This window comes from Hyperolius riggenbachi, chromosome 11 (genome assembly GCF_040937935.1).
Source record: "Hyperolius riggenbachi isolate aHypRig1 chromosome 11, aHypRig1.pri, whole genome shotgun sequence".
Lineage (NCBI taxonomy): Eukaryota > Metazoa > Chordata > Amphibia > Anura > Hyperoliidae > Hyperolius > Hyperolius riggenbachi.
The window spans coordinates 32768548-32840636 of NC_090656.1; the positions used below are offsets into that span (position 1 = coordinate 32768548).

The following is a 72089-nucleotide window of genomic DNA, read 5'->3' on the forward strand; positions in this document are numbered from 1 at the left end:
TCATTGCATTGTGGGAAATAACAGCTGTTTACAGCTGTTTCCAACTACCAAAAAAGGCAAGCAGCATCTCCTTCCACTGACATCACCTGCCAGCAGTAAAAATGTCACCGTGTGATAAATGTCAGAATGTAAATCAGGGAGTGGAAATATTTTACAATGGGCAAACACTGACAAAATCATTTATACATAACTATTGTAAAAATTGAGCCCTTTTTTTATTACATTATTTTCACTGGAGTTCCTCTTTAAGACATTTAAATTCAAAAAAGCACCTGATCAGTCTTAATCATTATCCAGACATATATCCATATCTAACAAGGAGGAAAGCTGGCACATCCAAAATAAATCTTTATTAGTTCCATGTAAAAATATGGCCAACGTTTCGGAGCCGCGTAGGGCCCCTTTGTCAAGGCAATATTTGCTCTACTGCCCCCGGATGAATACACATCGCTGATAGCGATTGTTTTAGAGGAGCCAGACTCCCGAATCCCTATGTAGAATTTTTGTGCAGCAGCAAACAGATCTTTGCCTCAGAGCAAATATTGCCTTGACAAAGGGGCCCTACGCGGCTCCGAAACGTTGGCCATATTTTTACATGGAACTAATAAAGATTTATTTTGGATGTGCCAGCTTTCCTCCTTGTTGAATACTGCATAGAGAGCATCATCCCTCTTTTCAGCTGTTGCACTCCCCTTAAAGACTATGGGTTTGATCCATTAGTGAGTGCGAGACAATACTTCCAATGTGATATATCCATATCTCTCTTCTCCCTAAGCTAGCTGTCAAAGCTAGAGTTCAGTGTTTACCCAGGCACACCTCTGTTTAGTGGTCACGATTTGGATCAGGTTCATGTTAAGTTTTCTCACCTGGCAATGATTGTGCCACCATTGGATGTTGTAATATCTGCCACAGTGCTGAAGACAGCAGACAAGATTACTCTGTGGTTTGTGAAAACAATGGCAGCCTTGATGAGTTGCCTGTTATCAGTACATTAGTCATCTTAAAGAGAAACTCCAACCAAGAATTGAACTTTATCCCAATCAGTAGCTGATACCCCCTTTTACATGAGAAATACAATGATTTTCACAAACAGACCATCAGGGGGCGCTGTGTGACTAATTTTGTGCTGAAACCCCTCCCACAAGAGGCTCTGAATACCGCGGTACTCTGGGCAAACTGCCACAATGTAACAATATTCACAGACAGGAAATGGCTGTTTAAAGCTGTCTGTAACAGCCAGAGCAGCTAGAAACAGCTACATAACCTGCCCACAGTAACAATGTCACCATGTAATACATGTCAGAATGTGAATCTGGGAGAGGAAAGATTTTACAATGAGCAAACACTGAGTAAATCATTTATACATAATTATTGTAAAAAATGAAGCACTTTTATTAATTAAATTATTTTCACTGGAGTTCCTCTTTAAATTTACAACAAAACCTTTTAGTTTGGCGGCTACTATTATGGTTCCTAGAATTATTCCCTAGCTTGCGCTGTTATACGTTGTATTATTCATGTTACATTTGTCATTGTAATCACCAATTCTATATTTTGTACCAGTGTCTATATTTGGTGTATATCTTTGACTGTATCGTTATGTACCCCATGTTTGTTTTTCTTACTTTGTGCAGCGCCACAGAATATGTTGGAACTTTATAAATCAATGATAATAATATTAATTAAAAGCCCCATAATGTGTGGTGGTGCTGCACAGAGCGCATTATAGTCAGGAGGGTAGCAAATACGGAGCTGGGAAAAAAGGGCGCAGGCAGCTAGTGGGCAAAAAGGGCGCCGCCATTCACTCTCATAATAAATAACGTTTAATGGGCGCCAAGCAGGAAAAAAGGGCGCCGGACATAAATAACGTTTACAAACGGCGCCCGGAGATTTTTAATGATTTATAAGTGTGCTTGTGGTTATTTACGTTTATAAAATGCACCCGTGCCGAATAACGTTTATAAAAATACTAAACATATTTATTTTATTTAACTAATTAAAACATTATTTAAAGTTTTATCCCTTACTGCTTGTAAAACATAATTATTCACAAAATAAAAATAAAGCGATCAGTACGTAACGTAAATTGCAATATATTTTTTGCAGCCACAATTAGTAAAACATTATTATCCACATAATAAAGGGGGGTCTTAGGTTTAGACACCATCAGGGGGGTCTTAGGTTTAGGCACCATCAGGGGGGTCTTAGGTTTAGGCACCACCAGGGGGGTCTTAGGTTTAGGCACCACCAGGGGGGTCTTAGGCTTAGGCACCACCAGGGGGGTCTTAGATTTAGGCACCATCAGGAGGGTCTTAGATTTAGGCACCATCAGGAGGGTCTTAGGTTTAGGCACCACCAGGGGGGTCTTAGGTTTAGGCACCACCAGGGGGGTCTTAGGGTTAGGCACCACCAGGGGGGGTCTTAGGCTTAGGCACCACCAGGGGGGTCTTAGGTTTAGGCACCATCAGGGGGGTCTTAGGTTAGGCACCACCAGGGGGGTCTAGGGGTTAGGGATAGGTACAGGGAGGGTTCTGTGTAAGAGTAGGCTTAGGTATAGTTTTAGTAAAATTTTAGTAATACTTACTAATGTTTTACAACACTTATTACGAACGTAGTTATATTTATATCATCGTTATAAAGAATATTTTCAGATTTTATTATAAGAACAAACCATAAATGAAGGTTATTCACAATAATATACAATTATAACAATTAAACATATATTATTGTTTTTTTAATAAACGTAATAATAAGTTTAACTTTTGAAACAGGGAAGATTAACGTTTTCACAATTGCCGATTTCATAAACATTATTTAATGATTTATAATTTTGTAAAACATTATTTGTAAACGAAATATAGCACACTATTTTTATAAACGCTATTAATGATTAATTATTAATTAGCGTTTACACCCCGTGCCCTTTTTGTCCGGGCGCCCTTTTTGTACGTACGCAGCAAATACATACAAAATTCAAACATAGTGCTAATAAGAACCGACAAAAAAAATACAGGTTATATTTGTAGTACTCTTACAGGAAAGATGAGCTATTTGGTCACGAAAGGCTCTCCCCTTATGTGGTTTAGGAGTGGGCTCTCCCCTTATATGGTTTAGGGGGTGGGCTCTATCCTTATAAGGTTTAGGTGCTGGGCTCGGATCCATCTGAAAATGGCGCCTGAGAATAATGGCGCATGGTGTTGCCGCTAATCCGTTTGCCGCTTATCGCTATTTAACGTTAAAGCCTTATTGTTATTTAACGTTAAAGCCTTATTGTTATTTAGCGTTAACACACAGAACCCTCTCTGTACCTATCCCTAACCCCTAAACCCTCCCTGGTGGTGCCTAACCCTAACCACCCCCCTGGTGGTGCCTAACCCTAAGACCCCCCTGGTGGTGCCTAATCCTAACCACCCCCTGGTGGTGCCTAACACTAACCACCCCCCTGGTGATGCCTCACCCTAAGCACCCCCCTGGTGGTGCCTAACCCTAACCACCCCCCTGGTGGTGCCTAACCCTAAGACCCCCCTGGTGGTGCCTAATCCTAACCACCCCCTGGTGGTGCCTAACACTAACCACCCCCCTGGTGGTGCCTAACCCTAAGCACCCCCCTGGTGGTGCCTAACCCTAACCACCCCCCTGGTGGTGCCTAACCCTAACCACACACCCCTGGTGGGGCCTAACCCTAAGACCCCCCTGGTGGTACCTAATCCTAACCACCCCCCTGGTGGTGCCTAACCCCAACCACCCCCCTGGTGGTGCCTAACCCTAACCACCCCCCTGGTGGGGCCTAACCCTAACCACCCCCCTGGTGGTGCCTAACCCTAACCACCCCCCTGGTGGGGCCTAACCCTAACCATCCCCCTGGTGGTGCCTAACCCTAACCTTGACAGTGTTACATTAAATCCATTCACCGTTTTGCAGTTAAATAACTTCTGCAGTTTGGCTTATGTAGGGCGCTATTGATAAATAACGTTACTGTGGGCAATAACGTCTGCTGTTTGGCAAATAAACGGCACTATTGATAAATAACGTTAGTGTGTGCCATTTTCTTCTTTTTTCCCTGTGCGCCATTATTATGCAGTACTAACGATAAATAGCGATAAGCGTATCTTTTTAATGCGGCGCCATTTGTATGCATAAGCACTGTGCGCCATTATTCACTGATCCGGCTGGGCTCACCCCTTATAAGGTTTTTGGCATTGTGCCTGATTTTTTGAAGAGGTTGTGATAGTTTCTATATTTAATGTATATATGTGTGACTTATCAATATGTATATTATTTTTTACAATGCATATTTTTGAATCGGAATCTGGAGCAATGCAGTCATTAACTACAGTACTTAGCACAAACTGGATGTACATACACGCCCAGTTTGTGCCGCGCTACCACAAACAGGACATATATGCACTTCCTGTCAATCAGAGGCAGGTGAAGACGCGTGCTCCCGCCGCTCGTCCATGATGGAGGGACTTACTTGGCAGGGATTGGTGAATAGGAACATGTGTTGCCAGAGCCAATAAAAGTGCCTGTGATGTGAGTCAATAAACATGGCTTCAATCAGGATTAATCATTCATTAAAAGGAAAATTAAAGTGGATCGGAGATGAACTTTTACTCATTGCATAATTGTGTTCCTTTCCTATTGTTTATAGGGCATTCCTCAAGCAAAGTACTTTTTTGCTTTTGTTTTAATACTCTAATTCCCTATAAACTAAACAAGCTTTGCCCACAGGTTTTCAGAGAGCCAATGCATTTTCAGACAGTGGCAAGGGCTCATGGGAGCTCAGTCTGGGCAGGAGGAGGTGGAGGTATTACTAGCCAGAGATTTCAGAGGCAGAGGGGAGGAGGGAGGAGGAGGGGGGATTAGGTTTTTTTGTTCAAGATGCAGATAAGCCTGCCTCTGTGTAATGTTTACAAACAACATGGCTGCTGTCACTGTATCACAGGAAGAAGAAATCATATTCTATTAAAGCTGTTTGTAGCTAGATTTGCTGTGTAAACTATCTAAACTTAAACCCACAGCACTTACTGTAAATGCAGGATTAAGTGTATAGCGCCACCTCGTGGACAAAAATAAAAATTACATTAAGATACAATACATACTTACAATACAGAATACATCCCCCTATATTTATTAAAGCGGACCCAAACTCAGAACTTCCTTTCTGCTCTAAAAGATAAGCAACAGCATAATAACATTTACAGAAAATCATTTACTTGAAGACTCAAGTTGACAAATAGCAATGTTGAGGTCAGGGCTGGCAGGAAGTAGCAATGCTTAATGTGGTTCTGTGGAGGGTTTAAAAAACAAAAAAACTGACACTTACCAGGGGCTTCTATCAGCCCCCTGCAGCTGTCATGTCCCGCGCTATCCTCATACGATCCCGTCACGGGTCCCGGTGTAATTATTTATCTAACTAGACAAATACTGAGTGCTCCCGCTCGCATCTCTGGGAGCTTACTGCACAGGCACAGTACGAGACAACCTCCCACTGCCCCTGCGCAATAAGCTCCCGGAGACGCGCCGGCAGTTGTGTTAGAAGAATAATTAGACCAGGAATGGTGGCGGAGAACAGAGGATCGTAGGAGGATGGTGCACGACATGACAGCTGCAGGAGGCTGATGACCTGAGGATCCCGGCGTGCGGCGGTGACAGCAGTTGCGGCAGGTATGCGTGGTGATTCGTCGGGATTCCGTCGGTACTGTACCAGCAGTCTCTGGTCCTTAAGGGGGCAGAGACCGCTGGTACTTAAGTGGTTAAGTCACAGACTGAGGTCAGGGCTGGTAGCAAATAGCAATGTTGAGGTCAGGACTGGCAGGAAGTAGCAATGCTAAAGTCACAGATTGAGGTCAGGGCTGGCAGCAAATAGCAAGGTTGAAACCACTGGTGGAGGTCAGGGCTGGTGGCTAATAGCAAAGTCAAAGTTAGAGGCCAAAGTCATGGATGACAGCAGCAAGTAGCAATTTTGTGGTCACAGGCCAAGGTCAGGACTGGCAACAAGCCACAATGTCAAGGTCACAGGTCAAGGTCAGGCCTGGCAGCAAGTAGTAATGTTGATGCCACAGAACGAGGTCAAAGGCTGGTGGCTCATAACAAAGTTAGGGGGACAGAGGTGTGGGAGGGGAAAACAGGAGGGAAAGAGGCTCCAGCCAATCAGGCTGCATTAGTTAAATCTGAGGGGAAGTAGAGAAGCAGAAAAGGACAACCCAGCATGTCCTGTAACTTCCTTTTTGTGTACCAAATTTTGTGTGTATGAGTCAGGTAAACTGGGGAATGATCATTTATCAACAAGAAAAGTAATAGTGTGATTTTAACTTTTGGATTGCCTGGTTAGCATCCTTATTACTTGTTTACCAGAATTGATTTTTTATTTTATGCACAACAGTTATACTTTAATCCTTTTCTGGAGACCGCAGTGGAGACATCAGACTGGACATCTCGGCTTGTCACGTGACCTGTTTGATGCGCCAGGAGAAATGTGTCAGTTCTGTGCAAAGGTGTAAATCCTTGACTTTGTTTTATTTGATTTATTTTCTAGTCTGAGTTTTGCTCCAGCTAGCACAATAATGTATGAAGTAGGAGGTTCCTGTGAGTCAGGTACAAGTAAGTAATCACTCCAGCCTCACAAGACATTACAGAGGAGAGATCTCATATCACAGCTCAGAGGAGGAGAGGACAACAGCTGGAGAGTGACAGAAGGTAAGATGGGGAAATACCTGCATATCCTGCAGCTTCATTCATCTCACAGGAAAACATCTTTTACCCCTGCAGGGGGAATATACTAACCAGGATGATAGTTTATATGCAGAAATAACATCTCTGATGATACTGCTGGACATTCCAGTCCACAGAACAGAATTCAGGGAAAATAACAAAATAACAACATGAAACTAAAGCAAACCCTAAAATGAAAAAAAAAAAATATGATATGAATTGTATGTGTAGTACGGATAATGAATAGAACATCAGTAGCAAAGAAAAGAGTCTCATATTTTTGTTTTCAATTATATAGCTTTATTTATAACATTGCGTCATACTTTATACTGGTTGAACTCGATGGACGTATGTCTTTTTTCAACCAAAATAACTATGTAACTATGTAACTATATACTGTCACAGATGCAGTTTTAAAACCACACTCTTGTCTTAAAGTGAACCTAGAACCTTTTTTTTATCACTCAGGACATTTCTATAGCACATGAAAAATGCATGCCGATAATCTGTTTCATTATTAAAATAAACTTTAATTTTACCTTGTATTTTACATTCAAAGTAGTTAAATTAGCCTGTTTGAGCAGGCCTGCCCGACCATCCCCATCCGCAGAGCTTTGAGGAACCTAATTGTTTTATTGAGCTAATTACCAAGAGGTAAACAATGCCTTTCATCAGCAAAGGGGGTGAGTAATTGGGACGGTTTCTTCAAAGCCATTGTGTGTGTCAATGTGTCAAGATAGCATCTCTGACTTCTGTAAATAAGGAATGTGAGAAGGGGAGGGGGGAACATGGCAGCTTCTATGCCAGGAGAGATTCCAGTGAAAGAGAATGTGCTCAGTTCCCTTTAAAACTATAAACAAAGCAGAAGTAATGACCCTTTGAACTTCCCTGTTTCTTGAATGTTTAGTGCTTCAGAAAACAGGACTGGTCGAATAGCTCAGAGAAGCTCTTTTGCATAGATAACAACTTATGATTTTTTAATTCTTCCTGTACGGGAAAACAATATGAGACTCTTCTTTGCGACTAATGTTCTATTTCTTGGCTGTACTTCACATATACTGTAATTCATTATCTGATAAGTTTATTTTTGCTTCATGTTTGCTTTAAAGAGGATCTCCTGGCAAATATACTAAATGAGCTTTCACTGCAGTTACGTGCACAGAAATGAGTATTGTATTTTTGTTCACATCCAGTATAAATATCTGATTCTGTCTCTACCTCAGTTTCCTGTCTTGCCCTGCACAGCAGCTTTCACACTAGCAGAGGGAAGGCTGTGCTGTGACTGTGAGCCAATCAGGCTCTCCCCTGTCTGTCTGATTGTGTATGATGGATTAAGGTGCCCATATCAATTTATCTTGGCAGATTTAACCACCATGATTGAAATCGGGAAGAGTGCATACCTCCCAACACAATGAACTCATAAGTAAAAAAATGTAGTTGTACAATTCCAACCACACTTGCCATTTTTATATATCTTTTTTTCATATCTTTACAAAGATCTGTACATCAGTCTGGAAAGAAAGACAGATGAGGATGAAAGAGTGAAAGGGGGAATTGGCTCCCATAGAGGGAATGTCCCTACAAAAAGACAGACATTTGGGGTCTATGGGAGCGTGCCGGTGGACAGGTGAGTGCCCTTTACTGCCAAAACTCTGCAGTGGCCCCCAGGGCTGGCTTTACCGTAAGGCACTGTAGGCATGTGCCTTCAGGCGCCCGATGATGGAAAGGCGGCTTACTCCCCTCCCCAAGTGCCTCTCTCCCGCCTTACCGTTGCAGAGTCCCAAGAGTGTAATTGAGAGGTTCCACTGACCAGATCTCCCTTCAGTCGGGGGCACCTCTAGCTACCTAATACTTGGGGGACCTCTACCTACTGAATACTGAAGATAGCTCTGGCTACCTAATACTAAGGGGCACATGTAGCTACCTGTGACAGGCAAGGGAAGTAAGAGAGAAGTGACAGCTGGGCCAGCCAGTACACTTGCGGTGCGGTTCGGTACAGGTTTGAAGGTTCATGGAGGGCAAAGTCTAGGGTGCCAGGACATCTGTGCCTATAGGCTCCTGTGATGTAAATCTGGGCTTGGTGGCCCCAGTCAGCCCTGTGGTGGTGGTGGTTCCATAGATTTTTTTTATATACATTTAAAGGTGACATTTATTACAAATCTATTTGCATTCTGTGACAGTAATAGTTCCCTCTTCAATCAGATTTCAAACAACAAGGGATCTGTCTGTTGGTTGAATCTGGAGGTCATCTACTTGTGTATATGGTATGGAGAGTAAGCTCCCTCTAGCTCCCTCTAGATCAGGGATCAGGAACCTTTTTGTCTGAGAGAGCCATAAAGGCCACATATTTTAAAATGTAATTACATGAGAGCCATACAATATGTTTCAAACTGGGACAGTAGGGCTCCCGACTCTATTGCCATGATGACGTGTGTACAGTTGATCCGCCAGGCAGGGGAAGTGTCAGACACGTCTTCAGCTTCTCTTGGGTTTCAGCAACATCAGCAATTTTCCCGAGAGCCAGAGAGGAGAAATACCGACTAACCGCTTGTACAATTAGCTAGCTGACTTGGGGGTTGATTCACTTTGTAGGACAAGATCCCAGCACTTTGGCCCATTGCCTGTCAAGTGACAGGCGGCCTATTGGCACAATCAAAGTGCAGGGATCTCGTCCTACAAAGTCACTGGACCTGACAGGGTCCAGAGTGGGACAATTGGAGCAGCTGTTGTTCGTTTTAAGGTAGTGCGAGTAAGTTAGTAGTGCATGCTACAGCAGTACTGTGCCTACTTTGAAAATGTTACTTGCGCTGCCACACAGAGCTGTGCTGCTTGAGCAGTGTAGCTTAGTGAATCAATCCCTACTGATTTGTATGTGAGCCAGATGTAGCCACCAAAAGAGCCACATCTGGCTCCTGAGCCATAGGTTCCCTACCCCTGCTCTAGATTGTAAGCCTTCTTCGGCAGGGTCCTCTTCCTTTTGTCTCCTACCTGTTCAAGCACCTCCATTACCGTACACCCATCCTATGGATCTGAGTGAACCCGGCTGAATATTCTTGACCTGTTATTGCTTACTGACATGCCCTCACGTGATACAAAAAGCTGGAATAGAATATTGTGTACTTACATAAAGTTCTGCATCACAGCTATATATAAGCTTATAGCATTTGACAGTTGCATGCCTACTACAAGGCTGCTGTGGTGCTCAGCCACTGTGTTCTTCCACCAGGGACTTTTTTTCTTAGTTGGGGCAACATTCGAGAAAATAGCAGCAGGCAGTGCAGAGGACTGTACTACTTCCTGCTGGGAAGAATATTTTGGGCATAGATGATGCAGTGTGGTGGGGTTATATGCATCAGCAGGACAGCCTGGCAATGTGCATTGTTTAAATGAAAATAAATATGGCAGCCTCCATATCCCTCTCAGGTCACTTGTCCTTTGAGTACAACACTGACTGAAGGACACTGCTGTAATGCCCGCAGCTTGGATTGTGTCCATACCACTGCTCCTTTTGCTGCTCCTTAGTTGTATACATGTTTGTGACCCAGTCTGCCTCCCCTGAAGTCATGCTGACTAATTTCTCTCTTGACCTCACTTGCCCTGACCTCCAACTACTCCTGACCTCTGGCTTGTCTAACTTGACTATACAGCAAGTATTCACCAGTAAACGACAGTAGCATACTACCTGTTCTTCTTGATGCTAGTGGGGCAATCCCAGGGCCATGAACTGGTGGATGCCAGGTGACAATGGCCGCTCGTGCACGCCGCCGCTTGCTTGCCCGGAGATCAATGAACGGGAAAATCCATTCCCGTTCGTTGATCTAAGCCCCCGCAATGATCTGCTGCTTCTATGAGAAACAGGGCAATCGTGATTTTCCCAGCCTCATAGTGCTTCCTGTGCCTTCATAGTGCTTCCTGTAAGCATTTTACATATACAAATACATTTTAGTTTTACACAATAAATTAACTCATTACCTCCCACACTCCCCAATTATTATTTTTTTTGTAATTAAAAAAAAAAATACAATAAAAAAAAAAAATACATAAATAGTTACCTTAGGGAGTGAACTTTTTAAATATTTATGTCAAGAGGTTATAACACTGTTACTTTATAAACTGCGGGCTTGTAATTAGGGATGGATTCAAAACTGAAAAAATGCACCTTTATTTCCAAATAAAATATTGGCGCCAAACATTGTGATAGGGACATAATTTAAATGGTTTTATAACCGGGACAAATGGGCAAATACATTTCATGGGTTTTAATTACAGTAGCATGCTTTATTTAAAAACTATAATGGCCGAAAACTGAAAAATAATAATTTTTTTCCCACATTTTTTCCTATTTTTCCATTAAAACACATTTAGAATAAAATAATTCTTGGCATAATGTCCTACCTAAAGAAAGCCTAATTGGTGGCGGAAAAAAACAAGATATAGTTCATTTCATTGCGAGAAGTAATAATAAAGTTATAGACGAATGAATGGAAGGAGCGCTGAAAGGTGAAAATTGCTCAGGTGTTCAAGGGGTAAAACCCCTCAGTGGTGAAGTGGTTAATCAGGTATGTTAATGGGAAACTTTTTCTGGCTGTTGCCCCACCTGGAGGAAATAAATGAGCAGTTAGTTTTATTTTATTTATAAAGCACCAACATATTACATAGCGCTGGACAATAAATACATACAATGATACAAAGGATGACAGATGTAACAATGATATACAACATAGGACAAAGCTATACAAGGCAAGCGTACGTTAAAAAGGGGCGCTGGGAAAAAAGGGCGCGGGGTTTTAAACGATAAGCATGGATAACGTTTAAAAATGTATTGTACTGTATTTCGTTTAAAATTAATGTTTTATAAAGTTATAAATCATTAAATGTGCATTAAATCGGCAATTGTAAAAACGTTAATCTTTAGTTTAAATAGTGAAACGTATAATAACGTTTAAATTTTTTTTTACTAAGTAACCCTCCCTGTACCTACCCCTAACCCCTAGACCCCCCTGTTAGTGCCTAAACCTAAGACCCCCCCCTGTTGGTGCCTAAGTAACCCTCCCTGTACCTACCCCTAACCCCTAGACCCCCCTGTTAGTGCCTAAACCTAAGACCCCCCCCCCTGTTGGTGCCTAAGTAACCCTCCCTGTACCTACCCCTAACCCCTAGACCCCCCTGTTAGTGCCTAAACCTAAGACCCTCCTGTTGGTGCCTAAACCTAAGACCCTCCTGTTGGTGCCTAAACCTAAGACCCCCCTGTTGGTGCCTAAACCTAAGACCCCCCTGTTGGTGCCTAAACCTAAGACCCCCCTGTTGGTGCCTAAACCTAAGACCCCCCTGTTGGTGCCTAAACCTAAGACCCCCCTGTTGGTGCCTAAACCTAAGACCCCCCTGTTGGTGCCTAAACCTAAGACCCCCCTGTTGGTGCCTAAACCTAAGACCCCCCTGTTGGTGCCTAAACCTAAGACCCCCCTGTTGGTGCCTAAACCTAAGACCCCCCTGTTGGTGCCTAAACCTAAGACCCCCCTGTTGGTGCCTAAACCTAAGACCCCCCTGTTGGTGCCTAAACCTAAGACCCCCCTGTGATAAGCAATAATAACGTTTCAAAAACATATTGTGCGGTTTTTTCGTTTAAAAATAATGTAAAAAAAATAAAATTGTACTGTTTTTCGTTTAAAAATAATGTTTGAAAAAAAATATTGTACTGTTTTTCGTTTAAAAATAATATTAAAAAATGTATAAATCATTAAATAATGTATAATCATGAGAAGCAGTAATAAAACATTAAGTCTCCGGGCGCCGCTTTTAAAATGTTATTTTTCTCCGGCGCCCTTTTTTCCTATCGGGCGCCCATTAAACGATATTTATTATGGGAGTGAATGGCGGCGCCCGATTTGTCCACTAGCCTCCTGCGCCCTTTTTTACTGTTACCACAAGGCAATTAGGGTACGAAGTACATGATCATGTGATGGTTGGGCTGATTAGGTAGACCCAGTAATTCAAGTACTGTACATAGCAATACGAGAACTTCAAAGTCATAGGAAAAGAGCACACAATCTTGTAGAATACACTAGGGCAGGGCCGGTCCTAGACTTTTTGCTGCCTGAGGAAAACTTGTGAGGATTCACCCCCCCCCCCCCCCCCCGATTTGGAATCATCACACAGCACCCAACAATTTACTCTGATTCATTTAATTTAAAAGAAACACTGCTGCTCTCCTGCTTACCCCCTCCTCACTCACTGTCAGACTCCTTACACAGCACAACAAGCTGCTTTTCCCCAAGAATGACCTCTTCACCTCGCTCTCCTCTCGCTTCTCCTCCTACTCTGACTGCATGCTGTAAGTGTAAACACACAGTAATCTCTGTGCCTGATGCAAATGTTTCACCTTGCTTCATGAGAGAACCGGCCCTGCACTAGGGAAGGGAGGACCCTGACAAAGGCTTACAATCTAAGGTGGGGGTGGGGGCTGCCAAAGGCAAAGGCTTACGATCTAAGGGATGGGGGACCCTGCCAAAGGCTTACAATCCAAGGGGAGGAGAGGGTAGATGGGCCCACTAGGTAGGGCTGTATAATTTGGCAGATAGTTACTGTGTGGTAGGGGGTGGGTAGGCCATATTGAAGAGGTGGGTTTTGAGAACTTATTTGAATGTGTTCAATGGGGCAAGTCTGATGGGTGGTGTAAGGGAGTTCCAGAGGGTGCGGGCAGCTCTTGAGAAATCCTGCAGGCATGCATGGGAGTGGGAAATGCGTGGGGCAGTTAGGCAAAGGTCGCTGGAGGACTGGAGGGGGCGGGCTTGATGTATACCTGTAAACAAGCACAGAACTGTAGGTAGGGCAGGTTTTGTGCATAGAGTTATAGGCCAGGCATAGAATCTTGAAACTTATCCTGAATCAGATAGGGAGCCAGTGCAGGGACATGAGGAGTTAACAGTTAATGAGGACAAGGTAAATGAAGACATAAGCGGGCGTGACCTCTACTTTCAGAAGTGTTACACAGTGCAGTGCTTTGTCTTGGTGATTATTAATGGGGATTTAGTTTTCCTGGCAGGCCCACATTAGCAGCTCACTGGATACGGTTTCTCCTCTTTGTTCTGTATTCCGATCAATCGCTGATTAACTTCATGGGTCACCGATCAGAACTATGTTAACATTCACGCGCCAAACGCCGGCAGCGACAGAGGGCAACACCTAAGGCCAAGGACACCTGAAGTGGGAGAAGTATTGAGACTGCCATATTTACTGTAATCCCATTATTACGTGTGCTCCTGCCATACTGCTATTCTGACCTTAGTAGTCACACCTGGAAAAAGCATGTAGCGAGCCGGACTTCTGGGGGATATTGAGGAACAAGGCCACCATCAGAAATTTTGGGGCCCCTCACACATCATCAGGCCTAAGCCCCCCCCCCCTCCCTGGGCCCACCCACTGGTTGCTGTGCCGCCCACCAGCAACCCCACCCTCGTGTTCATGTGCAAAGTGCGCTGCAGCGAAAAAAAATTTGCATGGCTCTGACACTGAAGAAAGCGGTATGCACAGCGTAATGCGGCAAAAAGTGGAGCCAAATACTAGCAAAATACAGTTAGTCCCCGGTAAACAAATGACATAGGGACTTGTAGGTCCGTTCTTATCCTTTATCCGTTCTCTTTTGTCCCCCTCTTTTTTCCTGTGCCTCTTTTGTCCCCCTCTGTCCCACCTCAGTTTGTGCCTCTTTTGTGTCCCTCTGTGTGACCTCATGCTCCCGTCATCTCTTTTCTCCCTGTGCCTCTTGTCTGCCTCTGTTCCTCCTGTGCCTCTTATCTTCCCTTCTGTCTCAGCTCATCCCCCTGCCCTAGCCAGGTATAGGTGCCCCCAGTATAGGTATCCAGGCATAGGTGCCCCCAGTATAGGTAGCCAGGTATAGGTTCCCCCAGTATAGGTAGCCAGCTATAGGTGGTGCCCCAGTATAGGTAGCCAGGTATAGGTTCCCCCAGTATAAGTAGCCAGCTATAGGTGGTGCCCCAGTATAGGTAGCCAGGTTAGGTATAGGTTCCCCCAGTATAAGTAGCCAGCTATAGGTGGTGCCCCAGTATAGGTAGCCAGGTATAGGTTCCCCCAGTATAAGTAGCCAGCTATAGGTGGTGCCCCAGCATAGGTAGCCTGGTATAGCTAGTTACTCAGTATAGATCAGCAAGACACAGGTTCCCCAGGTGCCCTACAGCCAGCACATGCGGCCCTTCCAGAGTTTTTTTTTTGGGGGGGGGGGGGCAGGGCCCCCAGCAGCCCTGGGCCCCTCACTGCAGTGTCAGTTGTCCCCCCCCTAATGGCTGCCCTGTTGAGGAACTCCCCAAATTGAGGTATTCAGGAGTGAAAAAAGTAGCTTGGGAATGTTGTAGGAAAAAAGGGTTGGTGGACCAGCAGATGAAGGGGGAGGAGTGGTTGTTTTTGGTAAATCCCAGTACAGTCAGTAACTTGACTGTCTGGTACAGGGTACTAACAAACATGAAAAACTACGACGATGTGACCAACTGAGTGATCTGCTGAGAGATGGGCGGGATCCAGGGAACTTGGCTGATGGGGAATTTCGGTTTTTGCTCCCCTCCCCTCTGGCCCCCGCATCCCTGTTATCTACCAGTTCCCATAATGAACAATCTGATTCCCTAGGCAGGCCAGTAGTCAGCATGAAAGGCTCTATGACTCATCATCTGGGCAATATTGGGATCATTTCCTGCAACCACTGGTTGAAAAACTGCCCCACGTACTAAGAAATACCAAACATACTACACACCTCCCAACATTTGACTTTTAGAAAGCGGGACACTTAGGCTAAGTGCACTTTGCATGTGCCAAGTGCCATGTGCCAAGTGCCACATGCCATCTGCCAAGTGCAACTTGCCAAGTGTCACGTGCTACGTGCCAAGTGCCAGTGTGGTTGGTGGTGTAGGGGGCAAGTCAGATACCTACTACACACCGCACCTCCCGTTCTCCTCCTTCCCCCGCCACTCTTCTCTGGTCAGTCCCGTTCTCCTGGGTGAACTCCAAACACGGACATACTGTGCTACGCATGGGCAGTATGTCTGTTCTGCTGCCCAGTGGCCACGCCTAGTGATGTCACAGGACAGGAGCGTGATTGCTTCCCCCTCCATCTCCAATCAACGCTCATGCCGGGACACAGGAGCAAGCGCACTCCTGTCCTGTGACGTCACTATGTGGCCACAGGGGAGCAGGACAGACATACTGCACATGTGCGGTGCAGTATGTCTGGGTTTAGAGTCGCCAAAGTCGCCCAGGAGAACGGGACTGACCTGAGAAAAGCGGCAGGGGACGGAGGTGAACAGGATGTCCAGTGAGTAATCATTACTCTACCCACTATAGCTCAAGTTTTTACCAGAGCCTTTAGGTATCCTTTAAGAAGAACAAGGAGTCCAGCAGGTGATGGTTTGGCCTGCATAGCTCCCTTATCTTCAACTCAAATCATCAGATCACTGGGTATATCTGGGATTACATGAAGACAGAAGGATTTGAGGCAGCCTATATCCACAGAAGATCTGTGGTTGGAACAACCTATCTCCCGAGTTCCTTCAAAAACTGTGTGTAAGTGTACCTGGAAGAACTGATGCTTTTTTAATGCAAATATTTACCATGCCAATTTTAGTAATTTCTCTCTTTTCTTTCAAGTGTTCCCCAAATACCATAATTAGGCAACAAGTCCCCAAACAACAAATAGGCAGTATGCCCAGTATGCCACCCCCCCCCCCCCCAATAACATGGAGCAGGGCCGGAGCTACCATAGGAAAAAGTGGGCAATTGCCCCAGGGCCCCAGAGCCCGTAGTGGCCCCCAACGTGTCCCTCCCTATCTTAGCTGTTGCTCCCCAGGCACTCTGCAGAGTCTGTTAAGTTGGGAGGTGATTGGGGGAGGGTCAGCAGCCAGCCCAGGAGGGAAATTTGGCTGCAACAAAGGGCCTCTAATGACGCTTTTTGGTCAGGGATGTCTGTTGGGGGGCCCCAGGCCAATTTTGCCCTAGGGCCCAATTGTTACTTGAACCGGCCCTGACATGGAGGCAACATGCATGCCCCTCACATTAAATAAGCAGTAGAGATGGTCAATGAGAGGTTTATTCTTCCATTCAGATTTAATGTGAATTGTATGCAGATTGGAATTTGGCAATCCAAATTGGCAGAAAGTATTTTTTTGGTCTGGTTCCAACCTGAAGAACAATGTGCATTACATTTGCATGCAAGTTGGAAAAATTAGCATCTCATTGACAATTTGTAATAGGCAACATGGCCACCCAATATGAAGGTTATATGGCCCTCACAACATATAGGTAGCATAAACCCCTCCTGTCCAGATAAAGTACAAAGATTTGCTCAGGGTGACAGCTATACATGTACAAGCTGGCGGTTATCTGGGATGTATCTGCTCTCCTCTCTTGACCTCCACTTTGAGCTCAACCGCAGCTCAGTGGCACTTCTTTGCAGCAGGTCACACTTCCTTTAGCAGGCATTTTTCATCCCACCACTCCTCTCAGAGTCCCCATCATTTGTGGCTGTCAAGGTCTCTCTCTCTCTACTCCCCTCCCCTTCCCCCCACAATGTGTGGCAGTCCTGAATAATAGTCCTGGTCTTTAAAAGGGTGGTGGTGGTGGTGGTGGTGGTGGTGGTGGTGGTGGTGGGGGGGGGGGGAGTCTTGGTCATAACTGTGGGTCATTAGTAGAGCTTTGAGAAGAGGGATGGAGCCAGGCCCATGATCACTGGTCTGCAGAGATGGTAATTACCACACCAAGCTCATGGCTATGTTAAAGGATGATGACTGGTCAGTAACTGATTAAAGTCTGCTAGGTTAGATTATATCCTTGACAGGAACGTTTTTAGATTGTGTTTCAACATAGGGGAATGAGCCACCTTTAAAACACTGAAGTGAGTGGAGGGGGCACCACACAGCAGTGTCTGGATATAGTCTCTACTTCCCCACCCCACCAGGAAATTGCTTCTAAATGGGTGGCAGGTGGCTAACTGTCCCACTGATTGATTTTATTAATATTCCTGAAAGGTTCTAGCCTTCATTTTTAAGTGTATTCAGGATAATGCATTCTTTCCATCCATTCGTGGTTAATAGTATTTTTTCTATTATACATATGTGACGTGTCACAGAGATCTGAGCATTTGGTATGATGTGTCACAAGGTCAAAAAGGTTGGGAACCACTGTCCAAGGAGATATCTCAGGACAAAAGGTGAATTGCATATGGGCCTGTGTGTGTGTATACGTGCGTGGGAAGAGGGTGAAGGGGGGGGGGGGGGGCACAAAAATCAGGTTTCGCTCAGGCGAAGGCCGGCCCTGGCAGAGCACATGCGAGAGACTCCATGCTGGAAGTGGACACTGGATCATTTGGAAAGAGGTAAGGTCCACCTCTACTGCCAGATCTGCATGTAGGAAGTGCTAATTGGAGAATCATAATAGATGCTATTATTGTAATCATGCCGATTACTGGGGTCTGTCATGTGGTTGCTGTCTGTTACTGGGGGTCCTGTCAATTACTAGGGTCTGTCATCAACAATTTTCTTTATTCTCTTTAGATTTTACAAAGATCATGAAGATCTGCCAACGCAAGTTCTCTTTTCTCGTAGTGGCAACTTCAGTGTTGGGGTTGATGTACTTTAAGCTTCATTTCTACCCTTCCACCCTTCCCTCCATACCCAAGCATACACATATCCTCATCCTATCTTCCTGGAGGTCTGGGTCTTCCTTCACCGGTCAGCTCTTCAGCCAACATCCTGATGTCTTCTACTTGATGGAGCCAGCGTGGCACGTGTGGGCTACAATGGGTCAAAACTCTCTTAAAATCTTACACATGGTTATTCGGGATCTTGTTAGGTCCTTATTCCTCTGTGACATGTCCGTCTACGATGCATACCTGCCTGAACAAAGGACCAAGTCTACTCTCTTTCAGTGGGAGACCAGTCGGGCCTTGTGCTCACCACCTGCCTGTGACTTTTTTAATCGGCATGACATCATACCGCAAATAAGTTGCAGGACGCTTTGTCGCAAATATCCCTTTGATGCCATTGAAAAAGCGTGCAAAAGCTACAGTCATATTGTGTTAAAAGAAGTGAGATTTTTTGACCTGAAAGTGCTTTATCCATTGCTACAAGACCCCTCCCTTAACCTGAAAATTCTTCATCTGGTGCGAGACCCCCGGGCTGTCTTCCAGTCCCGTAAAATGGTCACCTCTGAGCTGTCATTTGACGACAACATCCTGATAGGAGCAAACAGCAACCAAAAGCCTTACAAGGTAATGCAAGTGATCTGCAAAAGTCAAGCAGAGATATACAACACAGGGACCAAAGACATCCCCAGTGACCTGCACAAGCGCTACATGATGGTCCGCTATGAGGACATCGTCAAAGATCCAGTGGGGAAGGCCAAAGAAATGTACCAGTTTGCCAACCTTCATGTTACCCCAAAACTGGAAGGATGGGTCTATAACATCACACATGGTAATAAGGGTCGTGGACATGGTTTTGTCATCTCAGCACGAAATGCAATAAATATCTCCAGAGCATGGAGGACGGCCCTTCCATTTGAGGATGTGAGAAAGGTGCAAGACATTTGTCTGGAGGCAATGGCAATGTTTGGGTACAGGCTACTTAAAAATGAGAATGAGCAGAAAAATGTATTTTTGGATTTAGTGCTGCCCATACCAAAGAGGGACCGGCCTGATCAAACAACTACATAGTCCATAATCTTTTAAATGTGGCCTTATGGGTCTTTTTTCTCTATCATTTTATTTGAGATTTTTAAAAATGATCTGTCCTGTGCATCAACCTTAAAGTGGGATTATAACCCCAAAACTAAAACTTCGTTACATAAAAGAACATTCAAAAGCATTCCCAAACGTTCCGTGTGTAAAAATGTCTATTTTCACCACAGAGAGCAGTACAGGCTTGCTTATCTGTGGCTCATTGGCACTCCCTGCCTGTGTCTTGATTCTGCTCCCTCCTTCTGTTGAGTAGACACGTCACCCTGGCAACAGCAAAGTCAATTCAGCAGAAAAAGGAGATGGGCAGAGTGAAGACACAGGCAGAGATTCTTGCCAGAAATGATAACATTTGCTGATGGACCAGGGATAAACAAGCCTGTACTGCTCTCTGCAGTGAAAGTAAAGGTTTTTACACACAGGCAATTCTTGGGAATGATTTCAAATGTTCTTTTATGTAACTAAAAGTAGTTACTGAAATTTTAGTTTTGGGCGTATAATCCCACTTTAAATTTAGACTTTTGTTTTCATCTGTACACAATGTATGTATGTTTAAATTTTATGTAGAAATTCATCAGTGGTAAACTGTGAAAACACTGCTCAACTACGAAAAATTAGCAATTGATCATATTTTAAAGTATACGAGAATGTCAAATACCTCAGCGCAAAATTGGCTGGTGCGAGTGCAAACCGATGTATTCAAGGAATGTTAAACAACAGTACCTGTTCCAGTAGTGTTCCCACCTCAGGAGAAGATGCTCATGCCCACACCGCAAAATGAAGGTAGGTATCTAGCTGTAATTCCGACATCCATGCGGATAGCCTGCGGCTCTGTCAGCAACGCGGCTCCACTCCACGAACTCTGTGTAGGATCCTGCTGGATGGACTGCCCGGTCACGTGATCTGCAATACTTCCGGTCTGAAAGTTTAAAATAAAGCATCACAGCATCTAACAGCACTGTCAGCCAAGAAGCGGCGTATGCACTCACTCCGAGTGAGAGAAAGAGACTGTAACATCTGTAGGAATGGCGGCTGGGGACACGCAGGGTGTATCCGCAGCCGCCTTTGTTCACTCTTCCCAGACCTCATCCGTTCTGTCGGCGTCTAGCACGCCGGGAACGGTATTGTCATCAGCTCATAGGGTCGCTGTCTCGCACGGAGACAGGACCTTTATGCTGGGAGAAGGCGCGTCGGCTGACGTCAGAGGTGACTCTCGCCGCTCGGATTGGCCGTTTTCGAGCTGGGCGCGGCTGAGAGCCTTCCTCTGTTTCTTAAGCCTCCGTTCTCCATTAGCTAGCTGTCTGCTGTCGTGAATAGTTCGTGTTAGCGCTCAGACCTTAGACTAGTATCCGGTGTGCTTTGATCTGGGAGGAAACCAGGGATTTCACACAAGACTAGGACTATTGTATATTTTTACTGTTTGATTACCTGTGTAGGATTCTGGCTATTCTCTGACCTAGCATTTGCTTACCGATTCTGTACTTCTGACTATCTGACCCTTGTTGCTGAACCTCTGCCTGATTACCTACTATTCTCCTGCCTGTCGTTTCTGTACTAATACTGCCTCTCTGTTGCCAAACCTTGCCTGTCTGACCACTCCTCTCACCAGTGGTCCTTTGCCACTGGAGAGCTGTTTGTAGTATTACCCACCAGCTCCACAGGTGAGGTGACACTTGATACTGATAGTACCTTACCAGCTCCTCTGGTAAGGTCTTGTCAACCTATTCAGTTCTGTTGTAGCTAGTACCCACCAGCTCCTCTGGTGAGGACTAGCGTTGTTCTCAGTTAGTGCCCACCAGCTCCTCTAGTGAGCACTCAGTACTTACTTATAGGATCTTGCCTTGTACCTACTTCATAGCTACGTTCACTGTAGTCCCTTACCAGCTCCACTGGTAAGGTTCAGTCAAACTATTAATTACAGTGTTGCTAGGCCTCCCAGCTCCTCTGGGAGGCTCTATCTTCTTATTGTTGTTTACTGTTGCACCAATCACTATCACACAGTACATTGTGAGCTATACTTGCATTATTGGTGATTCTGCAGATCACCACATAATCAGGTATAGTGTCTGCATTATTGGTGATACTGCAGATCACCCAATAATCAGACGTCTGAGTAGCAGCACCCAATCGTTACAGAGACCAGTGTGGAACGCACAGGGAGCGGAAGCCGGAAGTATTACCTTATCACTGAATTTCTACATAAAATTGAAACATACATACATTGTGTACATATCAAAAAAAAAAAGTCTAAATTTAAAGTGGTATTATACGCCCAAAACTAAAATTTCAGTAACTACTCTTAGTTACATAAAAGAACATTTGAAAGCATTCCCAAGCATTGCATGTGTGTAAAAACCTTTACTTTCACTGCAGAGAGCAGTACAGGCTTGCTTATCCCTGGTCCATCAGCACCGGTTTGCACTGGCTGAGGTATTTGACATTCTCTTATTACCACATTTGGGCATTGGAGCCAGCCCGCCTCCAGCATCATTAAATAGCCATAGCTGCGCTGCTATATTGTTGTAATATATTTTAAAGGATAACCGAGGTGACATGTGACATGATGAGATAGACATGGGTATGTACAGTGCCTAGCACACAAATAACTAGGCTGTGTTCCTTTTTTTCTTTCTCTGCCTGAAAGTTAAATATCAGGTATGTAAGTGGCAGTTCCTGTCTGAGTCAGGATTGGGTTAGACTACAGTGTGACCCTCACTGATAAGAAATTCCAACTATAAAACACTTTACACTTTCCTAGCAGAAAATGGCTTCTGAGAGCAGGAAATACTGAGATAAAAAGGTTCAATAGTTCATAAATTTTAGCTCTGGCATACTTCAATGAATGTGTCATTGAACAAAAACAATGAAACAGTAAAAACTTAAAAAGTAGATTTAAATATAAAATAAAACTGTGGAATATCTTAAAGTCATTTTTAGAAGAAGGAGAACAGATACAATTGTTTATTTCATTAGTTTATTTTCACCTCTAGTGACCTTTAAAGAGACTCCGTAACAAAAATTGCATCCTGTTTTTTTTATCATCCTACAAGTTCCAAAAGCTATTCTAATGTGTTCTGGCTTACTGCAGCACGTTCTACTATCACCATCTCTGTAATAAATCAACTTATCTCTCTCTTGTCAGACTTGTCAGCCTGTGTCTGGAAGGCTGCCAAGTTCTTCGGTGTTGTGGTTCTGTGATGCATCTCCCCCCTCCAGGCCCCTCTCTGCACACTGCCTGTGTATTATTTAGATTAGAGCAGCTTCTCTCTTCTCTCTTATGTTTTACAAGCTGGATAAATCCTCCTCTGAGCTGGCTGGGCTTTCACATACTGAGGAATTACATACAGGCAGAGCTGTCTGCACTCAGCAGGAAGAAACAGCCTGACACTTCAGTGGAAGATAGCTGCAGGGGGAAAGAAACACACAAATGATCTCTTGAGATTCAAAAGGAAGGGTGTATACAGCCTGCTTGTGTATGAATGTATTTTCTATGTGTGGACATACTGTACATCAACCTACTTCCTGTTTTGGTGGCCATTTTGTTTGTTTATAAACAAACTTTTAAAAACTGTTTTTAACCACTTTTAATGCGGCGGGGAGCGGCGAAATTGTGACAGAGGGTAATAGGAGATGTCCCCTAATGCACTGGTATGTTTACTTTTGTGCGATTTTAACAATACAGATTCTCTTTAAATACATTTTGAGAGATCGTTGACAACTTTGAAAATGATTCAAATATTTCCACTCAACCTGTTTGTATTTCTGATTCTACAAAATTGTAGATGATTTGAACAGAAAAAAAATGATCGTTTTATCTAACTGGAAACTAAAGTGACAAAAACCCACCTAATTTATGACTATATTAAAAGTTACATAAATATATAATACATTAATATTTATGCTGTCTGCTTTCCAAACATGCATCTACATAACACTACATTAAACAACACATCCCACAGAACTAATACTACTAATAATAAGTTTTATTTATAAATCATCAGCAGATAACAGTACTGTACAGTAAGTAATAGGGAGGCAAATGACAAACTTACATACAAGCATGTGAAAGATTATGACACCTGATTAAATAATCAGTTCTATATTAAGAAATGTTTATCTATTGGTGTCTAATCATGTTTTTATACACCTTTGGAAAAGAAAGTGGTTAAATTGCAGGCAAACAACAAAATCAACTTCAATGTACTCATTAAATAAAATATATCAATAAAAATGCAGTGAGACGCTCTTTGTAGCCATCTACAGTCTCTGATATCGTCCTGAGAAATATATGTCCCACTTCCAGGGCCGGCGCTACCATAGAGGCAAAGGAGGCAATTGCCCCAGGGCCCCAGAGCCTGTAGGGGCCCCCACTGGCTACAAGAGTAAAAAAAAAATTCAAAAAGACCTTATAGTTTGAGAAAATCGATTTTAAAGTTTCAAAGGAAAAAAAATACACATTTAAAAACCTGACGACTTTAACGGTTAATAGCAAATCACCCTTAACTGCTAGAAACCCTAAATTTGCAGGATATGTTAAGGAGATGATTGGGAATAAGAGGAGAAAAACAATTTTTCAAAAAGACCATATAGTTTTTGAGAAAAGCGATTTGAAAGTTTCGAAGGAAAAACGTAAACGGTAGTGTAATTTTACATGCATCAAAAGAAAGAGCAATGAATTTCCTGATGGAGTTTCCAGGAGGTCCATACGCAGTACGTTTGGACCTCCTGGAAACCCCTCCGCTGCAAAAAAAGGCTCCTTAATGCCGATTTTTGTTCCGGGGTATCTGTTGGGGGGGCCCCCAGGTTTATTTTGCCCTGGGGCCCCATTTTTGCTAAAATCGGCCCTGCCCACTCCATGTAAAACTTTCAGTAGAGAGATGTTTTAGGGGTTTCTTGCATGCACAGCTTATTTGTAGTAATCCTGCAGGGTTTCCTCTGGAGACTCTGGTTTCCTCCCAAAATGATTACCTAGGAGAAAACTCGGGATAAAAAGTTAATTACATATGCGCCAAAGTCTGGTAAGGGTAAAGCGACATGCACACACTAGATTTTTATTGCCTAAATAACTGACTGCTGCTGTCTTAGGTGACAGTCTAGCATGAGTATCCATCCATATGCTCCACTGATGGCTCCTTGCTCTATAATCATTTGGTTCCCTGCAGTGTGTCAGTACTATGACCATTAGTAAAATGTTACCCAAAACAGTCATGAACTATTGCTTTGGGTGAACTCCCATGCCTCACATACACACTAGATAATCCTCAGGCAAGGGGCTGCAGAGCAGAAGTAACTGTCAACTGAGCGTGCTTACAAAGCTTAAAGAGAAACTCCGACCAAGAATTAAACTTTATCCCAATCAGTAGATGATACCCCCTTTACATGAGAAATCTATTCCTTTTCACAAACAGACCATCATGGGGCGCAGTATGACTGATATTGTGGTGAAACCCCTCCCTCTAGAAACTCCAAGGACCGTGGTACTCCTGGCAGTTTCCTGTCTGTGAATCTTGTTGCATTGTGGGAAATAGCTGTTTACAGCTGTTTCCAACTGCCAAAAAAGCATGCAGCAGCTACATCACCTGCCAACAGTAAAAATGTCACCATGTAGTAAATGTCAGAATGTAAATCAGGGATTTAAAAGATTTTACAATGGGCAAACACTGACTAAATCATTTATACATAATTATTGTAACAATGAAGCCTCCTGCAGTCTCGAGCGGATCCTCCTGTCCCCCGCCGCCAGCTAATTTTGTTTTCAGCGACAGCTTCTTTGCGTTCCTGTCCGCAATAGCAGGATAGAGGGTGGTATTGCAGACAGGAATGCGTAGAAGCAGACACGTGGCCAGGCCTGTCACCAAAAGCGAAAGTAGCTGTCGGCGGGGGACTGGAGGATCCGATTGAGACTGCAAAGGAACAGGATGGCTGCAGGGGGCTGATAGAAGCCCCAGGTGAGTAAAACTCAATTTTTTTCCCAGACTTAAAGAAAACCTGAACTGAAAATTAAAAGGCAAAATAAGCGTACACAAGTCATACTTACCTTCCATGTAGTCTACTCCTCAGTGTCTTTCTCCTGTCCCACGTCCTGTTTGTTCACTGTGATCAATGGAATTTTCCGTCCTCCATTTTGAAAATGGCCATTACCCATAACAGCTTTCTGGTCAGCACACAGTTAAACTGTAACATCGCCCACTTGAGCCATAGGGAAATATGGACACATCAGTTCTCCTCTCAGCTGTAACTGACAGCAACTGATATATAACTGACAGCAACTGATATATTTCAGTTCTGACAAAATGTTGTCATAACTGAAAGGGATCATTGACAGAAGAAAATGGTGAGCTTCTGAGAGGAACTGATGGCATGGTAACTATGTAATGTTCATTTGAAGTTACCTCATGTGTTTATTTTAAATATTTTTACTCAGTACAGGTTCTCTTTAAGTGTTACTTTAACTACTTACTGCATGTTGTGCAGTATATTCAGGGCCCGGCAAAACTTCACTTGAAGAACCAGCGCCGCGAATATAAGCGGTAAGTGGCAGGCGGCTGCCGCGCATTTCTGCCCGCTCCCGTCCTTGCCTGTTACCGCGCAGTCCCATTTATTAATCTAAGTCTCTGATTCAATGAACGCTGGCGTCTGAGATGCTTGCATTCATTGTATCTTCCTGTTACAGTGCCATGCCTTACTTCCGATTCACGTACTTACGTACATGAATCTGAAATAATGACTGAGGACATCTTGTGGCCAAATAGTAAATTACACCAAAATCCACTTTTGTTTAATAAAAATCCCTACATCGACTTTTATAATTAACCATTTCCCTCCAGTACCCAAACATTTTTTTTTAGTATAGGAAAAAAAAATACATAAAAAATATATATAAGTAGTTATCTTAGGGACTGAACTTTTTTAATATTTATGCCAAAAGGATATATTACTGTTAATTTTTAATGTGCGGGCTTGTAATTCGTGATGGACGCAAAACTGAAAAAATGCACCTTTATTTCCAAATAAAATATTGGCGCCATACATTGTACTAAGGACATTTTTTAAATGTTGCAATAAGCGAGACAAGTTATTGGCGAAAGAATGGGAGAAGCGCTGACAGGTGAAAATTGCTCTGGTCCTAAAGGGGTAAAAAACCCTCAGTGGTCAAGTGGTTAAATACTGTTTGAGAACATACATAAACCAATCAGAATGCAGAGGGGATGCAGAGGACCTGATGGAAAACTGTGCTGAGCACAAACAGACCCCATCTCTAAAGATGACTCAAGCATGAACAGCGAATCTGAACAAGTCATAGGGAGTATAAAAAATAAACTTACCCATGTATAGAAATGCCCAAAGGTGAACCTGCTGGAAGACAGCAGCCTAAACGATTCCCAGCACTGCATAAGCCATGTGTAGCGCCAGTATACTTCCTGAAAAGGCGTGGTTACAGCAAACACGATGTCGTATGTCACCTGGGCGGCATCCCAAAGCGCACACGTAGAACGTATCTACACGCATACAAAAAGATGCGTACAATCACTTTTGGCGTTGCTATGTGACAAAATGACAAGTAAAAGCACACGCTTAAAGGGATACTGTAGGGGGGGGTCGGGGGAAAATGAGCTGAACTTACCCGGAGCTTCTAATGGTCCCCCGCAGACATCCTGTGCCCGCGCAGCCACTCACCGATGCTCTGGCCCCGCCTCCGGTTCACTTCTGGAATTTCTGACTTTAAAGTCAGAAAACCACTGCGCCTGCGTTGCCGTGTCCTCGATCCAGCTGATGTCATCAAGAGCACACAGTGCAGGCCCAGTATGGTCTGTGCCTGCGCAGTACACTCCTGGTGACATCAGCAGGAGCGAGGACACGGCAACGCAAGCGCAGTGGTTTTCTGACTTTAAAGTCAGAAATTCCAGAAGTTAACCGGAGGCGCGGCCGGAGCATTGGGGAGTGGCTGCGCCAACACAGGATGTCTGCGGGGGACCATTAGAAGCCCCGGGTAAGTTCAGCTCATTTTCCCCCGACCCCCCTACAGTAGCGTATTTACACATGTACAAACAGCCGCATATGATCGCATAGCATTGCTTTGCAACACGACACCCAGACCACCACAAAAGAACCCCACTATAGCCAAAGCGTAAAGCGAAAAAAGTATGCATACGCCGCCAATAATTAGGCGTATAGCATACAAGGCCACGAGTACATAAGCAAAATGACATGCCAAATGCAGAAATAAAGGGGAGAAGCAGGCTTAATAGGAAGAGGGTTACATGTTAGAAAAAAAGTGGAAAAATATGACCCCAACATCCCTACTGCATTCTGAATAACATTCAACAAAATAGCTACTCAAAGAAAAATTAACACTAAAGACAATACCAGCCAAACATATCCAGCCCTATCAAGGGGAGAGATATGTGCATACATTGTATTGAAAGCACATCAAAGCTCAGCAGCACATATAACCAGAGAATACAGATATAGACAGAATCATAAGCAAAATGAGAGATCATACTCTCAGTTGACTCCACCTAATGTTCCCAATCGTCTGATCCACTTTCCCTCTCTCTTAGACCTATCCACATGCCTAAAATCGTCAAGGAACCCCATCAACCTTTAACTGCAACACTGTATGATGGCACAATTCAAAATTATTGGAGACAGCCTGCTCGGTATTACTGGTCCTAATGGCTGATTTGTGTGAGGAGATACATTCAAGCAGCTTCTGTGTGGTCCCACTCACATACACTAGCCCACAAGGGCATTTAATCACAAGTGTAGAAACCTTGTATGGAGAATTTCTCACATTTGGAAGGATGCATAAATGGCAGCCCAAACATGGAAAAGTTCCTTTCCTAGATGTCACAGTAGAGGTAACAAGCCTTGGTCTCTCCTAGTCCCTCACTTTGGAGGCCCGTCTGATAGAAAAGATGGGTGATAACGGACCTCCACCTCTTGTGGAAAAGACTGTTGTAGCAGACCCCAATGTTGCCTCACAATACACCCCATTTTATTACTGCAGGTATTGTAATGGGCAACAAAGGAGAGTCTTGGACTGGAGAATTGTCTCCTGCGAGGAGGCAATTGTTCCAAGGTGTACTCTGTCTGGATAACACCTCGGCCTAAACTTCTCCCTCATTTCAACAATATGGGTCTCTCTGACAACCGGATCTGAAACAATGTGTCTTACTCTTCCTAGTTGACTGCCCATAATATGTTCATGGGTAAATTTAGGATGAAAGCTAGAAAACTCCAAAAGTGAGTTAAGGTCAGTGGGCTTAACAAACAAATCCATCTGGAACGTGAGTCACAACATGTCACCATTGCGTCCAAGGAGGCTACTCCCTCAGAGTGCACATTGGCAGTCAGCCGAATGGTAGGACAACCCCTAACTCCTAGATCAGTAATAAAATGTACCAGGGTCTCATGTGACCCCACTTCATAAGCAAAACACATCATCAATATATCTGAGCCAGCAGACAATATGCTGGTGATAATATTCATGTGTATATACAGGGCCGGCCCGCCCATGAGGCGGGGTGAAACCTTTGCCTCAGGCGGCACTTCTGGGGGGGGGGGGCGGCACCCGCCCCGTGGGTGTGGGGGGGGGCCGCCCGAGCTGGAGGGGATAGCGGGCAGGGAGGGGGGGTCGGACCCCCCCTTCCCTCGCCTGGGTCCCCCGTCCTCCGCTCCCCTCCTGCTTTAAAGAGTTACGTCGCTGGCTGCATTGTAAGAGGCAACGGGCGGGGATCACTCACCTCTTCCTCGTTCCAGCGTGTGCTCCACTGACGTCACTTCCTGCTACGCCGCAGGAAGTGTCGTCAGTGGAGCGCACGCTTAACGAGGAAGAGGTGAGTGATCCCGCCCATTGCCCCTTACAATGCAGCCAGCGACGTAACTCTTTAAAGCAGGAGAGGAGCGGAGGACGGGGGACCCAGGCGAGGAAGGGGGGGGGTCCGACCCCCCTCCCCGCCGCTAGGCCCAATACCCCCGTCCTGCCTGCTACCCCTCCAGTTCGGCGGCGGAACCCCCCACGGAGGGGGGGGGGGGCGGAGGCGGCAGCAATAATTTTTTCTAAATTTGCCTTAGGCGGCAAAAAGTCTAGGGCCGGCCCTGTGTATATACAGATGTCTCCTCGTAGAGGCCCATAAACAAATTTGCGTAGGAGGGGGTCACATTAGAAACCATGCTGATAGAACATGCCCTCAAAGAAAAAAAAGCTCTCTTCAAGAATAATCCCCAAACGAGAGATGACATCTCCTGGTCATCAGAGAGATCTGACTGTGTAAGCACGTAGCAATCTACAGCCTCTACACCCCTATCATGAGGGATGAAGGTGTAGAGGCTTTTAAGGTCAAGAATGATAAGTAAGATGTCAACACAAAGATCATTCAACTTTTCCAAAAACATCAAGGTATCGTTCATATAAAAGTCCAACAACACAACAAAAAGCTGTAGCAACCTGTCTAGAAATTTGGTCAAGTGGACAAAAATTGAACCCACTCCATCCCCAATGGGCCTCACCAGTGGCCGGAGTAGGTTCTTATGGATCTTAGGCATGGTGTAAAACTGAGGGGTAGTAGGGTGATCACACAACAAAAATCTCCTGAAGTCCTCATCAATGATAATTTTAGAATATGCTTGATCCACAATGGTCTGTATTCTCCTGCGCATATGGTGAATTGGATCACCCGTAAGTCTTCTATACACATCATGCTGATTTAACTGGGAGAGGATTTCCTCTTTATAATAACAAGTATCTAGGATCACCGCAGCTCCCCCTTTGTCTGCAGCCCTAATAGTAATGTCCAAGTTCTCTTGTAGACTCCTAAGAGGCTACTGTAACGATCGATGTCAGCACACACAGAGAATCTGATTATTGGTGATCTGCAGTATCACCAACAATACAGATATATACCTGATTATTGATGATCTGCAGAATCACCGATAATACAAGTATAGCTAACCTCTGGACACCTGAAAACGTGTAAGTGTTTGGTGCAACAGTAATGAGTAGAATCACCTGAGGAGCAGATGACTCTAACCAAGGAGAGTCAGACTCTACTGCAGTCAAAGGACTCCTAGAGGATGAGTCCCTGACTGGTTTGCAGAGAGGTCCCTCTGAGAAACAGGGGGTCCCTGCAGATGGACTAAACACCCAGGGGGTGGGTGACAGCCAGAAGGGTCGGCCAGATTGGGTCGGCAACACACGAGCAGATAAGGTACAGAGACAGAAGGCTGATTCGGTAGCCAGGGACAGGCAGGGTTGGCAACAGGTAATCAGATATGCGTAGATACCGAATCAGAAAGCAGAGGGAGAGTCAGGAAAGCAATAGGTCATTACAGATATCAAACAAGGCCTAGTCTTGGGTGTGAGGTCCGTGGTCTCAACACCCTGGAACTAGTCTGAAGTATAACACAATAGTAACACAGTATCCCTAGTCTTGGGTGTGAGGTCCGTGGTCTCAACACCCTGGAACTAGTCTGAAGTATAACACAATAGTAACACAGTAATCTGGCTAAGTGTGGATTCCCAGGTCCTCCTGGTTCCACCACACTGAAAGATCTGACTAAGGTCTGAGTGCTAACACATAAGCATTCGCAACGCCAGACACCCAGCAACTGACAGGCAAAGAGTATATATAGCAAAGCGCTCCTCAGCGCCGCCCAGTTCCCTTCCGCCAATCCCCTGCCACGCTGGGATCAGCTGATCGTCCCGATCAGCTGACCCCTCTCCTATTGGCATAAAGAGCCTGTCTTGCAGCGCGCGCGCGTAGCTCTCCATCTGTGTGCACTACTAGGTTCAGACAAACCAGACGCATGCTGCTGCGGAGAAACCGCCGGTCTGAACACGGAAACAGCCGCCTCACTGTCAGACCGCGCGGCGGTGCCTCCGCAATCCATTACAGCTACAGAGCGACTAGTGATCTATCAGAGCAATTTATCAGAGCGACTCATATTGGGCCTATAATGCAGATGTCCACTACGGAACTCCTGCTCCATCAATTGGATGCCCTCCATCAATTTAGAAGCAAACATCTTAAAGGCAGGATGGCTAGGAAGAGTAAAGGAGCTCTTATTCCTAAGACCAAAGTCCTTCGCTGAAAAAAGTCCCTCCTGTGCAGGTTGAGATCGAGACAAAAAACTGTTATTGGAGAAAAAGACTTTAAAGGGGCACTAAAACGAAAAACTGTAAAATTTTAAATGTGCAAATATTACAAATAAGAAGTACATTTTTTTCCAGAGGAAAATGAGCCATAAATTACTTTTCTTCTATAATGCTGTCACTTACAGTAGGCAGTAGAAATCTGACAGAAGTGACAGGTTTTGGACTAGTCCATCTCTTCATAGGGGATTCTCAGCAAGGCTTTTATTCTTTATAAAGATATTCCCTAAAAAGGATTTAAACAATGATGCTGGCCAGCTTCTCTGCTCCCTACACAGTTTTGTGGCAGTTGGACAGAGCAACTGACATTCACTAAGTGCTTTTGAAAAGAAATATATCCCACAGAATCCTCTATAAAGAGATGGACTAGCCCAAAACCTGTCACCTATGTCAGATTTCTACTACCTACTGTAAGTGACAGCAACATAGGAGAAAAGTAATGTATGGCTCGTTTTACTCTGGAAAAATGTACTTCTTATTTGTATATGTCTGCACACAGTTTAAATTTAACAGTTTTTCGCTATAGTGCCCCTTTAAGTTTGATGTTTTGTTCCATCAGGAAGAAGTCAGGCGGGTTGGTTGGATAACAAATAAGTCCATTGTGAAGGAGCAGACTATATACAGTGTTCTCCTTTAAGACACATTCCAGAGAGAAACATAATTCTGGAGCTTGATGAACATTTTGCTTTGTAGAGAAGGTCAAATACGGCTTTATTTCACTTTCTGTGCAGATTCCTTTTTTTCTGTATATAACAGGAACCTCGGGGTCTTCTGGGAGCTAGCTGGCTTTTTTTCCATCTTAGCTTTCTTTGCATCATGTAGTCTAGTGACTTTTACTCAGGGCCGGTTCAAGTAACAATTGGGCCCTAGGGCAAAATTAACCTGGGGGCCCCCCGAACAGACACCCCCCGACCAAAAAGCGTCATTAGAGGCCCTTTGTTGCAGCTAAATTTCCCTCCTGGGCCCCTGAGCTGGTTGCTGACCCTCCCCTAATCACCTCCCAACTTAACAGACTCTGCAGAGTCCCTGGGATCAACAGTTAAAGAGACACTGAAGCGAAAAAAAATATGATATAATGAATTGGTTGTGTACTATGAATAATTACTAGAAGATTAGCAGCAAAGAAAATATTCTCATACTTTTATTTTCAGGTATATAGTGTTTTTTCTAACATTGCATTATTCTATAATATGTGCAGATTACACAACACTCAGCATTCAAAATGATTCTTTCAGATCAGTCTGTGAAGTAATGACCTCTCCTCTAGCAGAGGAAAAGTAAATAGTCCAGAAACAGTTGAGATAATAAAAGACAGATAACAGCCCTCTCCAAGACTAAAGGTGGCCATACACTGGTCGATGTGCCATTAGATCGACCAGCTGACAGATCCCTATCTGATCGAATCTGATCAGATAGGGATCGTATGGCTGCCTTTACTGCAAACAGATTGTGAATCGATTTCAGCCTGAAACCGATCACAATCTGTTCAGCTGCTCCTGCCGCCTGCCCCCCCCCCCCCGTATACATTACCTGAGGCTGGCTCCCGGGCGTCTTCTCTGCACTGCACCGCACTGCTGTTCTTGCTCCATCCCGGCGCTTCCTGTGTTACTCCGTGACCAGGAAGTTCAAATAGAGCGCCCTCTATTTCAACTTCCTGGTCACCGGAGTGACACAGGAAGTATAAGCGTACACTGGGAGATGCGGAAATGCGGTGCAGCGAGGAGAAGAGGACCCCGGAGCCAGCTTCAGGTAATGTATACATGCTCGGATCGGGCCCGAATCGTACGCCGCAAGCGACGCGCTCCTACCGCCGGGCGATCGAGGGTAATTTCCCGCACGGCGCGATCGACGGTCCGATCCGATTTCGGGAGGGAATCGGATCGGCGGGTGCGTTTAGCGCAAGCGATTGGCAGCAGATCCGATCCCAGGATCGGATCTGCTGTCGAAACGGCCGTGAATCGAGCCAGTGTATGGCCTGCTTAACTTAGTCGGAGAGATTAATGGCTTGTTTGCATAGAGATAACAACTGGAGTTTCTCAACTCTTCCTGTACTGGAAACAATTAGACTGATGTATCTGATCTTAATGTTTTATTTCTTAGCTGTACTACACATACAAATCATAATATCATCATTTTTTTTTTCGCTTCAGTGTCTCTTTAAGATGGGGGAGGGACAACTTGGGGGCCCCTACAGGCTCTGGAGCCCTGGGGCAATTGCCCATTTTTTCCTATGGTAGCTCCGGCCCTGCTTTTACTAAAGCTTTTACTAAAGCTGAACCTGGGTTAGTTCATAGGGCTGACTTATGATTGCATTGCAACTCCTAGATCTGCACTGAGATTCATATTCTTGCTTTGCTGATGTAATGAAGAATGCTGCTGATATATGCATCTGTATTCCTGATCAAAGCCAAATAAATTTCCTTAATTTCTTGCCAACCGCTCCACGCCGCGGATGCAGCAGCAGCCCCAGGACTGCTTCACGCAGATTGGTGTGAACGGCCTTCTATGGGGCTGGCAGGAGATCGCGCGCAGGCAGCGTTTCCTACCAGCGCAGTGTTTTTTACGTGAAGCCATCAAAGGCTGAAGCCTATGACAGCCGATCACACTGGGGAATAATAAAACACATAAAAAATAGGCAAATTTAATAAAAAAAATAAAAAAATATTTATCAAAAAAAAAAATAAACAACTGTGGGGGTAATCAGACCAAACCAACAGAGAGCTCTGTTGGTGGAGAAAAAGCGCAGGGGGGGGGGGGGGAGGGGGGGACGGTTTGCTGAGGTAGGGCTAGGCCTTAAAGCTGCAGTGGCCCAATTACTTAAAAAATGTCCTGGTCACTAGGGGGGTTTAACAACGCGGTCCTCAAGTGGTTAAAGAGGAACTGTAGTAAAAATAATGATTATTAAAATTGCTTATTGTTTACAATATTCATTTATAGATTATTTAGTCAGTATTTGCCCAATGTAAAATCTTTCCTCTCCCTGATTTACGTTCTCACTGGTGGTGACATCTTTAGTTCTACCAGGTGATCTGTACGGAATGTTCATTACTGAGAGTTGGAAAAAGCTGTTATTTCCTACCATGCAACAAGGTTCACAGAAAGCAAACTGTCAGGACCATGGCCATGACATCACACCATGGGAGGAGTTTCACCACAATATCAGCCACACAGACCCCACACAGAATGATCTATTTAAGAAAAGGTAAGGATTCGTGGGAAAAGGGGTATCAGCTACTGATTGAAGTTCAAACCTTGGTTACAGTTCCTTTTTAACTGCTTGAGGCATCTGTGGTCCACTTCGAGATATGTGCCAAGGTTTTGAGAATGTCAAGCCGCAAAGTGCAGTCATTCTGGCTGCCAGTGCCGATAGTGGTTACCAAGGGCAACCACTAAATCACTTAATGACAGTCAGACATGTGCTGAAGGGGGGAGGGGGGTATGGGGCTCTGGGCCCAGGTACCCCCTTTTTTATCATAATAAAAAAGTCCCATTCGGAAGCTCAAAATAAGCTTTGCCCTGTTGTAATAAGCCCCAACCACTACTCATGGGTAGCTCTGCCTCCAACTAGGACACTTGTTGAGAGGCAGCCCCCAACAGGAGATCTTCTTTAGCCAAGTGTTGGAGCAGGTAAGACCCTGATGGCCTCCCTCATCACCCACAGTGATCTCTCCCTCTACTGACATGCACTGTGATCTCCTCCTCCACCACCAGCACCCACACTGACCTCTCCCACCCCCAGCATGAACAGAGACCTCTCCTGATGCACACTGACCTCTCCATCCCCAAGCACCCACACTGCCTCTTCCTCCCCAGCAGCACCTTTACTATTCCCAGTAGCACCCACAGAGACCTGCCCCATTCCAAGCACCCACAGGGACCTCTCCCTCCCCCTGCACCCACAATGACACCCCATACCCAGCACCCACACTACACTGAATCAGGAGCCCCCTTCCTCCCCCCTATACCAAGCACTCACATGCTACACAGAGCCTGCACCATTTCCTCCAACATCTGACACCCAGTACTTTCACCCACATATTATCCAGTACCTGCACCCAGCCTCTACAAGGCACCCAGTACTTACACCTGCACTCACATGATATCCAGTACCTGCACCCAGCCTCGACATAGCACCCAGTTCCTACACCTGCACTCACATGATATCCAGTACCTGTACCCAGTCTCGACATGGCACCCAGTTCCTACACCTGCACTCACATGATATCCAGTACCTGTACCCAGTCTCGATATTGCACCAAGTACTTACACCTGCACTCACATGATATCCAGTACCTGCACCCAGCCTCGACATAGCACCCAGTTCCTACACCTGCACTCACATGATATCCAGTACCTGTACCCAGTCTCGACATAGCACCCAGTTCCTACACCTGCACTCACATGATATCCAGTACCTGTACCCAGCCTCGATATTGCACCAAGTACTTACACCTGCACTCACATGATATCCAGTACCTGCACCCAGCCTCCACATGGCACCCAGTTCCTACACCTGCACTCACATGATATCCAGTACATGCACCCAGCCTCAACATGGCACCCACTATCTGCAAACATCCACATAATAACCAGTATCCGAAAAAACACCCACATGATAACCAGTACCAGCACCCAGAACCATCAAGGTTCTGAATACTTGCTCTCAGCACCCACATAATACCCAATGCCCACCCATAACCAACAACCAGTGCAGGCATGGCCCTAAGTATTTGCACCCATGTGGCACCCAGTACTCACACCCAGCCACCATATGGCATGCAGTACTTGCAACCACCACCCACACAGAACCTAGTAGTTTCATCTGTATCCAGCCTTTACTTGGCACCCAGTACCGGCACCTAGCACCCTCATTACATCTAGTACCTGCACCAAGAACCCACATGGCCCTGAGTACCTGCACTCAAATCCCACATGACCAATCCCCCTCCATAACCAGCACCCACACCTACATCTCATCCAGTAATCACAGGGCACCAAGTTTTCCCCATAGCCAGTACTCAGCCCCCACATAAGATTTAGTATTTCCCATGCCTAGCAACTAGCTCACAAATGGCACCCAGTAGCCAGTACCCACCTATGCCAGCACCCACATGGCAACAAATAACCTTCATGGCCCATACCCAGTACCCAACCATGGTTTGTAAGCACATGGTACCCAATACCTAGTCATTATGCACCTCGTACTCCTTCCATGACCATCACCCAAATAGCACCCAGTACCAACCCATGGTCCAAACCTATATGACATCCAGTATCCACCCATGGTGCACATCCAGAACCCACATGGCACTCATTACTCACTCATGTCTTATCAACAGCACCTACATGCACCCAGTACCCACCTTTAGCCTTTACCCAGAACTCACATGGCTCCCTGTACCAATTAGCACTCATATGGCACCCACTACTGTTTAGCACCATCTGCTGCTCAGTCAGAACCCAATACTGCTTAGCACCCACTGCAAAATAACACACAATACTACCTAGCATCCACTACAACTTATCAGAAACTAGAACTTGATACCCACTGCAACTTGACACAGACTGTACTTTAGCGCCTCAGAACCCACTGCAACTGAGCACAAACTGGACCGTAGCATCTTAGCACCCACTGCAACTTTGCACCTACTGATACTTAGGGCCTGATTCACAAAGTGGTGATAACCCAGTTATCACGCCTAAAAGACTTTAGGCGTGATAACCTTTGCACTAGCAGAGTTATCTCCGCTTTGTGCTGCTGATCGCGCGCAAAGTCCCGCGCGCAAAACTTTGCGCATGCAGCGCCCATAGGGTTTAATGGGCGCATCGCGCGCACTGCACTGTGTGCTGCGCGATTGCGCACGGGAATTTCGCGCGAGTTTCTTTTTATCGCGCCTAAACTGAGTTTAGAAATATAGCCTGGGAGGTTATCAAGAGGGACAGAGGTCCCAGTCATGATAGGTGAGTCCGGGCCTTCATCAGGCTCCAGTCCACTGTGCTCACTGTAATGGTGGGCACCTATTACTGCTGATTTAGGCTGGTGGAGCAAATAAGCTGCCTGATACTGCTATGAATGAAATTATGAAACTTGAAAAATTAGAATATTGTGCAAAAAGTCCATTTGTTTCAGTAATTCAACTTAAAAGATCAGATTAATAAATGAAATAGACTCATTACATGCAAAGCAAGATAGTTCAAATCTTTATTTGTTACAATTTTGATGATTTTGGCTTACAGCTATAAGAAACCCAAAATCAAAATCTCAGACCATTCGAATATTGTGAAAATATTCAATATTCTCAGCTCAAAGTGTCAGACGCTAATCAGCTAATTCACCCAAAACGCCTGCAATGGTTTCTATTTCATACAGCATATTAGCTTCACCTTTAAGGTCCGTTTCCACTATCGCGAATCCGCATGTGTTGTCCGCATGCAGATTCGCACAGCCAATACAAGTGGTTTCCACTTGTCAGTAATCCTGAGCGTTTTTCTGTGCGGGAGTAATCTGCACGGAAGAGCGCTCAGAATTCGCACCCTGCACACCGCTATGCGAATCACCGCTAATGTATTTAATAGGGAAATCGCATGTGGTTTTGGCATGCGTATTTACCATGATTTCGCATAGAAACTAATGTTAAATCACACAGCCAGTGACATGGTTAAAATCGCATAAATACTAACTTATGCAAAATCGAAAGTAAAATACGCATGCAGAATCGCACCCACATGCGATTTCGTCAGCAGGGAGTCAGCAGCGATTCCGCACCGCACAAGTGGAAACGGGCCCTTAAAGTTGATTTACTCACCTGTAAAGGGGGTTGAAAGGGGACACAAAATCTGCCCGACACTGCTATCAAGGAAGAGATCAAGGAAGAGGGACCACTGCCTAATACTGCTTTCTGGGGCGGAGAATTACATACATACTGTTTCACAATTGATTGGTACCCTTTTTTAAAATTTGAGCATCCCCCTCTTGACGATCCTCTGCACGGCCCTGTTCCCACATACCGGTAACTTTTTACTAATGTGCTTTGATACAGCACTTTGGGAACATCCAATTTATTTGGGTAATTACCTTTTGAGGCTTTCTCTCCTTATGGAGGGTGTCAATGATGGTTTTCTGCACAACTGTCAGGTCGGCAGCCTTTCCCATGATTGTGATTCCTACTGAACCAGAGTGAAAAGATCAAATAAAAGCTTAATGCTGGATACACACCATGCGTTTTCGCGTTCGATGCGGCCGTCGATACGCGTCGATTCGATTATTTCCGACATGTCCGATTCAAGCTTCGATGGATCGTTAGGTCAATTTGCCATACTTTACATGGCATTCGACCTAAAAATCATCGAAATTCGTTCGGAAATGTTCGGAAATAATCGAATCGACGGCCGCATCGAACGCGAAAACGCATGGTGTGTATCCAGCAAAAGAAACCTTTGCAGGTGTTTTTGATTAATTAGCTGATTAGCGTCTGACACTTTGAGCCATATTGTAATTTTTGTGAGATTTTGATTTTGGGGGTTTTGTCAGGAACCGGCCCACGGCACGCCTGCGTATACGGTTCCCGACTGCGGGTTTGACCAGATCGAGAGGGTAAGCAGCCTCAGTCAAACTCAAACAAGGCTGTGACCCCTCAGAACACTTCTCACTGCCACCACTAGCTGTTGCTGGACACGTCCACTCAGCTGTCGAGTGCTCAACACACAATCTGCGTTTTCGTATTCGGGTCAGCTTTACGCTTTAGGCCGAATACGAGAACGCCACGCACACACACACAGTTGCAATCTTACACTGTAGTGAAGCAAAACCACTAACAGTCATTCCGAACGATACTGTTAGACTTCCCACTCGGCTGTTGAGCGCAGAAATGCCCCATACACACAATGCAATTACAATCTCATACGCTAGGGTTGCTCAAACGTACAATCAGGCATGGACTTATACACAGTTACACTTCAGTCTCTTCTAGGCTATGAGTGTTAGTTTAGTACAGCAGAAGTCAAACTTATTAAATAACTATTAATATTCCAGGAAAAAAAGTGGAACAATGCAGAAAATAATATATACAAAAGATTTACAAAAAAACAGTAAAAGTTACAAAATAAAAGTTGCAAGGATAAAAGTTACAAAGATCCACACAAGGCTATTTGCTTACCAAAATAACAGGGATCAAGATAGAAGAACCTTGGACTTGAGTTTTGTGGACGGACACAGTTCTGGTTGGACCAGGAGCCACTTAGCTTGGACCGGGAGTCCAGGTTCAGCTACCGTCAGGGGTGGACTGATGTTAGGTATCTGCCCCTGCCTTTTATGTTGGAATATTTGCCTTGAGGCTGCAAGCCCGTTTGGACAGGGGAACTAGTTTTAATTAAATCTCCAGACATAAATTAATTCCCAGAGATTTAACTTCCACATGTAAAAAGTGTATTATAGCACACACACACACAACAAAAGACTTCCTTACTCCCGGTTACAGGTGACAACACATTGGTGGCATTATTTCCTAGCAGATCAAAAGGTAAGGATCTGACTGGCTATTGAATAAGTAGCCATCTCCTTGCCAGAGGCTAGCAAATCCATTTAGCATTCCCGGTTCTTAAGTGTTTCCTAATTAGAAGCAGACAATGATAGAGTTAATTTACATGTAAATCAGTGGCGGCACTACACTGGGGCTTACCCAGGCTTGAGCCCCAGCTGACAAGCTGTCAGCCCCCCCCCCCCGCAGGGTTGCCACAAAGCAGGTGGGGTGGCAGCGGAGAGAGAAGAGAGAGCTGTGGGCACAGTGGGGAAGGGGGGACGTATCCCCCCTTCCCTCACCTTAGGGCTCCCGCTCTCTCCCATCGCTCTCCCCTCTAGAAATGAGCAGCGAGCCGGCTGCAGAAGACTTCCTCTCTTCCCAGCGTGGCATATCTGTGTGCCGCTACTCTGGTCTAGTCTAGACCACTGTAGTGGCGCACAGATCGATCTCTCTCTCCCGCGCTGGGAAGAGAGGAAGTCTTCTGCCGCTGCTGCCAGCTGCTTATTCTGGAGGGGGGAGTGAGAGATGAAGAGCCCTAAGGTGAGGGAAGGGGGAGGGGAGACAGCCCCCTTCCCCACGGCTCCCTCCTTCCACCCCTCCTGAGTCCTGGGGAATCGATACACCTGGCTATACTGGGGACAAGGTAAGTCCTCCTACCTACCTATGCTGGGGACAACTATACACCTGGCTACATTAAACGCTGTCTCATTATATGCATTTATAGGTGAAAGGCTGTCTGTCATTATGGTGCATTTACTGGTGAAAAGCTGTCTGTCATTACGTGCATTTACTGGTGAAAAGCTGTCTGTCATTATGTGCATTTACTGGTGAAAAGCTGTCTGTCATTATGTGCATTTACTAGGGAAAAGTTGTCTCTCATTCCATGCATTTACTAGTGAAACGTTGTCTCTCATTACGTGCATATACTGAGGAAACGCTGTCTGTCATTACGTGCATTCACTAGGGAAACACTGTCTGCCATTAAGTGCATTCACTAGGGAAATGCTGTCTCTCATTATGTGCATTTACTTAATATGTTTCTTTATGTAACTACATCAGCTGGCAAATTTCCCCCGTGGGCCCCGCTGGCCAGCCATTGTGCCCCTTTTGAGCCCCCCAAAAATCTGAAGCTGGAGCCGTCGCTGATGTAAATACAGATCTCCAGGAAGCCAGCTGCTAGCCTGGCATACCTACATCCCTGACCTAATACACAGCAGATAGAAAAATTAAAATATACTCCTGTATTATCCCAAAAGCATAACTAGCTGCTATATCATGACAGTTTTCATAAGCTGTAAGCCATAATCATCAAAATTATAACAAGTAAAAAGGCTTGAAACATCTTGCTTTGCGAGTAATGAGTCTATTTCATATCTTAGTTTGACCTTTTAAGTTGAATAACTGACATAAATGAACTTTTGCAAAATATTTTTTCGGGTTTCACCTCTATCTGAAGTTAGTTACAGGTAAACAAAGCTTTGACGTTCTGGCCCCTGGGGTTATCCCTCCACGTGAGAGCCATTCAATTCCAGTTCATCTAGTTTGCCTAGCCCTGTGGGGCTTCTTGGGCCAGATGCCATGAGGCCTTCAGAAGTACTTCGTAACACAGAAATGTGATGCAGGCGCGTCTGAAATAATGCTGTTTATAAGATATGGAAATTTTATGAATTAATTCTAATAGTACACTAACCAAAAAACTTGAGTAACCCACTAAGTTTTATGCAATGACATTACTGGGATGTAATTCAAGCACACTATAATAACATGGGCTTCTGCAATAAAATCTAAAAGCTGGCCATACACTAGGCCGATTCCCCGCCGATCGACAGCAGATTTGATCACTGGGATCGAATCTGCTGTCACATCGTTCATGCTACACGCTAAATTTCTATCTATTTCGTCCCGAAATAGATCAATCCCGTCGATCGCCCGCGGGTAGGGAGCGCGTCACTAGCGCCGTTCGAGTGCCCAACGACCGACGCAATACAGCTGCAATACATTACCTGCTCCGCGACTCCCCAGGTCTCCCGCTGTCTTCTCCGCTCTGGTCTGGGGTCCGGCATGCTTCACTTCTTCCTTTCCCGGCAGGAAGTTTAAACAGTAGAAGGCGCTCTACTGTTTAAACTTCCCCCAGACAGGAAGAGGTGAAGCATGCCGGACCCGGAGACCAGCCCAGAGCGGAGAAGAAGACAGCGGAGACCTGGGGAGTCGCGCCAGCGGAGCAGGTAATGTAAGCGAGGGGGGTGGGGGAGCAGCGGTAGCACCACCACCACAGATTGTGAACGGTTTTATGCTGAAATCGATTCACAATCTGTTTGCAGTAAAGGCAACCATACGATCCCTCTCTGATCAGATTCGATCAGAGAGGGATCTATCTGTTGGTCGAATCTGATGGCAAATCGACCAGTGTATGGCCACCTTAACCTTTATTACAAACTTACTAAAACAATATATTATTAAAATCCCTAGAAGGGATAATGAGCAATGTCCTCACATTGCGCACTGTATATCAAAATGGTATATAGCACCATAATTACCCTGTCTGAGGCCTACAGTACAGACAGAAAAAAATCATAGCAAAGTTAGTCCCATACAAAAAGCAATGTTCGTTTTACCTAATTTCCAAGTGATGATCACATTCCAGATTTACAGATTCTCTTATATCATATAATCCTTATGCCACAACTCCTTCATAAGACTGTTGTCATGTAGGAAGGGTACCAGTCCATTATCATACTCTATGCTGCGCCACGCCAAAAACAATATCCATCCAGTTTGCCGAAGGCCCGGTTCACATTAGCGTTTTTTTTGTGGATCGGAACCGGAACTTATACTGTACAAACGGAACGGAAGTGAAAGGATCCAATGTTATTCTATGGATCCGTTGGTACGGATATGTTCCGTATGTTCCGGTCCCCGGATCTAAAAATTGCTGCAGGCCCTAATTTTATTTTATTGCAGAAGCCCATGTTATCATTATAGTGTGCTTGAATTACATCCCAGTAATGTCATTGCATAAAAATGTTATGAATTCCAACATCTCCTCCTCTGGTGCCTAATTGCAGGGTGCCCGGTGCTGCCATAGTTTTTGTGGGCCCAAGCGACACATAATTTGTGGTCCTCCTTTCCCAAAGGGAGTACACCAAGGTGAAAAGAAAAAAAAAAAAAAAAAAAGGGGGGGGCGTGGCCATGCCATGATGTGGGTGGAGCCAGCTGCATGATGCTCTCATGTCGATATGCAACAGACAAATTTGGACCAGCACCATGCCAAACAATTATAATAAGCATCTAGCCTCAGGTAACAGAATGTTCTTAGGGTGATAGGAGAATTAGACAATCGAACAAGGGTAGAAAAAAGGAAAACCCTTTAAGCAGAACCAGACTGTCGAAGAGCAGTAAGAAAATAAATCTTTATTGGACAAAGATTTCACGACATAAAACTAAAACCAATTAAACCATCACCAACAGGCGCAATCAATTAGGCCAATGATATAATCGGTACAAATAGCAAATAATACATAATATTAATACCTTGGTCATATATATATATATATATATATATATATATATACATACATACATACATATATATATATATACACATATACGCACACATAATTCCAGGGAACTCCAATATAGTCTAATAAACACAATAAAAAAGGTGCAATCAATTACTCAAATAGGAACAGCAGGGTACAAAGTGCAAAAAACATACTGTTATAGCTGGTGCACACCGAGCGGCTTTTTCATCGTTTCTGCAGCCGCTTGTGGCTGCGGATATGCTTGGTCAATGTATCTAAATGGGGTGGTTCACACCAGAGCGGGAGGCGTTTTGCAGAAACGCATACTCCCGGGGTAAGGCATTTTTTGGATTGCGGATGCGTTTCTGCCTCAATGTTAAGTATAGGAAAAACGCAAACCGCTCTGAAAAACGGCAGTTCAGAGTGGTTTTGCAGGCGTTTTTGTTACAGAAGCTGTTCAGTAACAGCTTTACTGTAACAATATCTGAAATCTACTACACCAAAAACGCTTCACAAAACCGCAAAATGCTAGCTGAAACGCTACAGAAAAATAAGAAAAAGCGTTTCAAAATCTGCTAGCATTTTGCGGATCTGCTAGCGGGTTTTGGTGTGCACCGGGCCTTTCTGCATACTAACAGCGACCAATGGGTCAGTAGCAGCGGTTCTGGCTGGCTGATTTACATACATAAAACAAACAAAATCCCACGTGGTCTCTCGCCACATAGGACTAAGTAACAGATACTTAGTCTTATGCTGGGGATACACGGTACGTTTCTGTACCGTGTATCGACCAGCTGATCCGGCCAGCTGATAATATTCAGCTGGCTCGATCAAGCCGCTCGACCCGCGCCCGCTCGATTCCCGCCGGCGGACAATGGCAGGGAATCGAGCGCTGATAAGGAAGCGCCGGCGGGAACGAGCGGTAATCGATCCGCGGGGACGCGGCTGGGGTCGATCCGGCGGCTAATCGGCCGCCGGATCGACCCGTGTATTCCCAGCATTACAATTAAAGCAGTTTCTGGTTGTAAGAGAAATTATTATTTTTTTTTATTTATATTGCCCATTTTAAGAGAAATGGGCAACGGAATGACTACTGAACAATAACAGATGGCCGTATATCAGGGCATCCATCTGTTATTGCTCAGTAGTCATTGAATTGATCCTGGATGGTGCCAGCTTACTTTCTACTACGTACTGATCAGTCCAGAGTGCTGCTAGATCTGAGCCTGGGCACATCGCTTATCAGCAACAGGAGGGGTGCTCCACATTACTACTTTGATGCTACACTGTCTGGAAAAATAGAAGCAGGGGCGTAACTAGAAATCCCAGGGCCCCCAGCAAAAGAAAAAAATTCCGCCCCCCTCTCCCCCACCCGGCCCGCTCAGGGCCTTTTTGGGGGGCAGGAGGGGTCGCAGCATAAGAGGAGAGTGTGGCAGATCAGCGGGGAGGGGGGACATCCCCTCCCTCCCTCACCTCGGGCTCTCCTCTCAGCACTCCCCCTCCTGCAATCATTAGTGGCAGCGAGTGGGCGACGGCAGGCTGTACACATACCTCATCGCGCAGGAGGTTTCCAATCTCTAAGAGCTTCATGCTACTTCCTGTTTATACAGGAAGTAACATGAAGCACTTACTAGGGTTGCCTAAAACCGAATTCAGGTGAAACCCGGATAGTAGCTGTCCGGATTTCACCCTAATTAGATACAGCTGTGCGGGCTGGGCAGGGGGGTCAATTTTACCTGTCTGACGTCTTCTGTCCGTCCCTCTGCACCTCCCACGATGCGGTCCAATCCGGCATTACGTGAGTACAAACACTTCCTTCTTCCGGGTTAAAGGAGGAAGTGTATAGTCATGTGACGCCGGATTGGACCGCATCGTGGGAGGAGCCGAGGGACGGACAGAAGACGTCAGACAGGTAAGATTGACCCCCCTGCCCAGCCCGCACAGCTGATTCTAATTAGCAGGGTGAAATCCGGATAGCTACTATCCGGGTTTTACCCAAATTCGGTTTTGAGCATTCCTGGCACTTACTGATCGGAACCAATGGCACGATGGAGGTATGTGTTCAGCCTGCCGCTCCCGCTGCCACTAATGATTGCAGGAGGGGGAGCGCTGAGAGGAGAGCCTGAGGTGAGGGGGGGGGGGGGGACTATCCCCCCTCCCTGCTGATCTACCTCACTCTCCTCTTAAGAGCAGGAAAGGTAAAAATAAAGTAAATAATTCATTTTGGCAGAGCCAGAGTATTGAAATATAGGAGTTGGGCTTAAATTCTGGGTTTAAAGAGACTCTGTACAAAAAAAAAAAGTCCTCTGGGGGAGGGGGGGGTACTTACCTCAGGATGGGGCTTCCTACATCCCTGTAGCTGCAGGCAATTTAGTGCTGACTCCCCCAAAGTGTCCCGCAATCCTGGCTTGACAATCCTGGCAAGGCTTGATATACTTACCTTCCCTGGCTCCAGCGGGTGGCGCTGTTGCGGCTTTCAGCACGGAAATAGACGGAAATAGAGGATTTCAGTCAGGTCTTCTCTACTGCACAGGCGACTTACGCCTGCGCTGTAGAGTGGACCGACAAAGATCGGCTATTTCCGCCTATTTCTGTGCGGAGAGCCACTACTAGACCACTGGAGCCGGAAAGGTAAATATTTACATCCCCGCTGTTCGGAGGGGCACAGCGAGGACGGGGGAAGCCTCGATCGGATCCAGAGGCTTCCCCTTACCGAGGTGAGTACCCCCCAGAGGATTGTTTTTAGTTACAGATTCTCCTACCACACTTATTCCTCAGCCTCTTCTGAAACGGGACGTAGCCTGCTCGGTGTACTAAGGCTCTCAGTCGGTCTCTTCCTTGGTCCGCCTCGTGTCCTCCTGCAACTTATCTGTAAGCACTTTATATCTATTTAATTTATTGGTGCTCATTCATTTCTGTATGCATTCGCATACATTTTGACCCACTCTTAGGCCTGGTGCACACCAAAACCCGCTAGCAGATCCGCAAAATGCTAGCAGATTTTGAAACGCTTTTTGTTATTTTTCTGTAGCGTTTCAGCTAGCGTTTTGCGGTTTTGTGAAGCGTTTTTGGTGTAGTAGATTTCATGTATTGTTACAGTAAAGCTGTTACTGAACAGCTTCTGTAACAAAAACACCGGCAAAACCGCTCTGAACTGGCGTTTTTCAGAGCGGTTTGCGTTTTTCCTATACTTAACATTGAGGCAGAAACGCATCCACAATCCAAACAATGCCTCACCCCGGGAGTATGCGTTTCTGCAAAACGCCTCCCGCTCTGGTGTGAACCACCCTATTGAGATACATTGACCAAGCGGATCCGTAGCCGCAAGCGGCTGCAGAAACGCTGAAAAAGCCGCTCGGTGTGCACCAGCCCTCTCTATATATTTTTTCTCTTCCTCTGCTGCTAGCGCTCAAAAAAATGTAAGAGAAAAAGTGAACTGCATATAGGCCAAGGAGCCAAATGCAATTCCCCTCTTCTCCTGAGTTTTCTCCTCGTTGAGATTTTCACACCTTAGCAATAAAATGCCTTTCAAAGTGACCAGCAAGCAAGAAAATATTCAGAATAATTTTGACAGTTGCAGTTGCTAAAAACTTGTTTTAAAAAGAAAATAAAAAATTAGCTCCTAGGAGAAAACGTTGGAGAAAAAGTGAATTGCATATGGCCATAAATGTGCTTTATTTTGTCAGCACTTTTAGTGCTACAGGAAGGTTACCACAGGCTGTTTTCATAAATATGTGCAATGTTTAACTGCACCACATTCTGTTGTGGCCACTTTTTGCCGCATTAGAGGGGCCTGCAGTTGGTAATTTGCACAAAAGACAACTGTTGGCTGTGTCCGCCACTGAAAGGGTTCTCCTCACCAGGGCAGAGGCGAGTGAGGCGCCACCTCAGGGCTCTTTGATGCAAAGAGAAATAAGAAAAGGGGGTGCATGGCAGTGACTACAAGCCAGATAACTAGAGACTAAAGTGCTGGGGGGGTTGGGGGCCCTGGAGTGCCTCTTACTCTAATAGCAATCAGTGTGTGACGGCTAGGGTGGGAGGGATGTGGGGGCACACTTTGGTGTCTCAGCCTTGGGTGCTGAAGGACCTCGTCCCGGCTCTGCTCTTCACCATGGAAATGATTCTGTGATCATCATCCACCACTGTTGTCTTCTGTGGACATCCAGGTCTTTTGGCCTTGCTCAGTTCACCAGTGCTTGCTTTCTTTCTCAGGATGTACCCAACTGTAAATTTTGCCATATTGTTTTTTCTGTTTTCGCAGCTTGAGAATGGCTTCTTGCACCTGCATGGAGAGCTCGCTTGACCGCAAGTTGTCTCCTTACAGCCACAATTTCCAAATGCAAGCATCACACTTCAAATCAACTCCAGACCTTTTATCTGCTGAATTGATAATGACATAACTGTAAATTTGCTCTGAACTTGTAAATACTGTTCGGCACCAGTGATCAATGATCACACTTCATCTTTACCAGTTACGACGTTCACACACCTTTCAGCAGATCTATACAGACTGTAGATAAGAGGTGCCCACACTTTTTCGGCATGTGAGCTACTTTTAAAAGTTAGTAATTCAAAATGATCTACCTATGTACAATTTTAGGAGCACACTTGTATATAGAGAATGGAAAATGTAGTGGGGTTGGGATCTACCATGAAGTCCTTCATGATCTACCTAATGGGCACCCCTGTTGTAGACGCTCGGAGCAGTTAAGATATTTATTGCTAAGATCAGTAATACAAGGTGTTTATTTCAAGTGAATTGGAACTGCATTTAAAAAAAATGAAGCAAATACTTAAGTAAGGAGAGGGAAGGCTCTGGGTTGTATAGAGCCTTCCGTCTCCTCTCTCGGTGCCCTCTATCCTGTGCTGGCTCCCCCCCATTTCAATCCCCTGCAGAAAAGGGTAATTGGAAGTCTTCGGGAGCCGTGCCCTCCCGAAGACGTGCGGCTCCATACTGCACAGGCGTGAGCGTGCAAGAGAGCGTGCTTGCGCAGGCACAGTACAGGGCCGCTCCTTCTTCAGGAGCACTCGGTCTCCCTGAAGACTTCTGAAGCCTCCTTCGGCTGGGTAAAGCAGTATTTGACTAATTTAGTCAAATACTGCTACCGGGCAAGCCAGCACTGGAACGAGGGGACCAGGAGAGGAGCCGGAAGGTTCTATAGGACCCAGAGCCTTCCCTCTCTTTGGGTAAGTATCTGTCTCATTTTTTTAAATGCGGTTCCCATTCACTTTCAGCAGTCATCTTGGTTGCAGCAAATTAGGAAATAGGAATATAATTGCATATCTTTAAGAAGTGGCGTTGCAGTCATAAGCAAGTACAAATAAGCTGAGCTAAGCTAGGCGTCAGGAAGCTATAGTACAAACAGAAGTAAACATCCGTAAGCTAAATTAGGCTACACATAAGCAACAATAAGCCATAAAACTAAGAATACTTCTCATATATAGAAAACTCTCCAGCTTAACAAGTGTTAAAGAAGACCTCCAGACTAAAAATCTACTCACCATAACTGAAAAGGCTTGGTATTTCTTTAACAGTTTCACAGCATCAGAACTTTGTTTTTCTTACAAAAGCATCATTTTTCGCTGCATTTTTAGCTAAGCTCCACCCATCAAAGAAAACTGCCCGTGCTTTTTTTCCCTGATGCTGTGCAAAGCATGATGGGATTTCCTATGTTGTTATTCACGTTGCCTAGCAACTGGGAGGGGGTGATCAGCACACAGGACAGTTGGAACTGTGTCTCATGCTCCCTGTCACCTCCTTTCAACCAAAAAGACGGCTGCCCTCAAGAAATCAAACATTTGCCTGTTCTTTTAAAACAGGGTGGGTAGGAGATTATATTACCTATCTATTCTAATTAACATAACTAATGTAACTTAATGATAGTATGTTTGTTTAGGCTGGAGCTCCTCTTTAATTAGTCACATCCCACTATAGGTGGGCTGTGGGTGGATGGTACTAGCTGTCAATCACATCATCAGCTTATTATTGGTTTGTATGATATACATACCATCCACTGGGCAGGTCTGCAACCCAAGATCATGATTGGTGTTCTGGCATCCCGTTCCCTGATTTCCTGAGAACGGTTATTGTTCTGAACGTGTTCTAGGGCCTCCTGATGCAAGGATTGCATTTATACATTGCACATGAAATAACATGGGCAATGCACAACATGCAATTATGCAGGAAATGTCACTAATGAGGAAAAACTGAGAGATCAAGCCAGGGGCGTAACTAGGTCCCCCCAGGCCCCCCTGCAGAAATTCTGAGTGGGCCTCCCTGGGGGGCTGGAGGGGTCGCAGCGTGAGGGGAAAGCCATACTGCACTTCAGCGGCTCTCCCCTCTGCGCTCCCCTCCAGCATCAATACCTATATCTGTGCAGCGGCGGGCAGCGGTAGCTACATACCTTCCGTGCGCTCCAGCGAGGACGCTTCTCCCTCTAGTGTCTGACGTGACACCTAAGTGTAGCATGGCTTTCCCTTCATGCTCGGCCTATTGTTACGCTAGTGGATCAAGCCAGGAACAAATTAATACGGTAATTTATTAACAAATGCAAGGAACATAAATGAGTTGCATGCATAAACCTCATGCACTTCAACATACAAACATGCAATAATATACAAGAAGTAGTATGAGACAATCTCCCTGTAAGCAAGTGCATTAAATGCATACACATGCAATCTGAGATATGCAATACAATCTCCCTGCAGACATATGTATTCTAAGCATACACTTGCAACCTGGAGTACATACAATTAGATTACTCTGCATAAGGTTACAATGCAGAGTAACCCAGTGTATATACAACAGAGCCCAAACCCAGGATGATGTATACAGGCAATATACAGATTATTTACAATACACAGATAATTCGCAGTACTAAAGGCAACAGGCAAACGGATGGTCATACAAGCAGAGTATAAACCAGGAGCTCATACATAACAAGATCATCGCTAGGCAGAGTATAGACACAAGGTAGGCACAGGTCAAAACACAGGTAAGCAAAAGGAACAGGATTCTGGATACAAGAACAAAGGCTGCAACTCAGGATCAGAGTGCTAGAGCACAGGTACGCAAATACAATGAACTAGCGCTCAAGCGTAGTCCATGCTGTCCTTAAATGCTGCTGCTGGAAGGTCAGGTGACCGATCTCCTCCCAGCAATAGTCTGTAACAAACACAGCTCTTGAAGAAGAGGGCCCTCTGCTGGTGCGCAGGTAGAAGTTCTTGATGTGAAATCTGAGGAGAATACTGACATCTGCTGGTGGAAAGGAGGAGGTTCATGCAAATAATTGCAAATATATTCAAATAGTGAAACATAGTTCAACCACTAGTCTAAAGTTAAAAAACATACCTGGTGCAGCTAGCCATGAAAGGTATACACATAATAACTTCAAAAGACAGCAAGCAATGGGCAGCGCTCACAGGCTGCAAGTGAAGTGAAACCTACAGAGATGTGCACAGCCCTCCTGAGGCTAAATACACCTTGAATACAAATCAAATGCAAATTATGTGCTAAACACTATTCAAAAAATTTGAATGCAAACAGAAGCCCATGGAGGCAGCTAGCCTGAAGTATACTTATTTTTTTTTTGTACTGTAGAATAAGAAGTGCGCCCTCTACGTATCTCAGTGGCTGCTGGAGAGAAACGTAAATAGTGCACTTCAGCCAGACTGGCAGCGACTGCCTGAAGTTACGGGACCCGGTACCAGCGTGGGAGCGATCCGTGCTCATGGGGCTGGAGGAAGCCCCAGGTACGGGGTGTTGCTAGCCCCAAAGATCAGAGGCATATGCCCCGGATTTATTCTGGGGTGCCCCGGATGTCCCCCAGGCAGAGAGTCAACTTAGGTACCTCAATGGCGGGCATGCTGGGAGTTATGGTACATCAATCGAAGTTGTGTTGGGTGCTGTGGTGCCTCTATGTGGGCACACTGGGTGTAATGGTGCTATGCTGGGCACTGTAATGCCTTTATGGGAGCATGCAGGGGGCTTTGGCCCTTCTATAGGGGCATGCTGGGAGTTGTGGTGCCTCAATGGGAGGTCCGTGGGAGCATGGGAGGGGGTCCAGAAGGTCAGGGAATGCTATGAAGGAACTGCCAAATAACCTGCCTAGTTGAAGTGACACTGCCTATTTATGTGATATGCTGCATTTTTTTTTGTATTAATGGAGAGGAGGCTTCATCCAACATTTTCCTGGGTAGACCAACCTACGTTCATGTAAATTTGGCTTCACCCATGACCACACCCACACCCTGGTGTGTGGCCACACCCGTTTTCTGGCTGCAGTGCCCAAAAGTGCCCCGGCTCTCTTAGGATTCTAGAAATGCCCCTGCCCCGGTATGTATAAAACGTTTACTTTTTGACAGCTCTGGTTTCCTTTAAGGTTGAATATACTTTTTGCAGATACAATAAAGGTGTACACCATTTTAGCAATGCCTTCAGTTGAAACCTCTGTACATTTATGTTTTGTTATTTGAAATATGCACTCATTGCAGAATAATGTGCTGGAGGTCTTGAAGTTCAAAAATGTTTTAGCGAAGTAGGGCGGATCTCAGTTAAGTTTTTCATTTTTGTTCCCCACAGATGGTTAGATCTAGTAGTGGGACAATAAGCAGATTAGTGGTCAGCACTGCTGACTTGCAGCTCTGGAGTCCGTTTTAAGCCTTTGGGCAGTAATCTCTGCATGGAGTTTCTTATGCTGTTGCCATGTTTTCATGGGTTAATTCCACACCCCATAAACGTGCAGGTAGGATAGGAGACTGAGTAAGATACAGATAATCACTTCATCCTCACAAGACGTTACACAGGAGAGATCTCAGAGCGACGGATCAGTGCGCCTTGGCCTGGACAGGTAAGGAAATTTTTGTGCAGCTAATGGGGATCTAGTATGGTGGCTGTGGTGATGCTGCATAATTAAAGGGGAGGTTACTAGCTGTAGTCCCCATGCGCTCTACAAGAGGTGTGTGTGTGTGTGTGTGTGTGTGTGTGTGTGTGTGCGTGCGTGCGTGCGTGCGTGCGTGCGTGTGTTCATTGACTATTTGGAGGGTGAGTGCTGAATAATAAACATATCTAGCTACTTGGAAGGGGTTGCTTAATAAGGGGCATAACAGCACTCCAGTAGTTGTTCTTGCTGAGAGGTGCCTTGAAAAAACATCAAAGCGTACTCATCCCCCAAAAAAGTTTTAGATGTCTGTAGCTGGTTAGGCAAAAAGCGCACAGACTTTTAGGAGGTTACAGGTTTAAAATGACAGGGGTGGGCTCTAGACAGACTTACAGATAGAGATTTCCTATAATAAATTTCCTATAATAAACTTTTGCAACTTTCTAAAATGTAGTTTTTCCATTTTGCATCATATTTTATTGAGCAATCCTGCAATGGTTATACAAATCGGATAAACAAACCCCACCAGACAGGGGCGTAGCAATAGGGGGTGCAGAGGTAGCGACCGCATCGGGGCCCTTGGGCCAGAGGGGCCCCGAAGGGTCCACCCTCTATCACAGTATTAGCTCTCTATTGGTCCTGTGCTGGTAATAATCACTTCTATAGATGCTTTGAATAGTAGTAATCATTAACAAACTGTTCCCCATCCCCTTCTTGCACCTCTGATACTGGGGTTGTACTTGGCAGGATTTGGTGCACCCGATCAATTGTTATGTATAGAGTGCTTGGGGGGCCCCATGTAAAACTTGCATCGTTGCCCACAGCTCTTTAGCTACGCCACTGCCACCAGATCTGCCATTTGTGGGCAGACCAAGCCGATATTCTATTATTTCTAATGTTACTATTTGGCCACAAGATATGCTCACGCATTACTTTCTGTTACATACTATTAGTACGCTAAACAGGAAGTATTGCGTTAACGTTTTACCTTCAACATCAATATGATGCAGGAATCTTATTGATGCCAGCGTTTAATGAATCATTGATCTCTGGGCTAACAGGCGGCGTCGAGTACATGTACAGGAGCACGAGCAGCGGCGGGAGTGGCGAGATACATATATCTACGCCAGGCCCGGCCCTAGACCATTTGCCGCCTGAGGCAAACTTTAAAGAAATCGCCGCTGCGCCCCCCCCCCCCCCCCCCGTGGGTGTGGGGGGGCCGCCCGAGCTGGAGGGGATAGCGGGCGGGGATCACTCACCTCTTCCTCGTTCAGCCTGCGCTCCGCTGACGTCATTTCCTGCTACGCCGCAGGAAGTGACGTCAGTGGAGCGCACGTTGGAACGAGGAAGAGGTGAGTGATCCCCGCCCGTTGCCTCTTACAGCTGCAGCCAGCCAGCCAGCGCGCATAACAAGCTGGAGGGGAGCGGAGGACGGGGGACCCAGGCGAGGGAGGGGGGGGGTCCGACCCCCCTCCCCGCCGCTAGCCCCAATACCCCCTTCCTGCCCGCTATCCCCTCCAGCTCGGGCGGCACTCCACACCCACGGACGGGTGGGTGCCGCCCCCTCAGAAGCGCCGCCTGAGGCAAACGTTTCACCCCGCCTCGTGGGCGGGCCGGCCCTGATCTACGCCCCCTGGAGCTAAGATGAAGTCTCCGGGGCCATACATATACTGTACTGAAAACATTCGATTTTTTTGTGTATCTCTTCAATGCCATGTCCCACTAAAACAGGGGCATGGTTTTAGTTGAAGACGGCAACATCGCCCATAAAGGACAACTGAACCGAGAGGGATATGGAGGCTTCCATATTTATTTCCTTTTAAACAATACTAGTTGCCTGGCTAGACTGCTGATCCTCTGCCTCTAATACTTATAGCCATAGACCCTGAACAAGCATGCAGCAGATCAGGTACTCTGACATTACTGTCAAATCTGACAAGATTATCTGCATGCTTGTTTCTGGTGTAATCCAGACACTACTGCAGCCAAATAGATCAGCAGGGTTGCCAGGCAACTAATATTGTTTAACCATGTCACCACTAAGGAAGTTGTACCCCTTGAGCACCATAGCAATTCTTACCTTTTAGCACTCCTTCCATTCATTCGTCAATAACTTTATCACTACTTACCACAGTTAAATGAAATATAACTTGTTTTTTTTCACCACCATTTAGGCTTTCTTTGCGAGGCACATTATGCCAAGAATTATTTTATTCTAGACTTTTTTTAAATAGGAAAAATAATGGAAAAAATCGTTTTTCAGTTTTCAGCCATCATAGCTTTTTAAATAATACATGCTACCATAATTAAAATCCATGCATTTTATTTGCCCATTTGTACCAGTTGTTACACTAATTAAATTATGTCCCTATCACAATTTCTGGTGCCAATATTTTATTTGGAAATAAAGGTGGATTTTTTTTTGAGTTTTACGTGCATCACAAGACCACAAGGGAAGGAGTTCATTTTATATGCACCGTATTTTTCGGACTATAAGATGCACCTTTCTTCCCCAAAAGTGAGGGGAAAAAGTAGGTGCGTCTTATAGTCCATATGTGCTGCCATGTGTCCTCCCAGAAGGAAGTGCAAGGGCAGACCAGAGTGCGCTCACTTACACAGTCCCGGGTCCCTGAGTGCGGCATCCTCCTGACATTGCTGCATATGTGGCTCTGGCTCCAGCCTGGTCTTTTTCACCGTCCTCCGCGCACCTCTTTGCAAGCCCAGTTCGTCCACTCCATAACATCTTCACCACTGATGGTGACTGACATCGGTGCGGTGCATATGTGCACCGGCTCTCTGGCTCCTGCCTGGTCTATGGCTGCATCTCACCCACATGCCCTGTTTGCCACCTCCACAGCGCCACACCAACGGGTATGTAGCATTCCACCCTATGCTTTCGTCCAAACCTTTAACCAATCAGGCGGGGGCCTCTGTCCGTGACCGCCAAACACAACCAACCTCTGCCTCCCTCCCTTTCCTGATTGACCGCGATGGTCTCGCCGGCGGGACCAGGGCGGTATGGGTGGTATGACGTGAATGAGCAAGGGAGCGCGCACACGAGCAAGCGGGAGTGTGGCCAGCAGCGGTGGTGTCGGGAATACGTATATCTACTCCTCAGGCGTGGAAGTGACGTTTGGAGGGGTGTAAATATACTGTATATAAAAAATATAAAATATGGACAAGCACACCATGCAATTTATATGCAAATTAATTTGTATTCAAAAGAGCGTAGCAGAAAATTTACAAAGATTAGTCACAGAAAGTGATAACAATTCAACCAATTAGAAATACAATAATTGATATAAGGCAACAAAGCTGACAATAATCAGTAATACACAAGAATTAGTTAATACATTCAGACAAATTGGGGAAAACACTGTCACAGTGAGTGTAGGCAGTCCATAACAGTTCCAGGCTATGAACCAGTAGCAGTCCAAATCAGGGCCGGGCCGAGGCATAGGCTGGAGAGGCTCCAGCCTCAGGGCGCAGTGTAGGAGGGGGCGCACAATTCATTCAGCTGCCATTCCTAATTGTGTTTGAAGCAGAAAGAAATAAGAAAAGGAGATACATGGAAGTGACTACAAGCCAGATAACTAGAGATTAAGGTGTTGGGGGCCCTGGGGTGCCTCTTAGTCTAATAGTAATCAGTGTGTGACGGCTGGGGTGGAGGGATGGAGGGGCGCACTTTGGTGTCTCAGCATTGGGTGCTGGAGGACCTTGTCCCGGCTCTGGTCCAAATATTATCATATCTGTACAGTGTGATCCCAATACAAGTCTCCCTTAAGAGCAACTGCTGCAATGATCTGAAGCAAAAAGAATAACAGAGCGAGCAGAGGTGCTGACACCCTCTCACATTACCCCAGACATCGGCGTTTCGGATCAAGTCCTTTCTCAATGGGTTCAAGCAGGTTAGCAAGAGGCACACAGCTGGTATACAAGCGAGGTGGTAGAGAGGCAGCGCCTCTACCAGCTCGCTTGTATACCAGCTGTGTGCGCCACATGGGAGAAACTAAAATCATCTGGTTTTACGGCAATTCAATGAAAACAATCGGATTTCACAAAAAAAATCAAAAGCATTTTTTTATTCGAGCAAGAAATCCATTCAGATTTTCCCTTTTCTTATACACTGTATATATACGTCAATTGGGAGTGGTGGATTTTTCTATCAATTTTTTATGAAAATTGAATGAAGTAGGGTAAATTTGTCAATTTATTAAAGAGACACTGAAGCGAAAAAAGATGATGAGATTATGATTTGTATGTGTAGCACAGCTAAGAAAAAAAACATTAAGATGAGATACATCAGTCTAATTGTTTCCAGTGCAGGAAGAGTTGAGAAACTCCAGTTGTTATCTCTATGCAAAAAAGCTATTAAGGAAGGCGCATGCGCGAGTCACCCAGGATGGACGCATAGGGAGTGAGCTCCGTCCGCCGCCGATGCATACCGCTGCCTCCTCCGCTCCCACAGCTACAAAGACGGGCGCTTCTGCGGTAGACGACCTCCGCACACCCCCCAGCACCATATGGCCACCAAGGGAGCCCAGAAAAGCGCCGCAACAACGGGCGCCATGGAAAAATTCCTCCGCCACCCGCCCAGCCAAGATGGCGCCGACCACGCAGATCCTCCAGGCCTAACTTCGGCTGACCAGGCGAGTACAGGGGGGAACACACAGCTTCTAACAGCTGCGCTCCTAGAACAAACACTAGACAAACACTACCATAGCCTCCACAACTCCCTGCAGAACGTAATCCTCACTGCAGTACAAGAGCTCCGCACTGACATATCAGGGCTGGGGGAGCGTACACAGGCCTTAGAAGACAAGATGGATGCCCTAGCCATAAAACAAGCTGACTTATCTGAAGAACAGCAACTGATGCAAACCGACATAAAATCTATTCGCACAGCACAAGAGGACATGGAGAATAGAGAGAGGAGACAAAATATACGCATTAAAGGGGTTTCTATGTCTCTGACGAATGAGCGTATCGAGGCCTACCTCAAAGAACTATTTCACTCACTACTCCCTGACATGGCTGATGAAATGTGGAGAATAGACAGAGCCCACAGATCCTTGGGGGAACGCCGACCTGGTGCCCAGAGACCAAAGGACATTATTGCCAGACTTCATTACTATGAGGCTAAGGATGCCCTTCTCAAAGCCCTCAGAAACAAATCTACTATCTCATTTAAAGGGGACGACATCGCCATATATAACGATCTGTCTCTAATAACTTTGGCAAAACGTAGGGCTCTCAAACCGGTCACACAGTTGCTCAGAGAAGCTGGAATCTTTTACAAATGGGGATTCCCCTTTCGCCTAATAGTAAACAAACAAGGCCTGATCTTGACTCTATCTGACTTTGATGATGCCCCCATGTTTCTCAAACAACTAGGCCTTAAACTATCTGCTACCTCCACTGTTTTACCTCGCTCCTCACCTATATCCTCACCTCCAAGGAAAGTACGGCACATTTCTGAATGGACTAAACTTCCCAGACAACACAAATGATATGGAAGACCAACCATCTGGGGAATGAACTATAGTTTTTGCTGCTCCTCGCTAGGACATCATCTTGGAATCTGAACCTTCTGCTCCTTATTTTGAAGCAATGACTTATCAAGCACCTTGCTCTCCTTGCCGACACTGCACGGTTGCAGCGGACGGCGGACGGTGACTCCCCCTACTACCTCCTAATACCACTGATTATGTGGACCACCACCTATTTTCTCCTGGGACTTCTCATGTACCTCAGGGGGACCAATCCTCGACTTGCTTGGCTGCCTCGGCAGGCAGTCAACCTGAGGCGGTCTCCGTTCAGGCAACAGTTTTATGCTGCCCCTAAAGTTAGCCACCAGATTAAGGGTGGCACATTTTTCTGGTACTACGCATACGCTATGCTATCTGAATCTCTTACTATTATTATTGTTCGGTTTCTTTTATGTTTTTTTTTTCAGGTTAGAATGGTTTGTCCTCCAGCCATAGTTGCATACCTACCTCAAGCTATACCATGGTTAATATTATGACACTAAATACCAAAGGCCTAAACACACCCCAGAAGAGGTTTTCTCTCTTTCGAGACTTAAAAAGGATGAATATTGATTTAGCTTTCCTACAGGAGACTCATCTGTGTAAAAAAGACCAACCTCGCCTTTATGATAGACTGTTTTCTGGGATGTGTTTGGCCTCGGGCCCTAGGAAAAAGGCAGGAGTAGCTATCATTTATAAAAAGACATTCCCACTGCAAATCACCAAAACTGTTCCTGATCCCAAAGGCCATTATTTAATCATCATAGGCACCCTATATGGGAAATCTGTTACACTAGCTAACGTATATGCTCCTAATCAAAATCAAATATCATTCTTAACCACTTTCCTTAGAAAACTATCCAAACTTACTACAGGCACACTATTGCTAGGAGGGGATTTTAATCTAGCTTTCTCAGACCTCAAGGATAGACACACTCCTTTAAACAGAACTACTAAATCTCCACATAGCCGCAACTCCCGTAAATTCAGAATACTTTTAAGACAACATCGGCTCCTAGACCTATGGCGAATTTCTAACCCCACCTCCATAGAATATACTTTCTTCTCCCCCCCTCATGCATCCCATTCCCGCTTGGATTATCTGTTCGCCACAGCAACCACTATACCCCTACTGAAAAAAGCTGATATACAACCGATTGCTTGGTCAGACCATCAAGCGGTCAATGTTGAGATTGACTTATTTTCTCGTCCCCACAAGCCAAACTTCTGGAGATTAAATGAAACCCTACTACAAGATAAAAACCTCCTCGCCAAATTTTCTGAAGAATTGCAATCATACTTTAACATTAATGATGGATCTGTCTCGTCCCCTGGAACATTATGGGAAGCACATAAAGCTTTTATTAGGGGGTCATTTATCTCAGAAGCCACTAAACGCAAAAAAATGTCCTGCTCGAAACTCCTAACTCTACACTCGAAACTTAAACAAGCACAAGCTGCATATAGAGATGACTCCTCCCAACTACACTATTCAGCTATACAGGCCATTAAACATGAAATACAGACAATCCAATCTGTACAACTAGAAAAAAGCCTAAGATGGACTAGACAACTCTTCTTTGAACGAGGGAATAAGCCACACACCATTTTAGCGCGTAAATTGAACCCAAAATCGTCCCAACCATCCTTATATTCTATAAAAGACCCCCAAGGAACTATTCATTATCATCCCCAAAAAATCGCTCAAATCTTTACAGACTACTACCGACAACTTTATAATCTCCCTCAGCCTTCCTGTCCCTCTACACATCTATCTAAGATTGATGAGTTCCTAAACCAACTATCCCTACCAAAGCTAACCGAAGAAAATATTAAACTCCTAAATTCCCCCATAACAAATGAAGAGATTTTGGAGGTAATTAAACTCCTGCCCTCTTCCAAAGCTCCTGGACCAGACGGTCTTCCATACTCCTACTATAAAAAATTTCGAAGTATCCTCTCCCCTTACTTGACCCACCTTGCTAATACATTCATGGATAACCGATCAGCCCCTACTTCTTTTTTAACCTCTCTTATCACAATGATACCCAAAGAAGGGAAAGATCCACAACTCCCACAAAGTTACCGCCCTATTTCTCTCCTTAATGCAGATCTTAAAATTATCACTAAAGTAATGGCCAATCGCCTGAATCCTATATTAACTTCTCTGATCAACAATGACCAGGTAGGCTTCATAATCGGACGCCAAGCTGGCGATAACACCAGAAAGGCAGTAAACCTTATAGAACTGATGAACAGATCCAACCAGCCTTCTCTGCTCCTAAGTTTGGACGCAGAGAAAGCCTTTGATAGGTTATCATGGCCATTTTTGTTCAGAGTCTTGGAACATCAAGGATTCAGGGGATCCTTCCTCAATATGGTGCACTTCCTGTACTCTTCCCCATCCACTTCAGTCAAACTTCCCTTCGCATCTCCGGCCCATTTCCCAATTCTTAATGGCACACGCCAGGGATGCCCACTCTCCCCCCTCCTATTTGCTCTTAGTATTGAACCCCTGGCGTGTGCCATAAGACAAAACCGCGACATCACAGGAATTAAACAAAGATCCCAAGAATATAAGATCTCCCTATTCGCGGATGACATCCTACTAACTTTGACCCAACCTCACACTTCACTCCCTGTATTACACTCAATATTGAAAGATTTTGAATCCATCTCAGGCTTTAAACTCAATCAAGAAAAAACAGAAGCCCTCCCTATCAAAATCCCACAGACCTTACTGAATACTCTACAGCAATCTTTCCACTACAATTGGAGGAAACATAACATTAAATACCTAGGTATACTTCTAACCCATACCTACTCTACCCTATACAAAGCAAACTTCCCATCCCTCATACAATCCATCCTACAAGACCTCCACAAATGGACAGCCTATAAAATCTCCTGGATAGGTAGAATTTATTCCCTTAAGATGAATGTACTGCCCCGCCTACTATACCTATTTGAGACCCTGCCGGTCCAAGTACCATCCTCACAACTCAAAATACTACAACGTGCTTTTTTAAAATTTGTGTGGAACAACTCTCGTCCCAGAACTAATGCCTCGATCCTAATGACATCCCGGGAACAGGGAGGACTAGGGCTACCCAATTTAAAGCTATACTACCAGGCCGCTCATCTAAGACAAATACCTGAGTGGTCCAATCTAAATGTATACACCAAATGGGGTCTCATTGAAGCAATGAGTGTTTATCCCGTTTCACTACCAGCTTTGATCTGGCCCCAGATCCCTCCTAAAATCTCACTGATCCAACTACTTCCCACTATGAAATTCACTCTACAAATATGGCGGTCAACTGTAAAAACAGCTCACCTTAGATCCCTCATATCCCCATTATATCCCATATTGGGAAACCCGGCCTTCATTCCTGGAATGTCAGAAGAATTCATGGGCAGATGGTACAGTCTTAAATACACTAATTTTATGGAATGGGTGGACTTATCTTCTGGAAAAATCTTGACTAAAGAAAAAATAGGAGAGAAAATACGACTAAATACTAAAATTATTATGGAATATAACCAAATTCACCATCTACTGAAGTCTACTTCTAAAGGAATTAACCCACCGTATACTTATACCCCCTTTGAACATCTATGCAAAATCAAAGGACATCAAAAGGGTCTTATCTCTTCGATTTATAGGTTACTTCTAGACAAATCTGGTACTATTAAACCTAACCATGCATACATGTCCAAATGGGAGCAAGCTCTGGGTCATACTATAGGCCTAGAAGAATGGCTCTCTATATGGGAAAATGCTAGACTTACATCCATGTGCACACATGTTAAGGAAAATATTTATAAGATACTATTCCGGTGGTATAAAACTCCTGAGGTATTGTCTAAAATATATCCTGAAGTCACTAATAAATGCTGGAGGGGATGTGATCAACTAGGCACTTTGGAACATATATTCTGGCATTGCCCTATAATACAACCTCTATGGACTGATACCCAAGCTTTAATATGGAAAGTAACAGGAACCTCAATTCCCATGGACCCCATCTATATGTTACTGGGTAAACCTGTTCCCAAAACAAGAAAGAATCTCATGAGATTGATCACACATATTTTAACCGCCACTAGACTGTCCCTAGCCTCATACTGGCGCAATACCTCTATCCCTAGAATGTCTGAAATTATTGCTAAAATTAATTGGACCAAGCTGATGGAATCTTTAACAGCTAGACTCCGGGACACAGAACCCAGGCATGATAAAATATGGGATCCATGGGAAACCTTCTTTTTGAACTATGAACCTCCATGATGCAATAACACTTTAGGTACTATAGATCCTGCCTAACTAGGACCTTGGGCCAACTTTAACACAAACCTACAATTGTAACAAACGTAATAAGCACCCTGCTTTTCTTCTCTGGGACCCGACTTCTCAACCGTATAGAAAACACTTATATCTAAGAGGACAAACCTAATAGCAATATATGCCCTGCCCTTTGTCCCTTACCTATCCCTCCCCTCCCCCCCACCCATATCCCCCCTTCCCCCCCCACCCACTCCCCATCCCCCCTCCTCAGTGGCGGCTCCAGGAAATTTTTTTAGGGGGTGCTATGCAGGTGCTGGACCAATTTCCAGGGGAGCTGACGACCTGCGGCGCGCGAAGCGCGCCGCGGCAAAAATGGGTGTGGCTACAACCTGCGGCGCGCGAAGCGCGCCGCGGCGAAAAAATGGGCGTGGTCATGACCGGATGAGGGCGGGGCTAACTGTAATTTAAAGTGAACCCAGGGTGAGAGTGATATGGTGGCTGCCATATTTATTTCCTTTTAAACAATACTAGTTGCCTGGCAGCCCTGCTGATCTATTTGGCTGTAGTAGTGAACTGAATTACACCAGAAACAAGCCATGCAGCTAATCTTGTCAGTTCTGACAATATTGTCAGAAACCCCTGACCTGCTGCATGCTTGTTCAGGGTCTATGGTTGAAAGAATAAGAGGCAGAGGACCAGCACGGCAGCCAGGCAACTGGTATTGCTTAAAGGGAGATAAATATGGCAGCCTCAATATTATTCTCACCTCGGGTTCCCTTTAAAAGTGCAACGCAAAGACAGAGGGCCCAAGTTTTGGTGACCCTTTTCCCAGAAAATTCACATAATTGTGCAGGTTTTCTCAAGAAAATACACGTAATGTGAGCAGATTTTAACAAAAAACACGTCCAATGACCCCAATATGCACAATCGGTGGCAGATATGGCCCCAATATGCACAATCGGTGGCAGATATGGCCCCAATATGCACAATCGGTGGCAGATATGGCCCCAATATGCACAATCGGTGGCAGATATGGCCCCAATATGCACAATCGGTGGCAGATATGGTCCCAATATGCACAATCGGTGGCAGATATGGTCCCAATATGCACAATCGGTGGCAGATATGGTCCCAATATGCACAATCGGTGGCAGATATGGTCCCAATATGCACAATCGGTGGCAGATATGGTCCCAATATGCACAATCGGTGGCAGATATGGTCCCAATATGCACAATCGGTGGCAGATATGGTCCCAATATGCACAATCGGTGGCAGATATGGTCCCAATATGCACAATCGGTGGCAGATATGGTCCCAATATGCACAATCGGTGGCAGATATGGTCCCAATATGCACAATCGGTGGCAGATATGGTCCCAATATGCACAATCGGTGGCAGATATGGTCCCAATATGCACAATCGGTGGCAGATATGGTCCCAATATGCACAATCGGTGGCAGATATGGTCCCAATATGCACAATCGGTGGCAGATATGGTCCCAATATGCACAATCGGTGGCAGATATGGTCCCAATATGCACAATCGGTGGCAGATATGGTCCCAATATGCACAATCGGTGGCAGATATGGCCCCAATATGCACAATCGGTAGCAGATATGACCCCAATATGCACAATCGGTAGCAGAAATGACCCCAATATGCACAATCGGTAGCAGAAACGACCCCAATATGCACAATCGGTAGCAGAAACGACCCCAATATGCACAATCCGTAGCAGATACGACCCCAATATGCACAATCCGTAGCAGATACGACCCCAATATGCACAATCCGTAGCAGATATGACCCCAATATGCACAATCGGTAGCAGAAATGACCCCAATATGCACAATCCGTAGCAGATATGACCCCAATATGCACAATCGGTAGCAGAAATGACCCCAATATGCACAATCCGTAGCAGAAATGACCCCAATATGCACAATCGGTAGCAGAAATGAGAAATGACCCCAATATGCACAATCCGTAGCAGACATGACCCCAATATGCACAATCCGTAGCAGACATGACCCCAATATGCACAATCCGTAGCAGGTATGACCCCAATATGCACAATCGGTAGCAGAAATGACCCCAATATGCACAATCCGTAGCAGACATGACCCCAATATGCACAATCCGTAGCAGAAATGACCCCAATATGCACAATCCGCAGCAGAAATGACCCCAATATGCACAATCCGTAGCAGATATGACCCCAATATGCACAATCCGTAGCAGATATGACCCCAATATGCACAATCCGTAGCAGACATGACCCCAATATGCACAATCAGCATCAACTGAAAAAGAAAAGAAAAACCCATTTACTCACCTACAGCCAGAAGACCTCCTGTCCCGACCTCCTGTCCCGAGTCCCGACCTCCTTGTGGCGCGCAGCGCCCGCGCGCCCACGATCCTCTTCCTTCCCGACGTCACGACGAGACTTCCTGCCTGCATGCAGAGAGCAGGGCTACGGGAAAATGGCCGCCCGAAGCCATGCACTGCAGACTCGAAGTCTGCAGAACAGGGCTCCGGGCGGCCATCTTACCGTAGCCCTGCTGCTGCTCCGTGCTGCCGCTGTGTGAACTGACTTGGCGTCTTTTAGACGCCTGAAGTCAGTTCACTCCAGGGGGTGCTTTGGGGGTGCTTGGACAATTCTAGGGGGTGCTCGAGCACCCCCAAGCACCCCCCTGGCGCCGCCCCTGCCCCTCCTGGTTTTCCTCCCGTTAAACGTTATGTTATGTTACACTATAAACAGTAATATGGTTTATATGATGTCATTCAGTAATAATGCTAAAATTCTTTCTGCAATACACCTTAAATATGGAACCTGATATTACGCTGCAAAAAAAATATTTGACTTGAGCCTTTAATGTGCGTACTCATGAATACAACTTGTTCTGAATGTATATACTATGCAACTTTATTCAAATAAAAATTTGTGTTGAACAAAAAAAAAAAGCTATTAAGCTCTCCGACTAACTTTCGTGGAGAGGGCTATTATCTGACTTATTATCTCAACTGTAATTGAACTGTTTACTTTTCCTCTGCTAGAGGAGAGTTCATTACTTCACAGACTGCTCTGAAAGACTCATTTTGAATGCTGAGTGTTGTGTAATCTGCACATATTATAGAATGATGCAATGTTAGAAAAAACACTATATACCTGAAAATAAAAATATGAGAATATTTTCTTTGCTGCTAATCTTCTAGTAATTATTCATAGTACACAACCAATTCATTATATCATATATTTTTTTTCGCTTCAGTGTCTCTTTAATACAGGTAGTGCCCGGTTAATGAGCAAGATAGGGACTGTAGGTTCATTCTTAACCTGAATCTGTTCCTAAGTCGGAACATTGTGCCATCTCTGTCCCCTGTACCTCCTCTGTGCCCACCTGTGCTTTCAGTGTCCCCCTCTGTCACCTCTGCCCTTTGTACCTGTTCATACAAGTTTAAAAGCCATTTTTTCTTAAATTTTTTTTTAAATCAATTTTCTCAAAAAGTACATGTCCAATTTGAATTTTTTTTTTTACTTGTTCCCATGGAAACAGAGAATCCATGCTGTTCATATGGGCGGGTCGTTCGTAAGTCGGGGACTACCTGTACATGCACCCAGGCAAATTTTCTCTGCGTTTTCAATCATTTTTTTTTCATAAATGGGGAAAAAATTAACACGTGGTGCATTGGTCAGATTTTTTTTAAATCTCACAGTCAACCAGAAAAACGGATTGTAATCCTTGAAATGACAAGAAATGTAAAAAAAATTGTAAGGTGTGTGGCCACCTTTATAATCAAGAAAAAATGGGAAATTCGATCAGATTTACCAAATAAAAAAAGCTTTCAGTTTTTCTGTACAACCAATTGTTTTTATAGAAATGCCATAAAATTGAATCATTTTATTGTATTGCGTGTGGCCACCTTTACACAGATTAAGCACCTTGCATACCTCTCCACAACAACAATTAGTAGATCCCCAGATTTATACAATGCTGAAAGATATGTAGGGCCGGAGCTACCATAGGAAAAAATGGGCAATTGCCCCAGGGCCCCAGAGCCTGTAGGGGCTTCCAATGTGTCTCTCCCCCATCTTAACTGTTGCTCCCCAGGGACTCTGCAGAGTCTGTTAAGTTGGGAGGTGATTGGGGGAGGGTCAGCAGCCAGGTCAGGGGCCCAGGAGGGAGATTTGGCTGCAACAAAGGGCCCCTAATGATGCTTTTTGGTCGGGGGGGTGTCTGTTGGGGGCCCCCAGGCTAATCTTGCCCTGGGGCCCAATTGTTACTTGAACCGGCCCTGAAGATCTGCTGAAAGATATGAACTAGATCAGAGTTCCCCAGCCCTGTCCTCAAGGCCCACCAACAGTACATGTTTTGCAGAAAACCACAAACATGCACAGGTGGGGTGATCTGTGGATTTCCACAAAACATGCACTGTTGGTGGGCCACGAGGACAGGGTTGGGGAACACTGAACTAGATGACATATGGAGGCAGGCACGTGCAGGGGGTGGGGGTCTGGGTGCCCAGATACCCCCCTTTTAAAATTGTCCAATAAAAGGGCCCCTTTGGACAAAGGAAGCTCTGCCGCTACAAGCTGTGCCCGTTGCACATGATAAGCCCCGTCTGTCACGGATGAGCCATTAAAAAAAATAGCAATTGGTTTTCTGCACCGATTGTGATTAACGGTACAATTTAAATTGTATGTGTAGTTATATCAGAATGCAGATAACTTGGGATCTATTCTAGTAAAAAGCAGAGCTCTTTTCATGGGATTAAATGTGTTCTTCTGGCCAATGTTTGTATTCAATTAATTGGTTCAAAAGTGTCTTATTTCTCAGCTAAGTGTGAGCACGCAGTAGCATTTGGTTTGTCCTGCTGTAGAAGTCAGGAGGAAGCCCACAGCAGGAGAGCCTATTGAGAACTAGGTCTCGCAGACTTTTTGGCACCAGCCTCAGCATGAATCTATAGGTGTGCAGCACATATTGGAAATATACCCAGTCATTTTTTGGTAAGATTGTAGCAGAATGCCACTGACACTTCCTACGATAATAACACATTCAAGCGCAGATGAAATTGCACATGTTTTAAGATATCGTAGAAGTTCATAGCGCTTTCCAAAGCCGAGATATTAACTTTGGTGCAACTAATTGGACTAGACCATTGGTCCTTGATCTCTGTGGAATCCCACGGATTCAATTCAATTCAATTCACTTTATTGTCATTGTGTAACACAACGAAATTACTTTTCATGACAACCCCACGGTGCATATAGGGAACATAGTGATAGTAACAAGGAAGAGAAGAAATTATACAAGTATGCCAGGTATTACAGATGTTTAAACAATTTGTACACAGTGTTAATTATTTCAGGGGGGATTCAGAGTTTATCAAGTTTATGGCGGATGGGAAAAAGCTGTCTTTCAGTCTGTTTGTGTGTGTGCGGGTTGATCTAAAACGTTTACCTGATGGAAGGAGCTCAAACAAGGCATTTCCAAGGTGAGTGTTGTCTTTGATAATGTTTTTGGCCCTTCTCAAGCTGCGAGTATTATACAAAAGTTCCAGTGATGGTAGTTCAGTGCCAATAATGGCTTCTGCTGTTTTAACAACTCGCTGCAGGGCTTCCCTAGTAGCCTTCGTGCAGCTGTTGTACCAGGCCGTCATGCAATTGGTCAGAATGCTTTCTATAGTGCATCTGTAGAAATTAACCAGCAGCTTCTGTGGGAGGTTAGCGCTCCTTAGTTTTCTCAGAAAGTAGAGGCGTTGTTGTGCTTTGCCAGTTAGAGCTAAAGCATTGTCAGCCCAGGACAGGTTCTCTGCGATGGTGACTCCCAAAAATTTGAAGCTGGAAACTCTCTCCACAGCCTCTACATTGATCATTAGCGGTAGGTGAGTAGTCTTTTTGGTGGTCCTAAAGTCCAGAATAATTTCTTTGGTCTTCTTTGTATTTAATAACAGATTGTTAATGTCGCACCATGCAGTCAGGTTCCTAGATTTAACTGTTTATAAATCTGTTACCAGCATAAATATGGTGTCACGGAACAGCCGTGAGAAACGCAGGCGAATCTGAAGATTCGAAGTAGAGTCCCTGACTTCCTGGTTTGGCTTGTGCAGTTATGGCAAGCGATCAGAGACTGACATTCCTGGTTTTTTAAGAGACAGGTTTTTTTCCCTCCTTTACCAGCTGGCAGGAAAACTGGCCCTGTGACTTGCTAATTAAGCCAGAGGTGTAAAAAGAGTTTGTTCAAGCTGATCTCACACTCAGATGTTAATTACCCTCCTGGCGGTTAATTTTTTTTTGCCACTTAGGCAAAATCCTTTTTTTTTTAAAAAAAATTTGTTTTGTTTTATGTAAAGCTACCAGAGTGGTAGCTACATGAAACACCACTAGAGGGCGCATGTGTCCCTCTAGTGCGATCGTCGCCGGCATCAATAGCAAACAGGGGAAACGCGTATATAACGCCGACGTCCTGACATCAGACACCTCCGATCCAGCCCATAGCGCTGCCCGGAACTCATTGGTCCGGGCAGCGCAGGGCTCTGGCGGGAGCCCTCTTGCGCCGCTGCGTGCGGGCGATCGCCGCAGAGCGGCGGCGATCGAGCTGTACGCGCGGCTAGCAAAGTGCTAGCTGCGCGTACAGCATTTTAAACTGAGCAAATCGCCCCACCAGGGGCTGAGATATCTTCCTGCGCGGCATAGCCCGAGCTCAGCTCGGGCTTACCGCCAGGAAGGTTAACAAACCAGGAGTCTTTTCAGAGCCAAGGAAGCTAATCCCAGCAGGAGGCAGACTTGGCGGAACCATTTAGCCAGAATAGGAAAGCATGGAGTATGATTTTGAGCATGTTTAAGGAATACCGTTCAGGTGAGAAATGTGAAAGTTATCTCACTCTGCTGGTCCGGATATTGTGAGTATTTTGATATTAAATTGGGGCCACTGGCATAACGAGAACTCGAGGTACTCCACTGTTTTGTAACCGGGCATGCAAACGTGCCCAAGTTTGGTATCATATGAACCGGCATATTCTGAGGAATATGAATCTGTGATTGTCGTGTGTGCGGAAAGCGTAAGCCGAGATATGACAAATGTCATATTTGGTGGGCATGGGAAACCCAACCAGGAGCTTACCCGCCCCTGTCCAGTCCCTGGGATGAACCTGAGACTCCACCCAAAGATGGGGTTCAGTCAAAAGTGTTTGCGAAGGACTCCTCCCTCATTCCTCCTCATTCCACCTTCATGGGAGCATGCGGCTACTTTGAGGAACAGTGGCAGCCATCTTGTATGAACTTTGCTCCTAACTGAACTGAACTCAAACCAAGAACCTTATGATTTTCCCAGAAAGGACATCTTTCCACGAACTAAGTATTTTCTCCCTTTTTATTTTTCATACTGGCTATTAAGGTTTCCATAATTGCTGATTTTAATAATTTTCTGTATATATTAATTATATTGTGTTTCAATAAACCGACGCTATAGTCAGTTGTTTTCCAGCTATCCTATTACAGTGGGTTGCAAAAGTATTCGGCGTCCTTGAAGTTTTCCACATTTTGTCATATTACTGCCCCAAACATGAATCAATTTTATTGGAATTCCACATGAAAGACCAACACAAAGTGGTGTACACATGAGAAGTGGAACGAAAATCATACATGATTCCAAACATTTTTTACAAATAAATAACTGCAAAGTTGTGTGTGCATAATTATTCAGCCCCCTTTGATCTGAGTGCAGTCAGTTGCCTATAGACATTGTCTGATGAGTGCTAATGACTAAATAGAGTGCACCTGTGTGTAATCTAATGTCAGTACGAATACAGCTGCTCTGTGAGGGCCTCAGAGGTTGTCTAAGAGAATATTGGGAGCAACAACACCGTGAAGTCCAAAGAACACACAAGACAGGTCAGGGATCAAGTTACTGAAAAATTTAAAGCAGGCTTAGGCTACAAAAAGATTGCCAAAGCCTTGAACATCCCACGGAGCACTGTTCAAGCGATCATTCAGAAATGGAAGGAGTATGGCACAACTGTAAACCTACCAAGACAAGGCCATCCATCTAAACGCACAGGCCGGACAAGGAGAGCGCTGATCAGAAATGCAGTCAAGAGGCCCATGGTGACTCTGGACGAGCTGCAGAGATCTACAGCTCAGGTGGGAGACTCTGTCCATAGGACAACTATTAGTCATGCACTGTACAAAGTTGGCCTTTATGGAAGAGTGGCAAGAAGAAAGCCATTGTTAACAGAAAGCATAAGAAGTCCCGTTTGCAGTTTGCCACAAGCCATGTGGGGGACAAAGCAACCATGTGGAAGAAGGTGCTCTGGTCAGATGAGACCAACATGGAACTTTTTGGCCAAAATGCAAAACGCTATGTGTGGCGGAAAACTAACACTGCACATCACTCTGAACACACCATCCCCACTGTCAAATATGGTGGTGGCAGCATCATGCTCGGGGGTGCATCTCTTTAGCAGGGACAGGGAAGCTGGTCAGAGTTGATGGGAAGATGGATGGAGCCAAAAACAGGGCAAACTTGGAAGAAAACCTCTTGGAGACAGCAAAAGACTTGAGATTGGGGCGGATGTTCACCTTCCAGCAGGGCAATGACCTTAAACATAAAGCCAGGGCAACAATGGAGTAGTTTAAAACAAAACATATCTATGCGTTAGAATGGCCCAGTCAAAGTCCAGATCTAAATCCAATCGAGAATCTGTGGCAAGATCTGAAAACTGCCGTTCACAAACGCTGTCCATCTAATCTGACTGAGCTGGAGCTGTTTTGTAAAGAAGAATGGGCAAGGATTTCAATCTCTAGATGTGCAAAGCTGGTAGAGACATGCCCTAAAAGACTGGCAGCTGTAATTGCAGCAAAAGGTGGTTCTACAAAGTATTGACTCAGGGGGCTGAATAATTACGCACACCCCACTTTGCAGTTATTTATTTGTAAAAAATGTTTGGAATGATGTTTGATTTTCGATCCACTTCTCACATGTACACCACTTTGTATTGGTCTTTCACGTGGAATTCTAATAAAATTGATGCACGTTTGTGGCAGTAATGTGACAAAATGTGGAAAACTTCATATACTTCAAATACTTTTGTCCCGCCCCCAGGAGGACTTTCGAGGGCTTGCTGTATTTGAAATGAATTAACTATAAATCCTTTAACGAGAACCAGTTATGGCGGGCAAAGATGACACCACATTCCTTTCACGAGAATCATATGGAGGCGGGCAAGTCTGCCATTTGTGACCCCAGGTAATGGCCGGGGAATGAGGGTTTGAATCCGGTGTGGAGCCTGAGAAACGGCTACCACTACACATCCAAGGAGGGCAGTAGGCAGGCATGCCCGCCCGAGGTAGTGACCAAAAATAACAATACAGGACTTTCAAAGGGCTTGCTGTATTTGAAATGAATTAACTTTAAATCCTTTAACGAGAATCAGTTATGGCGGGCAATTATTATATGGTTAGCAGTCCAAAAGATTTCCTTTCACAACAATCATATGGAGGGCAAGTCTGCCATCCATTGAAGTCTAAGGTATACACAGCCTGGCTGCCAAGTGTAATACAATGTGCAGTCACAGATTCAGTGAAAGGTATGCAGTGACTGCAATCAGCCATTTGTGTAGCGACGGTCGTGCTGGACTGGTGCATCCATGACGAGAGTGCAGGTGATGTTGGTTTTCCAGCCCATATGGTCACCCGGCTGATGTAGCTGAATGACAGAACAGTGACTGTCCAGCTGATCAAATTTGGTCT

The 72089-nt window shown here is 45.1% G+C and overlaps 1 protein-coding gene across 1 annotated transcript; it reads left to right on the forward strand.

The window, feature by feature from the left end:
* The first annotated feature begins 6646 nt into the window (after positions 1-6646).
* Positions 6647-19442, forward strand: LOC137537610 (carbohydrate sulfotransferase 4-like). Its single transcript, XM_068259494.1, has 2 exons — positions 6647-6699; positions 18264-19442. Exon 2 carries the CDS (start codon positions 18278-18280, stop codon positions 19421-19423), a length of 1146 nt encoding a protein of 381 aa, XP_068115595.1. The 5' UTR covers positions 6647-6699; positions 18264-18277; the 3' UTR covers positions 19424-19442.
* The last annotated feature ends 52647 nt before the right edge of the window (positions 19443-72089 follow it).

What these genes read in the sequence shown, in the direction of transcription:
- LOC137537610 (XM_068259494.1), top strand. Translation starts at nt 18,278, where the DNA reads ATGAAGATCTGCCAACGCAAGTTCTCTTTTCTCGTAGTGGCAACTTCA.